Raw genomic sequence first — 72,089 nt, forward strand, 5'->3', positions numbered from 1 at the left:
CTCCTTTAAAACAATTGACTTGGTAATTTATTTCAATCTGAGATGTTTATCTTGTGTACCCACAAGACACTGGTCTTATGACACAGATGTATTGTGGGCAATGTAAAGGAAATTCAACTCCCTATATTTTAAAGCCTCTAATGTTTCTAACATAACATTTCTGGCTGATTTCATAGCATATCTTTCTACATTTTAGCATACTAGAAGATCTTTTTGTCTAGCATTAAGAACCTACTAATGAATAATATTAAATTGTTCTATCAATTTAACAGGTACTAAAATTAAATGCATTACTCTGTCTGTTCATGATCTCTCCCTTATGTTGCCATTTAATAATGAATATCCCAATATGGTTGTCCATTCTCCTGGATTCTCACCTTCCTCTGCAAAGTTTTAAAACTGTTTATCAGTCATTCTTATAGGAGTTCAATTTCTGTTAACACTGAAGGTAGATTTCACAGGGTGCATCTATACGTGTGCTTTACTGCGGAATAGATTAATTAGCTCCACAATAAAGTATCACTGTCAACACCTGTGATCGTATTAGGGCACAGTAAATTAATTCACTCTGCCATAAGATAGTACTGTTCCTGACAGTACTATCTTATGGCGAGCAAGTAACTGTGCTGCAATGCATGTGTAGACAGTGACAGGGGCTGGCTGAGGCATGAGGGTGCTGAAGTGCGGGGGCTCCCTGCTGCCTGGCCACATGGATCCACAGGTTCTTCACCCTCGTGCCCCAGTCAGCCCCTCCGTCACCCACTGCTGCTACCTGAGCATGGGCTGACCACCAGTGTTCCCTGCCAGCCCAGGGCTGCTCCTCCCTGGCTCAAAATTGCTGCTGTTGCAGGCTCATCTGTAGATACTGTGCCCAGGAGCAGTTTTCTCCAGTGTGAACTGAAGTGCTCCAGAATTTATTTTGTCATGCTTATAGCACACATAGTTGCACCCACTGAGCTTTACAAAGCTGAACATGTACAAGCTAGCAAAGTATTCATTACCTTTCTCTTCTTTTCTTGAGGTCCTGTATTGCTCCCAGAATTCCAGTAGAAGTCAATGAGAGTGTTGTACAAAAGAAATCAAAAGCCTGAGATGGACGTTGTTGCTGTTGTTGTTATTGTTGCAGTAGAGACAAAGTGTAGGCCTGTGTAAATAGGAAAGTATTAGATTCGGATTCGGCTGATTCAGAGCATAGTGATTCAATTTGGTGATTTAAATCACTATTCCCATTTGATTCAGCCGAATCAGAATCGGAGATTCGGTACTGATTCAGTGCTGATATGGAGATTCGGATTGGCTAGGGAGAGGCAGGCACAACCTGGCAGCTGCTGGTTCTCCCATGGCTTCTCCAGCTGTGCCTGCCTCTCTCCAGGTGAGGAGAGCTGTGGGAGAAGACCCCATGGCTGCCTTGCCCAGCCTCATCCCCCACCCAGCCCCAGCCTCCCGGCACTTCAAAAAAAAAAAAAAAAAAAGCCCCGCACTCACTGGCTGCAGCAGCAGGGATCAGGGCCTCTGGGGGCTCATGGCAGAGCCCCCACCCATGCAACACATGGCAGTCAGGGCCAGTGGGGATTGCCTCCCCTGCCTGGCACCTGCACAGCAGCTGCCCCATGGTGCTGGTGCAGTGCAGCTCGGTAAGGCACTGCATGCTGTCTGGCAGCTGGGGCCACTGGGTCTGAGTGCTGCTGGGCACTGGCTGACATTTGGAGCTGCCCCATCTCCTGGACAGCGCATGGTGCCCTGCCCAGCCGTGTTGCACCCATGTGATATGACAGCTGCCACGTGGGTGCCAGGCAGGGGGCAATCCCCACTACCCCCATTGCCCAGCACTGCATGGGGGGGGGCTCTGTCACAAGCCCCCAGAGGCCCTGATTGCTGTTGCTGCAGCTGGTGAGTACAAGGATTAAAAAAAAAAAAGTGCTGGGAGACTGGGCCAGGTGGGGGGGAGGGACATCGGGGTGGGGCTGGGCAGGGGGGTGATTGGGGAGTGGGGGATGCATGGGGGGGCTCTGCCACAAGCCCCTAGAGGCCCTGATCACTGCTGCCAGAGATAGTGAGTGCAGGGCTTCTTCTTTTCTTTTCTTTTAAGTGCCGGGAGGCTGGAGCTGGGCAGGGCAGCCATGGGGGCTTCTCCCATGGCTCCTCTGATTGTGTCTGCCTCTGCCTCAGTGGGGGGAGCCATGGGAGAAGCTCCCATGGCTTCCCTGCCCGGCTACATCCCCTGCCCAACCCAGCTGGGGCAGGGGGGCATGGCTTGCTCTTGGCGGCAGCAGGGCATAGCCCCCACTCCCAGCACTGTTACACCCACATCAGCACTGGGAGCAGGGGCTCTGCCCTGCTTCCACTTGCCAGCTGGAGTGGGAGAATGCAGGATGTGAGTGCAGGAGCTATGCCCTGCTGCCACTTTCCCCCTTCCACCTGGAGTAAGCTGCACCCACATCCCGGCCCACCCCCACTCCCACCCCGGTTGGGCAAGCTACAGCAGGGCAGAGCCCCCATTCCCAGCGCTTCCACATCCACATCTCACGTCCCCCTGTCCCCCTCCCTGAGTAACATGCCTGCCGCCCTGGCTGGGCAGCTTGTCCCAGCCCCAGTCCCAGTCCCAGTCCCAGTCCCAGTCCCAATCCTTCCCTCCCCCATGTCCCTTCTCTCCTCACTCCCTCACCCCCAATAAACTTACCAGGTGGAGGCAGCTGTGTCAGCTGCCTGTTTAGACTATGGCCGAATCTCCAATGCGGCCGAATCTTTTCCTAAGCTTTTCCGAATTGATTTGGATGCTTCAAATCAACTCAAAGCTTTTAATTGGTCTCCTGATTCATTTCAGAGTCAGAGATTTGGTCCCCGAATCGGGCCAAATCTCCTCTGAATCGAATTGGCTACCGAAGCTTTGCACAGCCCTAACAAACTGAATCAGAGCCCCATGCAGAACTAGGATGTTTACTCCACATAAAATCTACTTGCCACCAGATATTCCTTTGATACTAAATATAGCTCCCATTACCATTACGCTGGGACAGAGGCAGGCACAACCGGAGGAGCCGTGGGAGAAGCTTCCATGGCTGCGATCGCCATCAGTGTTAGCATTTCCTAAGTTCCCATAGTTCCCACACCATTTTTCCATAGGCTTAGATAAGAAAATTGCTGTTCTAAAGCTGTCTCTTTTGAAAATGCTTATTTTTTAATGGCGGTTGCTATGGCCAGATACAGACATTCAGAAAGCCTGAGGAGGAACCAATCAAACTTATGCAGGTTTCTGCAAACTTACAGCATAGGTTAGATTGGTAGTGAACAGAACACATGTTCACCCATTGTTGGAGGGGTCATGCAAGCTGTCTGCAATGGCTAAGGCCAGCAGGTTGGAGGCACTCTTGCATGCCTCCCAGTAGGCCCTGTGGGCTCCTCAGGCTGCTGGAGACTTCCAAGTGCAGCTGAGCACCCAGGCCACCCCTGATTGGCTGCCAGGCATAGGGAAACATCCCCCCATTCCCCTGCCATGTCAGACCATGCCCCACCTGCTCCTAAAGTTTATAGGGGCCTCTGCCTGCTTGCCCTAGCTTGGATGCTCAGTGCTGCACCCCTCCCCCCAAGCATGCTCCCCAACCCTGGTACTCTGGGACCCTGTAGCTGCAGGCCAAATAAGCCTTGCAGCACCCCAGATGCCCATGTATATGTGAGCAGTGGTTGAGCTGTGGAGATCACCAGGTTGCCTCCATTCAGGCCCAGTCCCAATGTTCTGCCCTCTGCCTCCCCGACCCACCAGAAGTGAGCCATCTGCACCAGCGCCTGTTCATGGGGGGTGGTCCATGCTAGGGTCCTGACTCCAGCCACTGAGATCCATTATGCAGGGGTCAGGGTTGTGGTCATCTGCACCTGCATGCAGGGGCGTGGTAGTCCCTGGATGGGTGTACAGGAGCCAGGGTTGTGGTCCTTAGGGCTGCACCTGAGCATGTGGGTTTTCTTGGGCTCCATGTCAGATCTGTGTGCACATTGTGGGGTGTTTCATGATGGAGTGCAGGGGGATGGCCTGGAGAAGTGGATGCCCAGGTCCTGGGGCTCATGTGGTGGACACAGATGCCTCTCCTTCCCAGCCCCCACCCCCTCCCCCTGCTGCCTGACTGCAGCCAATAGATTGCCAGCCAGGAAAAGATCTGTGCTGACTTGGTTTTGGAAAAGCTTGGGGGCAGGGCCTGCTAGGTGCTCTGCTGGAGCAGCCAAGTGTGGGCTGAGACACTCCCCTGTGAGGGGGGTGGTTGCAGGGGGCTGCAAAGGAGCTTGAGATGCCAGAGGACAGCAATCTAACTTGAATTGATAGGGGATTTGGTACAAAGTTTGATTCATTGCTCTAATCTAAATTGATTAAGTTTGGGTGCACATCGATCCAGGTCTATCTTAGACCAGGTTTCAGCAGTTTTAGACCAGTCTATATGCACTGAACTTCTGTACAGTTATGGGTTTGGTTTGATTTTCCAGTTACTTAGACTGGTTTATGTGTAATGTCTGTACCTGACCTCTATGTAATGATGCTGAAGATGAGATCAGGAATTTAATGCATGTTCAATGACATATCATATTTTTCTGTGTGTATTTGTGGATGTGATATTAAGACTTCCTGCATGTGTTTTTAGTTTGTTTCCCATTAAAAGTAAGATAATTATGTATTTGCTAAAAACAGAAAGATTAAAACAATACTTCACAACCATCAATAATAAGATTTTATATGTATTGTCAAAGACAAATTAAATGAAAGCACAAGTCTCTTTAGAAACATACAAGAAATATGTTTGGCTGTCTACAACAAATGAATCAAGAAAAGAAATGCAAAAACAAAAAGTACCATATAAAGGAGATAGAGACAAAAAAGAAAAATCTATGTTCACAAATTCCAAAGCATGTGTTTTCATGGAGAATGCTCTCTGTGCTTTCTTGGCATTTAATTCCCTTTATTGTAAGGAACACAAAAGAAGCAGGGGGGAAAGAAACCTTTTTGCAGATTTTTTGAACTCTCCGTGTACAGGGTGTAACACACACTGGTAAGCGCATTGCACAGTTGTTAGTGGTTAAAAAGTGAAACAGCTAGCAAGGAAGAAACAGAAGGTAAAACAGTGAAAGAATGAACAATTAAATAATACAAAGTGTATTCAGTACAGCATCAGGAAATACAACAGAGACACCAAAAATGTAAAATACACTTAAAGAATGAATCATTTCTAAAATGTTTAATATAGTCACAAGTTCTTTTTGAGTGAAGCTTGAATATATATCCCAAGATAAAATTGCTTCTTCAGAAGAATTTGATTTAAATTAAAATTCACAGGTCATCCCATTCACTCTGCTAACTTCAGTAACCTTCTTGCCTGTTAAAGAAACCACTTTAGAAAAGCATTAGTTATTTAGGCTGTGTCCAGAAAAGCGTGGCCATGCAGTATGTGGCACTGCAGACCTGTCTGCGGCACTACATACTGCAGATTCAGGAATTTCCCACGCTGCTACCTTGCAGTGTGTCGGGGGTGGGGAGGAGGAGGTTGATCCTTGGAGATCCAGGGGTCAAAAAAATCCATGCAGAAAAAAGCTGGGTGGTGCACATGGGGACAGTGTGTGCTGCTCAAAACTGGAGCCTGGCTGCCCAGAGCCACACTCCAGCTGATGGCCAGGTTCCAAGATGCAGGAGTGATGCAGCTGCAGCTTCTCTGACCCCCAGGACATCAGATAAGGCTGCTGGGGCCAGCCACTGTGCTGGCCCCAGCCTCCCCTACCCCAGCCTGCTGTGCACCAGAGGGTGCATGGCACGGGCATTCCCTGGGGATGACTAGCAGAGGCACAAGGTGTGTCACTGCTTCTTATCCCTTGGGAAACAAAACGGCTGCGCTCATCTGGATGTGGCCTTAAAGTGCCAAATCTGTAGGTGAATTTGAGTGTCTCTCTAAGTCTGATTGCAGGATCAATGCCTAGAATGAAACAAAATACAGGTAGAACCTAATTAATGACCTTGTCAAATCCAAGAGCTGCTAAGTTTAGATCCTGAGGAGGACACAAGGGTCTTTTACATGTTACAATGTGAACCACATAAATGTTGATCAGTGTTAGTGCTAGATCCAGTTTGGAGCAGTTACACATTTAGGCCAGAAGGGGCCTGGAGACCTGAAAGGTAAGAATCTGCCCCCCTCCCTTTCCATTCTGGGCTTTCCCCCTGCTCCCCGCTCCCAGGGTTCTTCCCCAGCCCTTCAGGGTCTGTCCGCCACCCCTGTGCTCCCCAACTCCTGCCTACTTGTAGCTGCCTAGCTGTCTGTCCCAGGGGAGCAGGAAGGGAAGAGTCAATCTGCCTGCCCTGCCACTGCTGCCAAGCTGCTGCTCTTCTCTGGGCTGAGCCCACCCAGAGAGCAGCAGTGGCTGCAGCCAGGCAGGCAGGTTAATTCTTCCCTACTTGCTCCCCTGAGACAGACAGTGCAGGCAGCCACAAGTAAATGGGGGGAGTGGGGGGCAGCGGGCCCAATCTGGGACAGCAGGGGAGGGGGGGCAGGTTTAGTGTTTACACTAAGGTGTAGCCTAGAGTGGCCACACAGGGTAAGACAGCTGGGTAGCATAGTTTAGATAATCCTGTCCTGGAGTGACACAACTTTGAGGCATAACAAGTGCTTAAAACCAGTTCCAGGTGTTAATGTACAGACAATCCAGGTGGTAAAAGCCATCCAAAATTATTGTGTAACAAGGCCTCAAATTAGCTCTATTTGTTTTTTATTTCACTTGAGCTTGAAAACAACATTAATCTGGGGTATCAGCCAAATTTCCAAAAATAAGTTAAAGTAGCTCCTTATGCCATTGTCTTGAGCCCTCTATTTATTTTAGTATTTTAGTTACATTTCCTGTTCGTAAATTATTTTTTCGCCCCAGTTCCCATGTGAAAAAAACCACCATGTAAGTAGGAGAAATTGATTAGCTGTATGACTGTGAAAGGGAAAGAGTGACACAATGTATGCAAAATGCAGTCAGCAGCATAAAGTAAATATACTTATTTTCCTTCTCAATCTCTTTTGTAATCTTTAACGTTGCTTGTAACAATAGAAGGTAAGATTCAGCAGTACAATTTTTTAAAATACTTACAAATTTCTAACATGGGCCATTTTCTTGACATTAAATCATGTGGTGGCTGAGCTTAATTTTCTACCTTGGTTTGTTTTTACATATGATGTACATTGGGTCAATTACAAATATGCAGGCAAGAGATCTTTTCCCTGCTGCTATGCATTTTCATTTGAACAGAAAAACAAATATATGTTTGAAATTCAAAATATTCCACTTGATGTTCTATAATCTGATATCATCTTGCTTTTATTACAGCATTTCCTAAAACCCTTTGGAATAGCAAGGCATCTGATATTTACTTATTACTTCCTGTGCTAATCCATTGACATTGTCAAAATTGGTATCACTTTATATGAAAATAGTAAATATATGAAAGCATTAGTAGTTAAAACTAAGCCTGGACATTACTAAAGTCCAAAGCCTTGTATCCTGTTCTTAATTACTCTGGTAAAGCTCAAAAGGAGTGGCAGCAATATAACTGAGAACAGAATTTGGTCCATAGAACACAATAGAAATGGAATTAATGTCTGGCCAACTCCTTATGGATACAATAATTTAAATTAGCTTCTGTGACCACCTTTCTCTGTTTTTTGCAAGTACTTTTTTTTTCATGTCACAAGATTTCCTGTAAAAAGACTTTGACTGGCTGCAGTGTTTGGGTCAATGACTTTTGCCTTCATGAGCTGAATATGTTTTGGTTCTATAGCACCAGAAAATAGTCTTGTGCCCTACAGTCACCTTTCTTCTTTTATAACATCCAAAAATTTCAAAAGACTAAATCCACAAAAGGAGTGAGATGTCACAATGCTCATATTGTGGCATCTTAATATCAGCAGCCATGAGTTAGGTGCTTATGATTCCTGCTCAGTGTATGGAGAGGATGAGAGGCCTTGAAAATTGGCTTCTCAAGAGAGTAAATTAACCTGTGTTGTACTCCCTATGGATAAAGAGTGGCCAAGCTAGCTCATCTAAAGCTAGCTCAGTGATCCCTACACTACCCTTCAGACTGTAGTGTAGACATGCCGGAAGGAAGAGATCTGTGAAAGTTAGCATGCTGAGCAGGGAGTTGCCTGAACTAGCCAATAGAAACTGCCATGAGAAGGCTGTGCCTTGAATCTCATCCCTCTTGTGGATTCCAATACTGTGTTTTGAGCTGGTAGGGCAGCATCCCTGTACATTCATAGCCCTGAATCTCATGCTGGAGTTAGGTGCTTCTCCTCTGACAAGCCTGATTCTTTAGGCCTGCTCTGAGAGCCTACTGGATTGGACCACACCAGTAAGACAGATTTGGATTCTAGTTTGTAAATTCTGATGAGGCTTAGGTGTGGTGACCCTTAACTGCTAGCACCATCAAGAGCTGGGGTGCCTAGGGGTGAAAAATGAGGCCTCCAGGGATTTTGGCTGAGGCCAAGCTCAGTATAGTTTTGGGACTGCAGTTTTAGATTCAAGGGCCTATGGTGAGAATTAGGTGGGAGTCAGGCATTAAAGTGCCTTACAGGTATTAATTAATGTAGCCTTGCATCGCTCTGTGAGATACAGCACGGAAACATTATAACCCTGATTTCACAGATTGTTTGTAAAAAACTAATTTCCCCCTAGAATTCAGTACCTGAACAAACATGGCCATCAAAATAGCCATGTTTACTAAGTTTACAAAACAAAATAGAACAAAAATAACCCTGAGGCAATGTCTGTACTATAAATTTACCATCCCCGGCAGTGGTGCCCTCAAGCGTGCTACACTGCTTCATAGAATTATAGAAAATTAGGATTGGAAGGGACCTCAGGAGGTTGTCTAGTCCAGTGGTTCTCAATGTTTTTTGTACCAGGACCTATTTGTAAACATCAATGGTCAGTCCTGACCCAGTACCCCTCACTCTTGACCTGCTGCCCCCAGGCCCCCAGTGAGTGGGGAACAGGGGATGTGGGGCCCCAAGCATCCCTTTGTAGCTTAGAACTCTGCAAGTCTGCTAGGGAAAACTCATGGTTTCCCATGTTTTTTTTTCCTTTAAAGGAGAATTCATTTTTTCAAGTTTGTTCAGTACCCTTTCATATATTCTTGCAACCCACTTTTGGGTCCTGACCCATGGACTGAGAAACACTGAACTAGTCCAACCCCCTGCTTAAAGCAGGACCAGATAATGCCAACTAGATAATCACAGCCAAGTTTTTGTTTATCTGGGTCTTAAAACCTCTAAGGATGGAGAGTCCACAACCTCTCTGGGTAACCTGTTCCAATGCTTTACTACCCTCCTAGTAAGAAAGTTCTTCCTAATATCTAACCTAAATTTCCCTTGCTGCAACTTGAGATGGTTGCTCCTTGTTCTGTCATCTGCCACCAGTGAGGACAGTCTAGCTCCATCCTCTTTGGAACCCCCCTTCAGGTAGTTGAAGGCTGCTATTAAATCTCCCCTCAGTCTTCTCTTCTTCAGACTAAATAAGCCCAGTTCCCTCAGCCTCTGCTCAGAAGTCACATCCCCTAATTATTTTAATTGCCCTCCACTGGCATCTCTCCAATTTGTCCACATGCTTTCTGTGGTGGGGGGCCCACAACTGGACACTGTACTCCAAATGTGGCCTCACAGTGCCAGTTAGAGGGGAATAATCATTTCCCTTGATCTGCTGGCAACACTCCTACTAATGCATCCCACTGTGCTCTTAGCCTTCTTCATAATAAGGGCACACTGGTAGCTTATATTCAGCTTATTGTCCATTGTAACCTTCAGATCCTTTCATGCAGGGGTGCTGCTTAACCAGTCAGTCCCCAGCTTGTACATTGTGTATGGTGAATGGGATTGTTCCATCCTAAGTACAGGATTTTGCACTTCTCCTTATTATACCTCATGAGATTTCTTTTGGTCCAGTCCTCCAATTTATTGAGGTCTCTCCAAATCCTAGCCCTACCCTCCAACGTATCTACTACTCCCCGCAGCTTGGTGTCATCTGCAAACTTGCTAAGGGTGCACTCCATCCCATCTTCTAGGTTGTGGATAAAGATATTGAACAAAATTGGTGCCAGGACTGACCCCTGGGGCACTCTACTTTGATAATGACTGCCAACTAGACCTCAAGCCATTGATCACTATCCTTTGAGCTCAATGATCCAGCCAGTTTTCTGTCCACCTTACAGTCCATTCATTCAACCTGTACTTCCTTGCAAGAATATTGTGGGAGACCGTATCAAAAGCCTTGCTAAAGTCAAGGAATATCATGTCCACTGCTCTCTCTGTACCCACAGAGCCAGTCGTCTTATCATAGAAGGGAGTCAGATTGGTCAGGCATGATTTGCCCTTGGTGAATCCATGCTGACTATTCCTAATCACCTCTTCCCCTCATTTGACAGCTGTCTCCTAAACTGTCAGCACTGTGGCTTTCTGCTTCATGCTTTAGGTGGGCTAATTGGCCCTGTCATTAACCAGTGCTAATTCAGCAGGCTGCCAGAAGTGCTACATGGATGTGGCTGTTCCCAGTTTCATAGGCAGTATGCCCAGAGCAGAATGATATGCTTGAGGGGCTTCACTGCTAAGTATAGACAACAGTAGTCCCTCAGCTGCTTAATGGCAATGTGGTACAGCATTTCTTTGCATTCATTTGACAAAAGTTTGGGGAAGAGAAGAAGAGATGAAGGAAATGTGTAAGTAAATGAATGTCAGAAGTGAGCAAAAGAAGTAGGCCAAAGGTTGCTCAGAGTACATTTAGTGGTTTTATGCAGTTAGATCTGGTTTAGGACCAAAATATAGCTTAAATAGGGGGATAACAATAGGCATATAAATATTCGGTCTTTGAGAAGTGGCTAGTATTCACTTCAGATTTGAATTCAGCCAATTTGGGGGATAGTGATACAATTGGGAGATTCGAAGTACTATCCTGATTCAATTTGGCTGAATCTGATTTGGAGATTCAGCAGCAACTAAATCTTTGAATCTCCAAATCAGCCAGGCCAGGCCCATCCCCCACCCCTCTCCTAGCCCAGCAATGGCTGCCCCAGCTCCTGGCACTTGTAATAAAAGAAGCCCTGGCTTACCGGGTGCTGCCGGGTCCCCTGCTGCTCCACACTGCCCCATGCTGCATGGGGGGATCTGCACGAGCCCCCCCGACCCCCCTTGCTCCCCCAGCCCCCCCATGGGTGCCCTGCCCGGGCCAGCTCCAGCTCTTTAAGAAAAAAAAGGAGAAAACCCTGGACTCACTGCTTTTGCCAGTGGGGGTGATTCCCACTACCCCCCACTGCCCTGCACCAGATCAGGGGCTCTGCATAAGCCCCTGAAGCCCCAAAGCCACTGCAGGAGCAGTGAGTCCTGGGGCTTTTCTCTGTTTTTTTTTTTCTTGAAGGGCCAGAGCTGGCCCAGGCAGGGCACCCATGGGGAGTCTGGGGGAGCAGAGGAGGGTCGGGGGCCTTGTGCAGAGCCCCCCATGCAGCGTGGAGCAGTGGGGGGCATCAGGGATCCCCCCCCCCCACCTGGCAGCATCCGTTGAACACTGGGGCTTTTCTTTAAAGGGCCAGGAGCTGGGGCGGGCGGGGGCAGCCATGGGCAGGGGGGGTCGGAGGGGCTGGCAGGGGTCCCCTTATGGTCCCCTCCCTACCTCGCCCAGCCTCCCCTCTTCTATCTCTAGTACTTACCAGCTCAGAGTGGTTGCAGCTTCCTGCTGCAGCCACCTGGGACTGCCCGAATCATCAAAGCTCTCCGAATCTTTCCCAAAGATTCGGAGAGCTTTGAATTGATTTGGACCTTTAAGTTGGTCCCCTGATTTGATTCAGAAATTCGGCCACTGAATCGGTCTGAATCTCCTGTGAATCAAATCACCACCCGAAGCTTCATACAGCCCTAATAAATATGAATTAGAGTAGAACCTATTGAATAATTTTTTTAAAAAATTGGGCCTTATTTAGTAAGCTTTTTGATACTGAACCTGGCAATAGAGTATAAAAATCCAGGTTCACCTCAGAATCTTTGCTTTTTGCCCTTGAACCATGGTCTTTGCTGAACAGCCCATCTGCAGATGAATCAAGATAAGTGATCTTTTAAAACATTATCTGAAACCTAGGTGAGAAGTCCTTTTCCCAAACAGGTTAACCATCTTTAAGATGTTTTTCAAAACTTTAGGATCTGGAAATATTAATTTTCAGTTTTCTCAAAAGTTAGTAACGCTATTATTTCACTAGATAAATGCACATTTTAGAGTTTAATCATTTGCTTGATATGCCTTACCTATGCTACTTGGTCATTTATATCTTATCTGTATTTCATTATTACCTTTGCTCTTGAAATTTATTTACATTTATGTTTCTGAGTATTTAATTGTGGTGGGCCTGGCTTTTTGAATCTTTCTTGGTTCCTAGAATCACTACGGGGGTCTACACAAGTTGACTTTACAGACATATGACTATCTTAAATGGTACAAATAAAAATATATAACAAGACAGTAGATTCTAGGACTCTTTGTGGAATGCAAGATTGTTTTTTTAAGTCATCTTTGGAAGGAAGTTTGTGCTGTTCTGTGGTATGAAGTGAGGAAGGCAGGATAGGGGAAACTTCAAGGCATATATTTTAAAATAAGCAGAGGGAGAACCAGGTGCTGATATCCATAATCTAATAACATTTCCTGCCCACTGTTAGAAAAAAAACCCACTTGTTCTATGATTATTTACCTTTGTCACATGATGGTCTTGATGGCTGGTACTTCAGCCTTGCCTTGAGATTGCAGGGATGATTTGCCCTTAGTCATCCTGAGGTGATAGTAGGTGGATGGAGCTAGCACTAGTCAAGGCACATAAGGAGGCTTGGAACCTCTCTAGGGCATTTTGCACCCCTCAAATCTCCCCCAGGTGTACTAGTGTGAAGCACACCCTGTTCACTCGCTCCTAGTCTGTGGGTGCGTCTACATGTGCCCTGGACTGTGCAGTTGGTACTACACAGTCATTTAGTACTTGCTTTAGCTAAAGCAGCCCCTGTCAGTACTACACAGTCCCAGTGGTGCACAGGTTGTTTCTGATCCTATATCACCATAGAGACAAGCTACAGTGATGTAGCTCATCGCTATGGCAACATAGTGGCAGCATCACAGTTAGTGCCTGCTGACACTGCTTCGCCATAGCGACAAGCTACGTTGCCGTAGCTGGTTGCTACAGCGACATAGTTTCTCGTGTTGATGCACCCTGTATGTACTGAATCCTGGAAATGAGGCAATGTAGTCCAGTTAGAAAGACCCTGAGTGCAATAAGAACACCTGGGACAGAGACTGAGACTAACACTGGGACCCATGCTCAGTGCTGCCCTATAGTATCTCCATTGCCTTATTTCCAGAATTTGGCATGGGCAGACTGGGAATATGTGGGAGCAGTGTGCTTCATGGTGGCATTCCCAGGAGTCAGTGGGGATGCCATGTCCTCTCATTTGTTGCTTAAAATTTAAAAAAAATCCCAAAACCCATGGTTTTTCAATGCTGACAGAAGTCTCAGCAAGTCTGAGTTGCAACATGTCCCTCATTGATGTTAAGGATCAGATTCTGCTCTTGATGACTCCAGCCCTACATTTTCACAATGGCTTTGTTTACACCATCAAGCAGCACAGTGAAACAGTGCAGGCCCGCTCTATTTCCCCAGAGGGTAGCCATGTGAACTTTTGTGTGGCACTTGGCATGCACCAAAAGCTCTCTGTTCAGGCATGCTTACTGGTACATGCTCAGCGCCCTGTGAAGGGTGGTTACGTAACATCTTCTTGGGATGTCATGTATGAGGAGTCAGCATGCTGTACTTCACTACCTAATATGGTCCTTTGGTGTAGACCTGGTTCTAGGACTTGCATGTGCTCATATGGCTTCTCTGGATGGTCCTATATCTTTGAAGTTTCTGATGGCTGCTCATTGAGCACAATACATTTAAATTCAGGTGACACACAGAATTGTTACTTAGATCTTGCACTTGACTTAGATCCTAGAGACATGATTGTACTGTGCTACTGTCTTAGTCGCTGTGAAGTTAAGTATTCTCATTTCAAATTTCCTGTGTTTCTGATCACCACCTGCTGCACAAGCATTCATCTCATTTTTAACAGGTAGCAGCTACAATGGCTCTTGATTTGCTTTAAAATTTGTCTCTTATTTCTTAGCCATAATACAGGAGTAACACCAGTGAATTTAAGAATAATTTTATAGACTGGAACAACTGCTGCAGCTACTGCCCTAAAATTCCCAGCCACTCTGATGACAAATAAAACAGTTCTTCTAGAGATTAGAATTATATTTCTTATTTTGCTGAGTTTTGAAAAGCATCCATAAAAAAGCACAATGTTGTTCTTCCCTCATTTCCTTGGTAGGAGAGGGCTTCTGAATATATATGGGGTTCTGAGGCTCAGATCTTGCCCCCTCCACCATTTGCCTAGTAAAGGAAATGGTATGGTTCAGTGCTGGATTCTGGGGTAGAATTCAAAGCTGTTTTGTTGGGAGCATAGAGCTCAGATGTTGATAGCTTCCTGTCTGTCAGAATGCTAGGGTCAATTGGGGTCATGAGCAGAGTGAGGTCTGAGGGACTGGGAGATGGTTCATGAGGGTCACAGATCTGCCCAGAGAAATGTCAATAGAATCATATCCTGTCAGAAAATGCCATTCTTGGGAAGCCAGAGTGCTTTGCAAAATCCTGCCCATTTCACAAGGCTTATACTTGAGGGGAAACTGTGGTATGGGGGGAGAATTCTGACAAAAAAATTGGCAAAATGTCCCAATTCAGCATTGCTGTAATAAAAGGTTTTGTTTTTTATTTTAAATGACTTTTCATTTTAAATGCTGTATTACAATATAAATTAAAAAGGTAAATCGCAATGAAATGCTATGAATGATTTTTTTTTAAATTCTTTTTTGGAGAATTTTGAACTCTGTCAGTATTCATCTCCTATGTGGACTCAACGTTCTGAAAACCACCATGAAACAGATCTTTTGTCTTTTGCACAGATCTAATCGCAATAGCAATGACTATATTGGCCAGTCCACAAAACTGTTTCACAGATATTTTTAGGATGAGAAGGTTATGTTAGTCTGCACAACTTCACAAGAATGAGCCCAGCTCCTTGGTTTGGGTTACAGTGCCCCAAGTTCATATTTCAGTCTAGTCCCATGGTCTTCTATGAGGATTTCATCCAAGGGCTAAAATCAAGAAAAGTCTTTGAATTCAGTGGATTTTGGATTAGGCTGTAGTGGGGTAACTCTTTGCACACTGTAGTCAGAATCTGTTCCTTTCTTTAATATTGTAATACAGGATAATGAAGGAAATATCATGGTCTGTGTTATACAGGGGGTGAGGAGAGATGTAGGTCAACATAATAGGGAGCTAGGGGCTCCCATTACTTTATGGAGAATGATACAGCAGAAAGCTCCCCAGGCAACGGGAAACACTGACATGATGAGATGGCTTCAGGGAACAGGCAGCCATGGGGTCAGAGACTATCGGTGCCTATTTCAGTGCTCCCTGCTCTACAACTGGGCAACAGGGCAGAGACCTACTACAGGCAACAAGGGCACTGCCAAAGCAGACAGAACAGTGGTCGCAAGCTGCTCTGGTTAAAAACCCCTGCAGGTGTCTGGGGAGCCACCTGACCAGAAGGGGTAAGACTTGGGGAGGCTTATAAAATCAGGGGCCAGAGCCAGAAGGGCAGTCCAAAGGAACTCCCTGAAGAGGAAGAGCTACCTGAGGGACTCTGAACTAGGGCAGAGTGGCAGAGAACAGGAGAGGGGAATAGAGGTTTTCTTCTGAAAAGTGGTAGTGTGCTTTTCCCTTTGTAGTGTTTGTTGTCCCAGATGGGAAGGTTCTTTTTGTATCCAGAGGACTTATTGTTTGGTTAAGTTAGATCACTAAACCAGGAGAGACTATCAGGGGAGGTAGGAGTCACAGTGGTGCCAGAAAGATACATGGTGGCTTTGAACCCTACCTGGGGCATGGGCTTAAGGCAGTCAGAGCCTGAGGCCAAGAGGGATAGAGCACAAGCTTGAGAGGGGCAAAAGCGGGCATGGGTTCCAGCCTCTGTCTCCTTTTACTGGGCTCTGATTTCACCCTTCTTGGGCTGTGGGTCCCTAGCCCTGGTTCTCACCCCTCTCAAGTTATGGTTTTGCCCTTCTTTGGGCTCCTGAAGAAGAAAACCTCTCCTGTCCCCACCTCTACATCTGAGCAGTGCTCACTCTGGGTGCAGCCTCTACCCTGGGCTCTCATCACTCTCTGCTACTCTTCTCTGGTTCAGGGTCCCTCAGGTAGCTCATCTCTTCCAGAGAATAGGGATGAGGGATCACTCCAGGATCTTAAAGTAGTGTCCCTTTCCATCAGTTTGACTAATTATAACAAGTCGTGGCAGGAGAAAAAGAAGGAAGGAGACCCAGGGAGCCAGGGTGGATGCAGGAACTCCATAGCCACCAGGGAGCATCACAGCCACTCCTGGGGCTTGGTCCTGTTACTTGGTCCTGGGGCTCCTGGAGTTTGGTTCTTTTATGTATAAAATAAAATAAAATAAAATATTAAAAAACTATTGACAATAAAATTCAGTCTTCCTGATCTCCCTCAAGGATCCTTGCCCACCTGAATTATTGAAGCCAAATGTGGCTGTGACAAAAAGGCTCCTCCCTCTCCATGTTTTGTGATGGCTTTAATAGTAATGTGTTTTATATTATTACCTTATTACTCACTGGTATTCATCATGCTGCTAGATTGCCAATGTTTTTTAAAACAGGGTAGCTGTCAATGGTGTGTGTAATGGCAAATTTTGTGGTGCTATCATATGACACCTCAGATGTTAAATTACACTGAAAAGTATTAGTGGGAATTACACTATAATTAAATGACAATAATAATGAGATCAATATTAGATGCAGAATCATTATCATTAATTATATGGAAATAAGTATTTATATTTTTGCAAAAGTCTTGCTTTAGTTCTGGTTGAGAAAGCACTCATCTTCAGAGTCCCCCTGCTGCTCTTACCTTTCTAAAACTCTTAACCACTGGGATTGACATTTCAAATGCTTATTTCATGGCCAGAGGTGAACAGTTGTGCACAAAAGTGATAAAATTAGATGAGGTTTTTCTTAAGATACTTTTATTTAACCAGTTTGTACCTATATTTCCACCTAGATCATTCAGAAACTGCTCCTTTAACAACTACAGGCTCAGCTCAATAGCTGGTTTAAGATGACACAATTCCATTCTTTTCCATTAAGTTATTTTGTTATCATCACCTGGGAAAGATCTGAAGGGCTTGTTTTTTTCTATGAAATTATCAGTTGAGGAGGACAAATTTCTTTTGACTGGAGTGGATAAATGAAGTTTATAAATAATTAGGATACAACAGTTTAAACATTGTATATCAGTATGTGCAGAATGTTATTGTCTATTAACTTTTTAATGAAGCCACCAGCAGTGCTACAGCTAGATAGCTTCTGGCATATGCTTATACTGAAACAAGCATGAACATTCATTTTCATTCTACAATAATAGTTGTTAGAGTAGTTTCAAGGTAGGGTCCAATACTGCTGTAAGTACAACTTTGGCACCTGTGTAACGGAGGACAGACTAGGGCTGAAGTACATTTGCCTGGTAGGGCTGTGTGAAGCTTTGGGTGGTGATTCAATTTGGAGGAGATTCGGCCCAATTTGGTGGCTGAATCTCTGAATCCAAATTGAATCGGGACCAATTAAAAGGTCTGAATCGATTCAAAGTTCTCTGAATCTTCAGAAAAGATTCAAAGAGCTTTGATGATTTGGACAGTCCCCAGTGGATGCAGCAGGGAACTGCAGCTGAACTCTGAGCTGGTAAGTAGGGGGCAAGGCAGGGGGTTTGGGGGAGGGGGGAGGGGATCATGGGGGACCTCTGCCAGCTCCCCTGACTTCCCCCTGCTCCCCCAGTGCCCCTGACACCTGCCTGCTCCCCCAGTCCCCCTATGGTTGCCCGTGCCCGCCCCAGCTCCCAGTACTTTAAAAAAAAGCCCCAGTGCTCACTGGGTGCTGCAGGGGGGGGGGCAATCCCCACTGCCCCCCACTACCCCATGCTGCATGGGGGGCTCTGCCACAAGTCCCCCACCCTTGCTCCCCCAGCCTGCCTATGGGTGCCCCACCTGCCCAGCTCCAGCCCTTTAAGAAAAAAAAAAACCCAAAAAGCCTCCTGCAGCAGCCTTGGGGCTTCAGGGGGCTTGTGCAGAGCCCCCCACGTGGTGCAGGGCAATTGGGGGGCAGCAGGGATCGCCCCCTGCCGGCAGGAGCGGTGAGTTTGGGGGGTTTTCCGTTTATTTATTTTTTCTTAAAGGGCCCAGGCGGGGCACCCATGGTGGACTGGGGGAGTAGGGGGTGGATCAGAGGGCTTGTGGCACAGCCCCCCATGCAGTGTGGGGCAGTGGGGGGCAGCAGGGATCCCCCCCTACCCAGCAGCACCTGGTGAGCCAGGGCTTCTTTTTTAACAAGTGCCGGGAGATGGGGTGGGTGGGCAGCCATTGCCGGGCTGGGAGAGCAGGCCGGGGATGGGCCTGCCTGATTCGGAGATTCAGCAGCAGCCGAATCTCCGAATCAGACTCGAATCACCAAATCAAATCACTGTCCCCTGAATCAGCCAAATCTGAATCTGAAGCAAATACTAGCCACTTTGCACAGGCCTATTGTCTGGATATGTGATCAATTTTTTTTCTGGTAATTATACATGTAAATTTGCCCTTATTTGTAAGTATAATAGTACATCAATTGAAAAATCTACATTAATGTATATGAGGGGCTGTGATTCAAGGACACCTTATGCCTTGGAGTACGGAAATGCTCTGCCCTATTGGATATTCTGTATCACTCAAGAAGTGTGCTAACCTTTGCTAGACCCTGTCATATAACTCTGCTCACATACTACTTACTCTATCTTCACTTACTGAAACAGAAGGAGGAGTGTACACCATTCCCCCACTGGCTTTAATTAATGAATATTCTTGGCGGAAAGAGTGAAAAGCACCTGAACTAACCCAACACTGATGTGCGAGACTGCTTCAGAGCTTCTTTGTAGTTGTTCCTCTCTGTACTGACTGTGTAATGTGGTGGGTCTGTTTGGTACATCAGTAAAGGTTCCAGAAGAGACATATTGGACATGCAGCAGGTTATGTTCTCTGGGACATAAGCAGACAGTCAGGTGAAAAATTAGTTTTTCTAAGTGGGGGTGGAAAGGGTAATTGACTAATACACAAATAGGATTAAATATTATAAGTAAATTACTTTCATAGCAGTGCTGCACTTGAATTTGTGATAAGTAATGATTTCAAAGTAAAGCAATTGTAATTGAAGAGAGAAAGTGTAGGTTGCTAAATGGAAACTTGAATATATTTACAAGAGCATAAATATTAATATGAAGGCTAAAGTAGTTCCTTCTCTAACCCATGTGAATGGAGAAAGTAGTGAATGGACATCATCAAATCAAAACCTGCTTTTAAATGTTGATGATGTTTTCAGTAGAAACTTCATCAGTCAAATCTGTAAATGGAAATAAATTAAAGCAAGAATATCTGAGCCCTGTGGCTGTGAAGTGAAAAAAACCAGAAGAAAACCTGGGAATTCAATGTCAAGTTAAAGTGAAACACAAAAGATTGAATAGCAGGATATTCACTCATAAGTTTCTATGAAGGGCAATGCATACTCTCTCCTCCTACTCTGTATCAGCAGTACCTGTTTATGTTATATCTGAACCCTTTTAGGGCACTACAAGTACAGGAGATATTCTAATCAGTGTTTGTACTGAAGAGTAAATAAAGGAAAAGATAAACTGGTTTTGATAAAAATGGAAACTGGATTGTGACTTTGGCTTTTTGAAGAATTTTTTCTGAGGTTCAAAATATTTAGGTTTGGTAAAATCTAAAATTCACATGCTTTTGCATTTCCTGTTTTTGGCCTGTATGGGAAACGGAAATACTGAAATACTGGAAGACACTATTTTTACAGTATTTCTACCTAGCCAAAATAAGGAAGTCAGGAAATCTTGAAAGAGTTCTATTTTCGTAATGTTCCTCACCTAAAAATGGTTGCGTATGTTTGGCTGACCGTTCAGGCTTTTTATGTGCTTATCTGAGCAGGGTCAGACAATGGAAGCTTTGCGTTTGACCCAGACAGTACTGGTTAATGTGAACCCTATCACACTGGTGCTATCATGTTTAGCCTGCAGATCTTAAATAACTGATCACAAGGGAACATCATCTTATATTCCAGCTGGAGATAGAAGGCATGAGTGAAGATAGAGTGGGATGTTAAGTAGAACAAGAAAAGGTATGGAGGAATTTAGAACAGCAGCTAAAGAAATCAGTAGAAGGTTGACTGGCTGAAAAAGATAGTGATGGGTAAGTGGAGTGGAGGTCAGGGAGGCCAGTAAGTGAGCTTCTATCAGGAAGTTGAGGAGGGAGAAGTGGAAGAGAAAGTAGAGGAAAATGGGTGGAAGCAATCTAGGCAGTATAGTTAGTTCAGGGGTGTAGGAGCATATGAGAATGCAAGAGAGGAATGGAGAGTGCAATGGATCAAGGAAACTGGGCTTGTCTACATGAGACGCTAACTGCACAGTAGCCTAATAAAACTGAGCAGTAGCGTGCCGGGCAAAACCCATGCTAATATGCTACTGCACATAGTATTGCACATAGTACTGCGCAGTTAGCGTCTGTAAAAACCCGTGCACTGATGCTACTGTGCAGTAGTACCAGCTTCTGCACATTGATTTAGTACTTGGTTATGCAAGTACTAAGCTTAATGCACAGTAACTACAGTGCATTAATGAACATGTAGATGCACCCACTGAAACACAAGATCAGGAAGAAAAGCTGATGGTTGATTTGAAAGAAAGGGATGGAAAGGGAGGACTCTGGCTGGATTAAGAGATTTAGCAAGGAAGAGAAACTGATTATACCTAAGGGCTGTAACACCTGCGGGGACCTTGTGAGCCTCAACTGTTTGTTTGGAGAGCACCATTTGGTAAGAAAGTGTGTCAGACTCACTTAGCAGCTGAGTCTAAAGTAAAGCATTAGCCAAAGATAAATGAAACTTCCATTTAAGTGTAAGTAAAACGAATGGTGGAGACTGAAGGTTATCCCTCCTGTGGAAAGAAACAAATGGACAACAGCAAGATACAAAATGATTTGAAAAGTGGATAGATCATGACTTTGTTATTCTCAATCCTCATTCTACCCTTCTCTCTATTGGAGATGGATATTGAATGTCTAAGTGGAGGCAAAAAAGATAATAAGAAAGCTGTCCCTGATGGAGTAACTGGTACATCATGGGTAAAAGCTCTGTGTTGTTCATTTTTAAACAGATGGTGTGTGAAGGTCACTCTTAAGTTATTATTAGATGTATCAGTATTTTGTGTTTCATAAGGTCAAAAGCCAAGGTCTTCCACCCTATAAACCTTAAATTTTAATTTTCTATTTCCTTAGTAATGAGCTTATTAATACTGAGTCATCGAGAAAACAGGTAAGGAATTAGGCACAGAAGTTTAGAATTTTAAAGAGTTTCTCTATGAGTTATTTCAACAGACCGCAATGTCCATGTTTTTTAAATTTTCCATGATATATTTTGTACCTTTTTAACAGAAATTCATATCAAAAGCATACTGAAAATTGTTTTTATCTATCAAAACTAGTTGTGGTAAATGAAAAGTTTCTATAGTGATATTAGTAAACATAGGTTGAAAAAATCACCGAAAATATTTAAAAAACAGACAGTCCTGTCACATTGACAATATATCATGGAAAAAAATGCTTTTGAAATCAATAATTAAAAATATTTTAAGCCAAAAATGACATCCATTTCTATTAATATAGGTTTCACAAGAAGATATTTTGAAATCAATGCCCTTATTCTGCATTATCACCAATTAATTACAAAAGGGGGTAGAGGAAAATAAGGGATAGCAGGGAAAAGATGAATTTAAGAAAGTGTAATTCACTTTATGTATATTTGCATAATAAAAACTTGCTTGTGTGAGGCTTTAGGGTCCTTAATGCAGTAGGTGTTGTTAGCAGCAATAAAATAATCATGAACTCAGCCAGCCAGTCATCTGTAAAAGCTCCTTTCAACCCCTTCATTGTTCTGAGACACACCCCCAGCCCTCTCCACAACGGTACCTGATGGGCGGCTGAAATCTTTCCCCTTTAGAATTTATAGACTATCTGAGATCTTTTCTCTTTAAAGTTTCTTTTCTACTACATCTAAACTGCTTTTTCATTTCCAGGAAGGCTTTGCTTCTTGAGACTGTCAAATTATCATGAAGCTCATCATTATTAGCTCTTCATCAGATAGTATCTTCCCTCATACATAGATATCACTCCCTAATCATGTGTGAGAGTGTATTTTGCCATCAGCACAGCAATATTCTCTTTATGAATTGCACTGCTAAAACAAGCCATTTTAGTTGGGTGTGACAGATTGTTTAAATCCTGAAAATCATGTAATAGTTTTAAGCTGTCAGATCTAGATACTGTTTTTCCCACTACCACATCTATTACTTATAGTACCTACTATCTATTCATGTGTTATGAAAGGATAACTGCAGAATATACCCAATGTCACAAGATCATGTTTGATGCTTCTAACATTTGCCATCAGTGAGGCCATTGTTAAACACTGTGACTATGTTGGATGGAGAATTTTAAATTGAATTAAACCTAATTTACATTCTTTGGCTGAGCTGTAAATTAATTCCATTGTTTATTACTTTTTATCTTAGTTAAAATAATTTCCCATTTTTTGTAAATTAGCTCTGCCCATTGCAAAAGCAAATTTTTAAATAACCTTTATTTGTGTTGTTATTGCTTAGTAGTAACTTTTAGTAATGGTAATTAATAATCATGATAATTAATGAGGCACTACTTGGTAAAATTATCAAATGTAAAATGATTATTTATTATATCTCTAGTAACTGTATTAAAGTATTTAAGATTATTATTTTCCTTTGTTTAAAATACTTTAAATTTAAATTAATATTTTAATGAACTTTTTTCAATATATAATTTAAGGATTTAATTTAATGTAATTAATTGTATCTTAATTGGGAAATAGTTCAAGATGAAAGTAAAGCCTATTGTTTAGGGTCTCTGAAAAGAGGTGACAGGGAATTCTGCTGAAAAAGTGACTAATTATAACAACACATTGCTATTATAACATAAGTTGTATTTATTATTTTTGATTCCAAAAGATCCCACAATAAGCTAAGTGCTATACCAAAAACAAAAAGCATATTGTATGAACTTTTTGAATCAATACAGAATTGGATGGATGGAGAGTAGTGATAGTAGAGCTAAATTTCTTAGTCATCACTCAGCATACTGATAGAAGCTACAGGCCATTCAAGCAGATGATATCACCTAAATAAAGCCTGATTTGGAGGGCACTCCATTGGTGAACAGGCAGTGGGAAGGACAAGATCCCACAAAAAAGATATTGAAGAAACAGTGGTGTAGCAGAACTTGCCATGAAATGCTAAGAAAACTGAGAGAGAGATTTTATGAAAGATTTTATTAATGCTTACAACTGTCAAGTACAACAGAGAAGGCAGGGATGAACATGGAGTAGAAGCTGTGAGATCTAACCAGGACCTTGCTGAAAGCAGTTTCAGTGCAATTAAGTAGATGGGAGCCAGACTGGAGAGGATCCAAGATAAGACTGAAGAAGATGAATTCATATCAGCAGATGTAAGAAGCATGATTAATGAGCTCAGAGGTGAAAGTAAGATGACAGATTTTTTTTGGATGGGATGGGATGGGATTTTTTGCATAGTTAGAGAACTGTGGAAGACAGAGGAAGAAAGACCAGGGCAAGGAAGACTGATAGACTGAAGGAGATGGAGAAAGCTGGGACAGCTAGAGGAGTCAGCTGTGGAGAGCAAGCAAGAAATGCATCTAACTGGAAAACAGGAATTCCACCTGTAAAAACTTTTGAGGTTTTGGCTGTTAGCTTGGTTCCTATTAGAATGAACAGTAGACTTTTAGAAGTTGGTGGGATGAGGAAAATCCAGTCAAGCCTCTGTTCTTCCTAGTTCAGATCAGGGACTTCCACCTGGCACATCCACCTTCCCAACCATTGCCTTAATAACCAGGCTGAAGTTACTTTCACTTGCTCTTTTTTGATGACTGTATACAAAATGGAAGCACTTCAGCTCTCTTCAGAGGAGAGACTGAGAAAAACTTTGTCCTATAGCCCAGTGTTTAGGTTTTCTCATGGAGGATGCCTCTATCTTATTCTGGTGTTAAACTGAAAGACTTTTCCTGACAGAATTTCCTGTTGGAAAATTATGCATTTTCTGTTGAAAAGTCCATGCTCACAAAAAGTCTTGGTTTCAATGTATCAGCATTTTCCAATTAAAAGAATTCCCGGCCAGCTCTACCAAAAAACCTTCATGTCACTCAAAAGTGAGTCAGAAGTCAGGGTAGATAGGCAGCTTTATAGACTAACTGAATAAGAGATCTATAGAGAGTACAAACTTTCATGCACCCAAGTTCTCTTAATCAAATACTGCGCAAGGACATGCAGAAAGCAGAGTATAAGAAAAAAAGAGAAATTAAAATACAAAAGACAAGGGAGAGTGGGGAAAGAGAGAGAGGGAAGAGGGGCAGTACTAGAAGAGAAAGGTAAACTAGCAATAGACCCATAGGGACAAAGAGGGTCACAGAAGTTAATTTTGGCAATGAGATAAGAATTCATGGTTCCTGTTTAAACCAAACTTAACACAGTCCAGTTCATGAAGGATTACTTGTTCCACAATTTCCTGTTCAGTTTGGTCATTGGCAACGTAAAGGGGGTGAGATCAGCCATGCACCCCCTGGAAGTGCCAGCTGTGAAACCAGAAGTGCTGTCAGAAGTGCACTTCTGGTTTCACTGCTGGCTTGGCAATCGGCTGCTGGGAGACACCCCCCCGCTTTGGCGATCTGATGTGCCCCCCAGACTTGGGAGGCACCAGTCACCCATGAATTTGGTTTAAGATTTTTCTTTTTTGCATGAGAACAACAACCCTGAGCTCAGTGGTGGAGTGCCCAGGGAGGTTGTCCCTCCCACTGCCTGTTCACCAATGGAGTGCCCTCCAGATCAGGCTTTATTTAGGTGATATCATCTGCTTGAATGGCTGTAGCTTCTATCAGTATGCTGAGTGATGACTCAGCAACCGCTCTGGGCCCCGCACTTTGGGGGGCCCCATGGTCAGTGCTGCATAGGCCCCACTCTAGCTGCCATACGCTGCTGCTACACACCACCGCTGCTGAGCGCCACCAGCTCTGCCACTGCCACCACCAAACGCTGCCAGCTCCAGCCACTCACCACCCCTTTCCCACCCCGCTCCACTGGCTCTGGCCATTTGCCACCCCCCAGACCCCACACAGGCTGATATACCCTGGCCCCTCACACCCCTAGGGACAGCTCTGGATGTACCTGAGCTATACCAGGGGATGAGAGGGCAGCTGCAGAAGAAATGAACTTCAAGGTCTGTCATAAATATGCTGGTATACTGGGGGCCATATGTGTACCCATGGTAGTGTCATTAATTTGTAAGTTTAAGGAATGCCCAAACCTGACATAGTTGTATGTGAAGACAAAGAGGGAGAGCTTAATGGAAACAGAAGCAATTTTCTTGTCAGGGATAATGTTTTTTATGGCTTGTAGGATGTTGGTTTACAGAGATGTGACATCCATGGTAGCTAATATGGTAGCTAAATTGGTGTTTGCTGGAAGGTTGTCAATTTCTTTAAGAAATCTGTGATGTCTTTCAAATAGCTAGCAGCTGGGGAAGGGTGCTGGAGAAGGAGTGTGGAAGAGGGAGGCCATGGTGAATTTGGTCAATCCAAGTTGATATTTTATGGAGGAGGAGGAAGGGTTAGGAAGGTATTAGAGAAGGGGGATAATTTTAAAAGAAAACAGTGTTTTGGAGTGCATGTTAGACCATGTCTGATTTACTAATTGCATAATTAAAAAAATTAACTGAGCCAATTATTTTTAAATATTTCCCTATGCAATAAAACAGTAGATATTGGTTTTTAAAATTCAGAAAACATCATTGTTTCTCTGACATTCAGTTAGTTTATTCCTCTCTACAACAGAAACTCTTTAAAATTCTTATTATGACAATATTCCCTTATGACCTATCTGATATTGCTATGTGACCCACTAAAAATTTACCTTACATGTCACAAACACTGGTCAAACCATATGGAGGAAGGTATGGAGATGTCTAGAGATACTTGAAATAGATGGTTGGAGTATACATCATGTGACTGAGCTAGCTACAACAATCAGTCCTAAAAACTGGTCAAGATTGCCTTGGATAACTAAGGAGAGGTGGTTAGCTGTGTTACTCTGAAGTCAGGCAGAATGCAGGTCAGGGTGGCATACGGGAGACTAACTAGTTCAAACTAAGGTTCAGCTACACATGCAGTTACCCTACACTGTAACAACCTCATGCCCTGGTCAGTCCTGGTCATTGTCTACATGTACATTGCAGCAAACTAAATGACTCTGCCATAGGATAGTACTTGTCCTGGACAGTACTATCCTACAGTGGAGTAATTTATTGTGCCTTAATATGCATGCATGTGTAGACAGCTACATGTTACTGCGGAGCTAATTAGTTAGCTCCGCAGTAAAGCATGCATGTAGATGCATCCACTGGTAACTAAAGTTACTCTGCTGTACTAGCTACTACCTGAGTGTATTTGTTATAGGAAGTATAGAAATAATACTGCAAATAGTGAAGGAAAGATAATAATTTATTTAGGGGAACTGGCAAGCTTCTCAAAGTTAACTTCTGTATCCCTTCTTTCTCAAAGACATCCAGGGCACCATCAAGGACAGGAGTGTGGCTGAACTGTGACTCATTTGAGATGAAAGCAGTTAGGGAGCTGTTGTCCAGTGCACCCAAAAGAGGTTATTTACTTCATACAATTTGCAGCATTACAGGTTAAAAAGTTCAGAAACTAGACAACTGCCAGAACGCCCATATTTTCTAAAGATAGGTAAACCTCAAAATACATGGAACCTGGGTTTAGCTTGCAGAAGCACTCAATGCAGACAGTGTCTTTCTCACTGTTCGCTGCTCTCTGTATATATGGAGAAAAAGGACCGCTTCATTGATCACCGCTTGTTTCTAGAATGGTGTAACGTTTCTTACCATTAACAAATGCTATCCAACAGTCTATGAAAGAGAGTGGAGAAGGTTGATCTGTCCATTTTAAATTCAGGGAGGGCTGAGGCTGAATGTATTGACACCATTAGTCAAAGCATGTGACTTCTCCTGCTTGGAGAAGTTTATAGAACAATCCCTTTGTGGAACAGTATGAAAATTGTATTTATTAGACCATCAGATAAGAGCATGTTGATAATCTTCCAAGTAAAATTACCTAAGTATTTATGACAGTACTTAGAAACCTCCATGATATGGAGATTTACATTTTTAAGACAAAAAGTGAAAACAATGAAAAATAAGAAAGACAGCCCAGGATATTGAGTTCTGAAATTTTAGAGGCTTTTACAACAATGCTGTTAATATCTGAACCTGACCCCAAAATATGGCACATACAAATGGAAAATATTCCCATTAACTTCAAAGATAGCTACATGAAGAATACATGAACAAAAGAGGGCATACACTAGTTAAAGTTTACTATTCCCTGTTCAAGAATTAATTTCAGGACCAGTTGCTTATATGAAATGTTTTATTTAATTTCATAAGAATTTTCATCCCTGATCACTGGTATCTACCCTTTTTATCACTCATTACTGATAGAATCATTAAACTGTCTTTGACGCTGAGCTGCAGTGTTCAAACATGGCATATATGTTAAAAACGGATGGCACTCAGCAGAATAACTTCACTACACAATGATATGCTTGAGCTTTGACAACTTAAGGGTCCACTGTCAATCATTCTGTCTTTGCCAATCAAATGCACATCCTTCTAGCGGTGGCTTCAAACCACATTGGCACCCCAAACACAGTGAAAGGTTAACGCAATGCCATTTCAAAGATGACACATTATCAAGGGCCAAACAAAAATAGCTGAATGTGGAGAGTGTTTAGTAAAGTCCAGCTTTGCAATAGGATGTACAGGATACATGAATGATGACAACATTCCCAGAGGGGATGGGATTGGTACAAACACCCTTGAAAGTCCTTGTTCAAGAATATCAGGAGGTAAAGGAATGAAGAACAGCATGATGAAATCTGGCCAGAACCCTGAGATTCTTTCCTTTCTCATATAAGAACCCTCCCACCCCCACCAAAATCCAAAGATGCTTTTGACAGAGCACTTTCTAGCCTTTGCTGGGGAAAGGGGCAGTAATGAAGATGGCTAAAGTATTTGGAGTGTATGAAACTCTCTGTTTGTATGGCATCATAAAACTACATTAAGTATAAATTCCCTCCCCCACTTTATTTTAAAAGATGGCTTTTCCCCACCCATTCCCAAATAGGATAATTAATATTATTATTTTTAGCCAAGAGAAAGCTATGCTGTGTATTTAAGCTAAAACAGTGTACACCCATTTGCAAACCTGTCCTTCTAAAATTAGAGCTGACACAAGTAGGCAGTGGTATCCCCCCCCACACACACTTTCTCCATTTATTTCTATTAAAGATACCATAATGCGCGTGCATACGAAATCAGTGGCCCTAATGAAGAAAAACAATTGCAGGATAATATTTTAAGGGGGGAAAAGTGAATGAAGTGTTTTGTTTTAAATATACATTGTTTTAAAATAGTTGAAAAGCATAAATGAAGGATTGGCTGTCAGAAATGCTGTAATGTGTCTCTTCCCTTGGAAGACTGATTGAACCATTCTAAGACTGCTTTTATTAATGTCATTAGTGAAAGTGCCTTGAATAGGAGCAAAGCTGGGTCCCATGTTGCTTTCTGCATAGTCAAATGTTATGCTGGAGACTGCTGTACCACTGCAGCAGGTATTGAATCACTACCCATTTTATTTATGCTACTAAAGCATTTTGAATTAAAACATTTAAAGTATAGTTTTTGTTCTTTTTCTTTAAAAAACCCCAAACCAAAAAACTAAAGATAAGTCCAAACCAGATGTCTGAATTTAAAAGCCTTCATCATAGTCTTAAAGCTCTGTTCAATAAAAACTCAGAGGGCAGTAAATTTTCCTTGAGTCTCCTATAAGACCCAGACCCTCAAATGTGCTTAGAAGTTGCAATGTCTAACTCCTAGGTGACAGGCTGCCTAATGGAATCCTCGGGCTTAGGTTAGGTACTGAAGCTCTCCATATAGTGGGTTCAATATTTTGTGAACCAGGACTTGAATCTTGTCTCTCATAACCCAGGTGATTGGCCTAACCACTGGATGCTACAGTTAGTCTATTTGTCTCTCTGGCCCAGAAAATATTTCACTATTCATAAAAGATCAACTTCACCATTCTGAAAAGGCCAATCACCTGGTGTTTAGGTCACTCATCTGGAACATGAGAGACTGACGTTAGACAGTACAGCTGGGATTTGTTGGTCTTCCACTTACCAGGTGAGTATTTTTATCATGAGAGTATTCTCTGGTGAAGCATGCATCCATCCACCTCCAGATAAGATGCATCCATCCACCTCTAGACTCTCTGCTTGAAGCATACCAAAGAGCTCAGGTCCTATTGGTGAGATAGATGAAGAAATAGCTTTCTGAAAATTTTCCACTAAAGCCAGGGGGCAAATGCCCTGAGCTCTGAATGTATATCTGTGCATGCCCACAATTAGAAACAGGTTCCAAGGGAACCTACAGGGTTAAGCAACATTTGAGCAGCAGTTTGTGGATGTCACTGTCATCTAAATGCTGTTCTTAGGTACCGAAAGAGACAGATAAGTGCCTAAGTACTTTTAGTGTTTTAGGGAGATAGGATTAAGCTACTTCACCTCAACACTCATGAAGATGAACTTCAGTTCAAGTCATGAAGATATATTAAAACCCCCCGTAGAGCTTTAGTTACAGAATTTGGTTTTGTTGTCCTGGATTAGCACGAAACATATTCATATCCCCAGCACTTCATTCTTGCATGTAAACACAGAGACCCAGGCTTATGTACATGTCACTTACTGAATATAAGCAGACAGCTTAGAGAGACTGCTCATATATATATAAAAAAAAGGCTTTTAGAAGAGGAATGACAATCTTGTCATTCTTGTCCTTGAGTTTTTGTCTTCACCAATGCAGTCATATGTGTTTCTTCTGAAGAATGTTCTTGTCTAGCTTTACTTTTGTTGTGCATGAGAGGATGTATTACAATGTTCCAGTGACATGCCAGATCTTCTGCCTGCTTCATGACTTTTCAAGGTGCGTACAAGATGTAGGTTTTTCACTTCATGTGCCTGATTTACTAATTTGTAATGGAATGGATTTCTTGTTTGTGACTGAAAAATAAATGCATTCCGTTTTGGTGGAGGGAGATGGGTAACGAGCAAAGATGTGAAACTTGATGTCCATACTTGTTTGTTCATACATACTTGAGCTTAGCCCACAAGAGGCTGAGAAACAATTTATGGGACTGCTTGTGAGAAACCAAGGAACCATTCCATTAACCACCACCACAGGTTTTGGAAGAGCAGAAACCCCACATAACAATACCCAAGCTACCTAATGGTGTTTGCTGTTTGCTGTTCTTGAAGGGTGCAGCCAGCAAAATAAACAAGATTATGCATATATCATGTTGAAATAGTCTTATTACTGCTCTGTGCAGTGGTTGAAGGACTTACTATTACCCTATTGTTCTACCTTTAGGCTAATCTTAAGAGGAACCTGTTTACCTGATGGAATTTTTGTCCAAGTTTCCTTTGAGTGGGTCTGAAAGATACAAACATGTTCTGCACCTTCAGAAAAAAATATGAGGATCATTAACATATAGAAAAGGCCATAATATTTCCACCATGGAGAAATCTTTTTCGTAGCTGGCTAATCCCTGCCACCTATTTTTTTTTCTTAAATTCATTTTCCCCTTCTGTAACTAGGAAGGAACTGTAGAAGGAGTGTCTATTTGTGGTGTCATACCTACAAACTGCATGTAAAGCTCTTTAAGGGGTGAGAGACAGTTATATGCTGCCCAGAAGGACTCTTTGGAGCATTTGCTGAAATACTTGGAAGAGTAACTTGGCAATGACTGGAGAACTGTGTATTTATGCATGTTCAGTCTTTCAGATGGTAGCCTATAGACAGAACTGTTTAGTATGCCTTGTTTATGCAGTGTTTTGGTCTACAGCATATAGTGAATATTTTCAGCTTAGCAATAAGTTTTAATTTTGAGCCACAATGCAAACTGGGTAGTGCTTTTATTAATACAAACTATGCTGCCGGACAAACTTAATAACATAAAAATAGCATGCTGCTAACTTGCTTTTGAAAAGAAACTTGAAAGAATCTTTATGTAGTGCAAATATTATATTGTAACAGATTTTCCTTTGAAGAACTGGAAAAAAAATGTTATGGTTAGTATTTTCATCTGGCTATTAACTGTTCCAAATACAGTACTTGTTAAACATATGGGATTGCAAGCTTTTATACAAGGAGCTTCTTTTAAAATTGCTCAGTCTCATAAAAGATTGGTTTATTTTACAGACTACAAGCTGGCTAACTGAGAAGATACATCCACATTAATATTAATGAGTATTATTTTTTACACACCCTTGCAAAACAATGTTTTTGTACATAAAAGGAAAATGCATATACCACCAACTTAGGGGGCTGTAATATGCAAAAAGCATTACAAAGTCAAATCCTGCCTAAACTTCATTTTTTCTTTTCATTAATGTTTTTAGAAGGAGTCTTCAGACTTGTAGGTGGTGACTCAATGGGATTTGATATGAAGATGTGACACCTCATCTTAAATTCCTTAACCACATTTCTTAACTTGACAGGAATGTCAGGAAGTGTGCCTGATAAGGCTTGCTGTCCTCTCCGAGCTGACTAATCATACATGAAGTCTTGGCAAGAGATAACCAGGTTACAGTAGAACCAAAATGACATCACATCAACTCAATTTCATATCCTGCAGACACCAGTGCCTATCACCACTCCAGGTTGCTAACATCCTTGACACACAAATGGTATTTTCAGTCTCAGATGTCCCCCTTTTACCCTGTGTCTGTCACTCTGGGGTAAATCAGGAACAAATTTGTCACTAAATGTAAAGACCCATTAACTCATGGGCATTTTGTCGTCTGAAGCATAATTTCCTGTGCACAACTCTCCAAACCCAGAATTCTAGCTATTTGCATAACAGTTTGCTATATGAATATATGACCAAGGATAGTGCTGAACTTGTTAAAATTCCATGTGAATCTCAGCACAGAAAATGGACTGGTGCTTTAAATCTTGGAGAGTTGTTCACATCAATAATGAATTTCAAATAATTTATTCACTTCAGGAGTAAGTGGTTGGCATACAGTCCTTACAGCTGGTTTGTTGAGATAATTGATTTCCATATAGTTTAAAGATGGGGAAAAGAAACATATGACAACTACAGCAGGTTTTGAGGCAATTGTGAATGCCATATCAGTTTAATTATAGCTCCATCTTTAGCTGACATGGGTTCTTTCCTATTGGAATTAAAATATCCCAGCAACTAGAAATGTAACAGTGATGAATTTTTTATGTTCTTCTACCTACCTTGTATGCTAGCTTAGGGCACTGTTACAAGTACACTTCTAGCTTTTTTCAGTAGATAGTTAACATGACATGAAAGACTGGTCTGCATGACACAGATAACTCAAGGGAATAGCAACAAAGTAAATGAGATGCATTAGTATCTGGATGTGAACAGGGGGATATAAGTTCTCAGAACTTCTTGTTTAATTTATAGAATTGGTTTTTTTTCCCCTGTGCATAAGATTTCAAAATGGTAATCATATTCAGGAAATGAGATGTTCCCACTTCAGGTACTAATATCAATATGTAAAAGAAAATCATTAACTAGATGTTCTACTCAACACTGCCTATTATATGTCAACAAGCTAACTGAGGTGATAAAACAAGCCTTTACTTGAAACTTAATTATATTAACCACCAAGATATTGGGAAATTTGTGTGTGTACGTTTTGTTTGTTTTTTTGTTTTTATTTTTTTTTTTATTGACCATTGCAGAGCCTGGATCATGCCTGTAACAAGGAGTGCAAAGAACAGTGAAAGAAACACTTTCATTCCATCTAACAGTGCTATGACAATTGTTATACATAATCCAAATTAAGGACTTTCTGACACGTAATCCTTTGACAGGAGGTGATGTGAATCTCAAGGTTTTTCAAGTGTGGTGTTACACAGAATGAACATTATATTAAGTGTACATTTACCTAGTAGTTTACAAATGAAGAGCTCCATTCTGTTCTCCATTCTGCAGACTCATATCTTGGTTTTTTTAGTATAAAAAAGGTAATACATTGCCCTTTTAATTAACTTTAATGAAGACAGCTGGCCTGAATTGCTGTTGTATTATTTCAGTTGTACTCAACATAACTTAATTGATTTAAATCAATTTACAGTAATGCAAAGCTAAAGTAATGCACTAGAAAATCACACCACCATTATATTTCAGTTTGAAGAAAATCCCAGGAAACACCTCCACTACCCATGGCCACAAAAGAAACAACTGGAACAAGTAAGAATGATCCCTGCTCTGAAGTGGTTTGATAAACTGGAAAAACGTCAAGCCAATGGTGTCAGCAAATCCAGTTTAATACAGAAAAATGCAAATCTCTTCACTTTCAACTCTCTCATTGATAAGGTATGTTTTAAGGGTCCTGCCAGAGGTATTACCTGGATGTCTGAGATGGTACTGAAGCATTATGTCCTTTGAGACTGGAAAGGAAGTAACTTTTAGAGCTATGACACCAACTGTGGTGATCTGATGATTTGGGATAAAACTGCTCAGCACCATGTTGAAAGACTCCACAGTGTTCTTTCTGCAACATACCAAAGATGGGAGATATCATGGGTGGGTTGCGGGGAGGAGGGTGGGAAGAGGGTGCCAGCTGAACAGGAACAAATTCCAAACTGGGCCGAATGAGTTTAGTTATGTTGGGTGTGTTCTACAATTCTGCCAAGCTCTAGGAAAGCAGAAGTGTGATCAAAAGAAAAGAAAAGAAAGAAAAATGATCAAACAAGGAGGCCTTACAGAGATTCTTAGACATGCAAATGTGGTCATCCTGAATTTGCAGTAAGAGAGCTCCACTCATAGTTTTGCTTGAAGACTATGTTGGGTCCACCACAAAGCTGCATTAACTATAAAAAGGCTAATGTCTGAGGGTACAAGGTGAGGGTGATATAAATAGCCCTGCGTGCTAGCATTTACAGGGTTTAGGTTGCCCTAAAATTGGCACACCTGATCCAAACTTAGTTTACCTCAGAAGTACACTAACTTCAGATCAATCAAAGGTTAACCCAACCTAGCAAAGGTTAACCCTGTCTAGTGACTACCTACATGCATTCACAGCACAGTCCTGGGGCTGGGAAAGCCCAGGTACTTATCACAGCCCTGGGGCTGTGCTGTTCTTAACACCGCCAGACCCTGACCATACTATCCCCCTGCCCCCAACTACCCTTCCACTGGACTTACCAGCCCCCCCATGAGTCCACCGGTCCCCCTCCAATCCTGTAAGCCCCTCTCCTCCCTCCCTGCCCACGACTTACCTCTGTTTGCCTGTGCCTCTCCCAGGAAGCAGTGAACACCTGCATGCATGGGACCTGGGTCACCTTTAGGAGGCTTAAACTAAGCCACCTAAACTTGAGCTGGGTCCCATGAGTGTTTGTTCAGATTCTAAAACTCTCCAGTTCTAGATCCTGCTTTCTGCTCCAGAATCTAACCTTTGTCTAAGAAAGCAGAAGGGTAATATGCTGAAGAGGAGTGGTTGCAGGACCTGAGCAGTCTAGTGGACAACTACTTGTAGGGAGGTATGGTCCCATCAGCACTTTTCCCTATACTAATTTTTAAATCCTGCACAACTAAAAGTTAGGGGTGGAGCTATGAAAGCAATTTGAAATGTGAGGATGCAGGAGGGGGAGAGGCAGTTATACCTAAGGGTGCATATTGCTTTACTTTGGTTATCTTGTGAACAGCAAAGAACAGCACTGGAATAGTTAGTAACAAAAAAAGCTTCTGAGACCTACCAAAAGGGAAAAAAAAAGTTGTCACAGAAATACCAATCCTGAAAAATGTTGAAATGATTAAAAAGCCTAAGATCTTGGCTGCTACATGCTCCCATCAGCTGGGGGCCATTTTTCTACAAGAGGAGCACCCCATGATATAAGCTTCCAATGCACTGACTAAAACACAACAGAACTATGTTTAGATTATAAAACAAATACTGGCAATTGCTTGTTAAGGAGTGGAAATCAGTCGGAAACTATATTACAGAAACCACTGTGCAAAGCACCACCTAGACTTCTAAATGATAATGAAATTGCAAAAATACTCATTCAGCCTTAAATACAGGCTCAGTAAGGAGCTTCTTTAGTTTACATGCCTGAGATGTGCTGTTGTGGCCAGGCATGAGTTCTGCCAATGAAGATAAGGTAGCCAAGTGTAAAATCTGCAATAAATACAGGAAACGGAATGCAAAAGAACATGTGATGGGTATTAACCTTCTGTAACCCTGACCTTGATTAGGTGACTAGAGCAAGACAATAAAGAGCAGTCTCCTTACCAGTACTCCTGTGTGTCACATATTTTATTACACATCTGGGTTTTAACCCCCCTCCCAGCCTGGTGAGGTATCAGCCACGTGGTGTTAGCCTAGAATAAGAATATTTTTAGTTTAATCAATTATAATTAATTGATATATCTGGAATGCATGATGTCCTCCCCACAACTTCCATGAAAATGCTCTCACCTGAGAAGGGAAGAGCAGATTTGGAAGATAGTTTCAGTCAAATTCCCTGGAAGTCGCTGACAATGCTCATTGCCTTTGGAAAGGACATGGTCAGTCTCAGTAGTAAATAGCTTCTACAGTATATCAGCTGGAGAACACTGGGAGTGCCTACACATGCAATTAATATGCCTGAATTTTCTGGACAGAAAATTCAGGCACATTAGGGCATGCATCTGCATGTGCATCTACATTGGGAGCAAACTGAGCCCAACAGGAGTAGCCTAGTCCAAGGCTGCTCCTGCCACATTCTGCCATCCTGCAGCAGCCAGGGGGAGCTCCAGGATCCCCCCAAGTGCCAGGCCCAGGCTGGCATGAGACTCCAGGGGCAGTCCCAGGCTGGCAGGGGGCATTGAGGTCAGGCCTGAGGTCTGGGGGACAGAGGGAGCTGTCCCAGCTCTGGGGGCATATCTTTTCCAGCCATGGGGAGATCAATAGTGGCCCCAAACCCTGGAGGGTAGGGAGAGCTGTCCTGGCTCTGGGGCCAGCTCCTTTCCAGCCTCATGGGGATCAGGGCTGGCCCCAGGCCTCGGGGGGTGGGGGGAACTGTCCCAGCTCCAGGGGCAGCTCCCTTCCAGCCCTGGGGATATCAGGGCTAATCCCCAGCCTCAGGGGAGGGGGGCAGAAATGGTCCCAACTCAAAGGGCAGCTCCCTTCCAGCCCTGGGGAGACTGGGGTCAGCCACAAGCCCCAGGGAGGCTGGAAAGGTACTGTCCCCCAAGCTGGGACAGCTCCCTCTGCCCCCTGGGCCTTGGGGCTTAGCCAGGCAGCAGCTGTGGTCCCCTTCTACCTGGGCTGACTAATGCTTTGGAGCATTAGTCTAAAGTACCATTTCCTAGTACCTGTATCTGCAGGAACTAGCAAACAGCACCTTAAATTAATCTACTGCACAGTAATTACTGTGCACGTGTAGACACTGACACTTTACTGTGCATTAAGTTAGTAAATACATTAGAGTAAATGCTCAGTAAAGCATCTCATGTAGATGCACCCACTGGCTGTCAGCTCTTTGAGAGCATCTCTTTAGCTTCTCTTCAGATCCACAGCATCAAAGCAGGAATCCTCAGCTTTGAATTAAATAAGGGAAGGTGAGGATTGAAAGCAAACAGAGATTAATACTTTACTTTATGTACAGGTTTCCCTTGTGAGCCACGGTTTTACCAACTACAGTTTTGAGTATCCACGGTTAATATTCTGTATACCATTTTGGCTACAGTGGTACACAGATTTGAGTAACCACAGTTTTCCATGACCACACATCAGCCTGCCAACCCCCTGGTCCTGCTTGTGTCTCTCCTTGCCCCCACCCCACAGCCCCTGCTCCCCCAGCCAGAGGTGGTCCCAAGCCCTGCCAGAAGTGCGTGCAGTGACGGGGAGCTACCCTACCCATGGTGGCAGGGAACAGCAGGTCTGCTCGCCACTGTTCCCTTCTGCCCTGCTTCCTTCCCCCACACCTGGTGTGGCAGAGAGCAGAGGAGCTGTGCAGGGATCTCCTTGCTTGCCACTGCTCACCCCATACTGCCCCAGCAATGCACCTCCTGTGCCTGCCACTGGTTTGAGGGGTGCACCCCCATGCCGCTGCCCTCAGTGCAGCCCAGCATTCAGGAGGTGTGTCACCAGGGCAATGTGGGGTGAGCAGTGGCAGGCAAGGAGATCCGCATGTGGCTTCTCTGCTCCCTGCTGCACTGGGTTGTGGGGAAAGGAAGCAGGGTGGCAGGGAACAGCAGCCCCAGCTGGGCCAGGTCATAGGACAGTCCAAGTCCACCGGCTTGTCCGGGGGTGCGGGCGGGTGGCTCCTACTGCCGCCAGGCTCAGATTGTCTTATGACCTGGCCCAGCCAGGGCCCCATCTGTGGGCTGTTCATTGGCCATCTGCGCACCGCTGGAGGCAGGCTCAAAACACCTCCAGCCTGCCCTTCAGACAGGTGGGGGTGGGGAAGCGCCATGGTGTGCTGCACAGGGCCAGCCAGTATGTCCCCTTTCCTCCCCTTCCCGTACCCTTCCCTCTTCCCTGAGTAAGAGGCGAACACATCAGGGGGAGATGCTGCTGCCACACCCTAGACACACTTGTGTCTGCTGGTGTGTACCCTCTATAACCTAAGTACCACTAGGGGTATGCCTATGCCTGGTTGACCACCCCATGTATTAAAGGTAAGTAAAAATTATTTTATACACTATACTGTACAATATTCAAGTCCCTAACCCCATTTTCCCCATAAGCCTTTAGTTTTACCAACTGTGGTTTTGCCAACCAAGGGGACTGTCCAGAATCTAACCCCCGCAGTTGGCGAGGGAAACCTGTAATTAAAAAAAATATCCTAAGTAATGTTTTAGGCTCAAAGTCTTTTCTATATATAAAAAATTGGGCTCTGACTAAAATGAAAAAGAACACAGAGATATATTGTGGAACTCTAGGTTTGCTAATGAATGTGGGTAAACCATAAACTGTGTAATAGGAGGTAGTCTAATAGATAAAGGTGTGGTACAAAAATAGAAATGTCTAACTCATATGGACTTGCAATGATTTAACAATTTTACCATTTGGAATTTGACAGACTTACTTGAATGAGAGACTAGATACATTTGGTAGTTGTGCATCTGCTTTTAAAAATTTGTGAATAAGTATGAAATATTTAATAAAGTCGTTACCATTACTCTAAATACAGTCATTAACAAAGTCATAGTGTAGCTCTTTCATTTAATTTAGACTGAATACATTTTCTTCCATACAACTTCTGGACACATGCATGTCCCCTTTTCAGCTTTTCCTTGCTCACACTTTTCTTTAGTTTTAAATTAATAAAGGGTAATTCATAAAACAGGTGATTAAATTACATAAGAAGCCAGATTCTCATAGAATGTTTGCAGTAAATATATTTTTTTCCTGTAGCACCCCTTCCTCAAACAGGTTCATGGAGCATGTCATACAGTGGTATTGAACTGGACACAAACTTATTTTTTTAAGATTAGAAAATGAATCAAAACATGTGGGCCTGCACCTGCATGCAGCTATTACTCATGTAAGCTGCCCCAGCTCATGTGGATCTCTCTGAAATCAGAGACCACAGAACAGGTACCTCAGTGCAAATCCAGATTAACCTTACTAAAATCTCTGAAAAAGACTGTCCCTGCCCACCCTTCCTTCAGGGCCCAGGGCTGGTCCTTGCAGAGTTTCCATTCTATTGTGAGGTGAAATCAGGTGACAAGTTTTTTTCTCCATTTATGTAATAACCAGGAGTTTGATACCAAATTCCAAAGAGGATCACCACATAGATGCTACATGTCTTTATCCTGTCTCCTTAGTTCCCTCTATATGTGGGCTTCTTTGCTTTCTCCACTCACTGCTGCCTCTGGAAACTCTTTCCAATGGTCCGTCTGAAGGAACAGAGCAGCAGTCCAGCAATGGCACCCTGTGGGAACACTTTTAATCAGAACTGTTACCATGAGGTTTTCATGCTCTGTGTAAGTGTCCCCAGAAGTGCCCCACTTTACAGTGCACCCCAATGCAGGACAGGGTTAATTAGACCTCCTGTTGCACCACTACCCTGGGCACATCTATGTGGCAAAAGGCAGAGGGAGCCAAGTTAGCTTGCATGTGCTAGTTCCCAAACTGGAAAAGTTTGGCAATGTCCACACTACGTGGGCTAATTAGCCTTGGTATGGTCCTTCATGAGCACAACTATATTGGTACTGGTGAGAGAATGTGTGTGAATATGTACCTAATGGCCTCGTGTCCTGTGCAGTGGCACCACTGGCACTACCTGTGGGACTGCTTTGTTCTCACTGTAGAGTAAGAGTAGCAGCATGGGGAGTTAATGTGCAATAGTTGTTTTGCTTTAAGTTCAAATCATAGATTCTTTCACAATCATTTTTCTGTATAGATAGTTTCTGTAATCTAGAGGGACACCTGTAGAAAACCTGATGCAACCTTAGGGCGCTCCTTTGGACGGTAAACTGCATATATTATTTTTATTGCAGATTATCCTCATCTTTGAATTGCAGAGCCACCTTTCTGTGCTAAGGGGGAAAGCAACATAGGAGGGTGTCTCCTGTTTAGGCAGGTGTTTGAGTGGAGTGGTGGTGAATCGGCTTTGAATTGTCATACTTCAACTGTCCATAGGCTAAACTGTTCACCATGTATATTAATACTTGCATAACTACAGGGCTTCTTATAAGGCAAAAGTATAACATCTCATGTAACTATCTATTATGTGTGTAAGCTAACCTGGAACAGAGTTGCCAACCTGTGAAAAAAAATGTACTGACAAACTGCAAACATTTTACTGATACCCAAACTTTTTTACTGACACATGTTTTTACTGATATATGTTTTATATAATATAAATGTTACTCTTCTGCCAGGCTCTGCCCTGCAGGTTGATTCCTGATAGGAAGGCTGGGGTCAAATTTAGGGGTTGAATTTCTATCATAGTAAAAAACAGTTTGGTTGCTATTAAAAAGTTCCCAGCAACAACAACAAAAAAAGTTCTTGGGTTGGCAACCCTGTTTAACAGCAGCAATGTTTTTACATCATGTTGCCCCCCTCAACAGGTCCTTTAATCACCCTCCACACCCTGGTGCTTCCCACCACACCTCGCACCCCCCCTTACCTACCCCAGCCATCCCGTGTCCCAGCACAGACCCCCACCAAAGAAGCTTACCTGTGATCCAGCAGTGTTATAGGCAGTTGATTGTATGCATCAACATCAAAAGCATGTGGCTTGGTGGCAGGAGGGGTTTGGGGGGGCAACTTATAAGGGCCTGAGAAGATCTCCCTGCAGGGTGGTATGTTCACATTTGGACACCAAGTGGTGCTGCTGTGCTCTGTCTGTGCTTCACCACTGCCTCCAGCTACTTCCCCATCATAGAGCTTCAATCAGCTCTGGCTGCTTAGAGTTTTTAAGGATGGATCATTTTTTTCCCAGATTTTACAGACAGGCATTATTAGCCTGATTTTTTACCAGTCATCTGTAAGTTGGCAACCTGACCTGGAGCAAGATTTGAACTTCCATATATTTATGTGACAGCTTACTAACACAAAACATATGGCTTAGCAGAGCTGAAGTCTTTGTTATAGGAATATAGGGCCCAGATCTGCAACCCAGGTACTATTTGTGTGAATTTTATCATACAAATAATCCCTTTGAAGTAAACAGGCTTGATTCTAATTTCAGTTATGGCAGCTGCATCTAGAAAAAAATGTTTATCCTGAAAGGTTTACCTTTTCATAATCAAAACATTTCTAGAAATAAAATATAGAATTATTAAAAACCAGGTATGTTTTAATCATCCAGCAAAGATACAGAAATTTGTACTGTACACACAGAACTAACATGATATTGGATATTACTTTTGTGACGCACACAGTCATATATTATTTTTTCTTTTACATTAAATTCTACCTGGATGGATTACTCACATTTCTTTACAAATATATGGATCTTGTGTATTATATTCTATATAAATGGACACAAGTACATAATTCATAGATTCCACCCCCCCTTTTATTCAACAATATGTTGCTTACAATTATGTTTAGTTAACAAAAATTAAAATAAGAAAAAAGGAAAAAGAACTTAGACTATCGTGATCTCTTGTTTTGTTTTAGAATCCTGTTAACTTCCTACATAACTTCCAAAACTTGTATAATTTAATACTGATCTTATACTGTGAAAGGTGGAGATTTCTTCCTGGATTGTGATGTTACTTTATGCCAGCTGCGGAAGCACACTGATATGATTTGAAGTGCTAACGAGATATGCTGAGATGACCCTGTCCCTGGAGATTGTGAGTACCAGATTTCTGGCAGAGTACTTGATCTACTTAGTAACTTTTCTCCAAAGTAAATTAAAACTGCTTGTTGATTGAATTTGTGCTTAGTTATCCTCTACAGAGGAAAAGAAGTCCTGAAGGGAATACTATAGTTGGCCCCCATGTGTTCAGGATTGTTTTGCTCTTTTGTTAGCTGTGGTTATTTATTTATTGTCTCCAAACCTGTGTAAACACTGGCCATACCTTAAACTTGCATTCATTAGTGCTTGCTGTCACAACCCAAAGGTGTGATTTTTGTTTGTGTGTGCGCTTCGGCACCGCTAAATTATTTCCCGCTATTTGTTGCTTTCTTTGCACGGTAGAGTTCTCTGCTGCAAGACAGAACTCTGGTGCAACGGGGGATTTCCCGCCAAATTACAGCTTCTTTGCAGGGTGCATTTCTTTTGCATCATAGTGATACACGCTGCAAAGGAGTTCCCACCATTTGTATTTGGATTTGTGCCACATTATTGGCCCATTCCTAATGTAGGCACACATGGCGGCTAGCGATTGGCTTGCTAGCCGTACAAAAGGCTTGGGTAGTTTCCGCCCAAGCCAGAGGAGGGAGGATGAGAGAGATTCTGTGTGAAGATCTCCAAGCGCTGCGAACCCTCGTGGACCCGACGGGCCTCCCCTAAGCAGGCAATAGAGGCAATAGAACCGAGCCTACGGAGCTTTCGCTTCTCGCCTCTCCCCGTCGCTGAGCGCAATCCCAGACGTATCCCTTTCCTGTAACTTCGGACCCGGGGAGCCTAAGTAACTCCGGGGAAACTTTTCGAACCCAACCGAACCGGACCCGCGGAGCCTGAACAACTCCGTGGGAGCAATCAATTTGTCGTGTTCCTCTAGCGAGGATCTAAGCGGGAGCTGTGCCTGGAAACCTGTCCAGCCTACACCACTACCATCTTTGGGTGTAAGTAAACAATCTTTTCAATCATCCATTACGCCTCCATGACTAATTCTAACTCACGCGTACCGAACCGCTCCGCAGTTCTCTCCAGCCCCGCGTGCCCGGGCTGCCGGCCACAGCCTGTGTGCAACAAAGACGGGCCCGGCTCGCCCCCAGCTCGCACATGGCGACGGGAATGAGATCGGAATCGCCGCCACACATGGCGACAAAGGTGGGATCGGGGCACGGCCTGCACACTTGCCATTTGCACTTGGTCAACTCCTGGTTAGCCAGTTCAGAAAAGCTCTCAAAATCACTTCATTTCTGAGATAGTAGCAATTAGGAACTAAATCCTAAGGACTTTACTCCATTGTAACGCAGCCCTTTATATCCACTAACCTCAAAATGTCATCCCCAGATGTGTATAGAAGTTATCTTTATTAATCCTTTAATTAACTGTTTTCTCCTGAAATTGCAGTGCACAAACAGATTTGCAAGCATACATATAGTAAAGAAAATACAAACTATTTATTCATATTTGTTTCATTCATAAAACACACAGATCCTTGATTTATGTGTATTCCATTCTGTTTTATAAGACATTTCCATTTTGCTGTAGTGCTTTATGATGAATATTGTGCAACAGCTAAATATATGAAGAATAGTTTTCATTTTTGTCATTAATTTGTAACCATTTTTTCACAAGTTATTTATTAACTGCAGGATATTATTGAAATTAAAAGGAAGAAGATAATCAATACTGCATGTCTTAAAAGCAACAACAACTAGTTTTATTGAGAACTGTGAAATGTTTATTGGTTTATAGACTCAGAGTCCTCCAGGGAGTGCTACAAATCCACACAACATCCCTGAGTCTTTGCTCTTGCATGTGGTGCACTGATTTAGCTGAAATATGTGTAAAAACTCATGTAGGCAGACAGCTCTCTAGTGACTACACATCTGCAAAGGCTCAAGAACAGAAATTATTCCATCATGGGTCTGGAATAAATTAAGCTCAATAAACAAGCTCTAGATATGCTTGCTTCTGACTGTAGCATAGGAACAACTGTTGTATTAAAAGGGAATAAGGGACAACAGGCTTATTTAGGTGAGGTGGGTGGATGCGTTTGAAAGATATGATTTTTAAAATAGCATAAAGCCAATGAAACCTGCAAAAAAGGAAAGTTTACAGGTGTGCAGAGTGGAAGCTTTAATCAATGTTACATTGGCCTAAAAGATCAGTTTTTGCAGGCCACATCAAGGCTGAAGAATAGGACTGCTGCTTTCCCCTTAGGAGTAAAACTGAGTTAAGCTTTTCCCCAGAGCACCCTACCAATTCAGACCCCTTAAAGCCATTTTTTTCTTGCTGAGTTGAAATCAACGTGCTATTTTTCTTTGTCAGGCTGTATTTCAGTCAGGTCTCTTCCGAAGAAGAATATACAGTGATCATCTATAACATCAGCTCTGATTTGTAGTGTAATATTATGGCTACAAACATTGTTTTAAACAACAAAAGATGCAGCTTACTGAATCTTATTTGCCATTTTATATTCTCTTCTCTTTTCCTTTCCTTATATTATATTATAGCACATTTTATTATCCTTTTTTTCTTCCCTTTCCCTCCATGCCCTTGTCTTTCCCTATGCTGAATTGCTCCCCGTCCTCATCAATTTTATCTTGTGCATTTCCTCAGTTTCTCCTTCATTTTCTCTCATTTTTTGTTCCTCACTTCCTGTATGTCTCTTTACACAAAGCAACTCAGTATATGCCTAGGCACATCTCACTTTCCCTAGAATAGGGCCCATCAGCAGACAATATGTTTAGGATCTAAAGCCTATTGAAATTAGTTGTAGTGTCTGACCTGACTTCTGTGAACTTTGGGTCAAGCAGTCTATAAAAATCAGCTAAACTGAAGTGTTTGGCTTGGTAGCAGATAGAAGTCATTCCTCTATAAATGACAGCAGCAAAGTTGAGTAGTAGGGATGGATGTCATGCTTCTTGTTGGCCTGCTCAGCTTCAGTGGATGATTAAGTGCATGGTGCAAGGAGATGACAGTGCATGGAGACAAGTGGAAGTATATTGGACAGCTGACCCTGAGTGCAGCTGGGGAAAAAAATGACTCCTACTAACTTATTTCCCCCTCCAATGAATCACAGGCAGTGGAGAATAGTACCAGAGGGGAAAAAAAATCATTTTTCCTGAAACTTAAGCAGTGTAAACTTAATATTCAGTAATCAGTGGGGGTAAGGAGAGAAGTGATGCCAACATTAATGGTAAAAATGAACAGACCACCTTCTAGTACTTACTTGGCCTGGACTAGTAACAAGTGCCCGCAGTAGATGCAGACAACACATCAGAATACCTAAACAATCTGAACCTCGTGGGAGGAAGAGCAAACAGAGTTTTTTTTGCTGCTTTCAACGTATTTGAAGCAGTCTACCTCACACTCCAGTTTGCTCTGAACACAGTTCTATCTTAGGAACAGAGAACAGGGCTACAATGCTCTGTTTTTCTTACATCCCAAACGTTTATTCTCTCAAATAGGTTACCTGAAAAGATTAACTACTGTTAGGACTTGCTTTCCTCCCTCCTGTTTGTAACATCCTGAGTTTGCCCATCTCAAGTGAGTTCAAAGTCCAAAATATGTGAATCATTTGTTGGGATGGGGATATGAGGTCATGCAGAGGAGACCAACTAGATTACCTTTTTTATATGACGCATTTTTATTTTCACTATTCGCAATTCCCAACCTAATGCATTAGTTTACAGTCTTCACACACCAAATAATCAGAGATGATTTCTGACACCTTTGCCCTGAAACACCTTTATTCCTCATGTAGCCTAGCTGGGGTTTATTCTGATACCTCTGTTCACACTGGGCACATCTACATGAGACTTTTACTGCACAGTTGACTAATTAGCTGTGCAATAAATGTTTCAGTGTCTACATGTGTGCCCCTATTAGGTTGGCATTAACTAATTTACTCCACAGCAGGATAGCACTTGTAAATATAAGCATTATCCTGCTGCAGAGTAAAAAACTCTGCAGCAGTGCATTTGTAGTCACTGGAGGGTCTGGCTGAGGCAAAAGGGTGCTTCAGTGCAGGGGCTGCCTGCTGGCTAGCTCTGCACTGAAGCTTCCTCATGCTCCAGCCAGCCCCTCAGCACGTTGAGCCAGGGGGAACAGCCTCAGGCTGGCAGACTGACCCCACTGCCAGCTGGGGCAGCTCTGATCGAGCTCCGCATGTTGAACCTAAATAAACTGCCGAACTTATTGCTCTGGAGTTAATTGCTGTTGGGCACATGTTCAAATGGCATGCCTAGGAGCAATGAACCCTGGAGCTCAAAGCTCCACAGTTTATTCAGCCACCATAATAGCCCATGTAGATGCACCCACTCAGTATTTTCCTTCTTGACTAACTCCACTGAAATCAGGACTAATTCTCAGGATAATATCCTATTGAACCTGAGCAAGAAGGGCAGAACAGAGCATGCTCACCTCAAAGAGCTGCTTTGCAGAATTGAGTACTACTTGAACAAGTACAGGTGCTGCTGGATTCAGGTCATTAACTATGTTAGTGCAAATAATTGGATGAGCCAACTGTAATTATTTCAGAAAGCTGTTTCTATCCCCTGAATTGATGTCTCCCACATGTACTTTAATATATGGAAAGTGATAATCACTAGGCCTTATGGGCCTTTCCCCTCCCTCTGCTTTCTCCATGATCACCCTTTACAGCTCCCCTCCTCTGTTGGGTAGCAGCAATGATCTTGCTGTTATAATGTAATTTGCAGACACCCATGCCTACATTCCCAAGGTAATTAATATATTTCACACAAAGGCTCAGCTTTCCAAATACCATTATAGTCCAGCCTCTGGGGGTGTTCATTGTTATTGTTGTCTGTATCCATCCCTAATGCATTTTTCTAAATCCACCCACTTTCCGCTCTTATTTGAGATCTGCCACCCTCCATGCAGAAAGGATGTGGCTCTAGGTAGCTAGACTTTTTTTGGTGTGTGGCAAGATACAGGAGGTCTGAAGACAGAATCAAACCCTTACTTCACAATAGCTTCTTTTACATGACAGACTGTAGATCATAATGGCCTGTTGTGTCAATAGTCTATGTTGTAAGGCATTAAAAACCCACAGATTAAGAAGTCCTCAACTATGTTATGAGGCAACAGACCATAAAGGTTCCAAAAAAGCCTACGTATTTTAATATATGAAAAATAATACAGTGATTGTAGCACCTCTATTCATACAAAAAATTGGGCACTCTGTAAACAATGAGCACATGCATTCATATTCATCCAAAAGTGAGAGTAAATATATTTAATCATTTCTATTAGACACTCTATACATATACATATACATATACATATGGAAACAGGTCCTACAGAACTACATGCCCCTGAATTTAAAAAACACTTTGGAGGTTTTGCTATAGTACTGATAATTTTTTAAGGCCTAGTGCTAGGGGTAGGAAAATGTTTAACTAACTAGCCCATACAAACTCTCTGAAATATATAATCACTAAATATATAAATATGAAGCTATAAAATATATAAATATAAAGCTATTTCATGTTTGCCTTAATGTTTATTTTGTAAAAGTATACTCGTATAGTACACATTTTTATGCCAGCCTTGCTTTGCATTTTTACAGTCTGCTAATTAGACCATTTTAACTAATTTGTTTGCATTTTGTATGAGCAAGTTGGGCTTTTGGATTGACTAATGTAATTGCAGCCAGTTTCTGCCAAATACAAATTACTCTTTCTAGTGTGAGCTAGAGAGAAAAGTAAATATTTAATAGACATCAATACCCTCGCAGCATTTTAGTATGTGTGTGGGGGTTTTTTTCCTATGGAAAGTTTAAATAATTTCTTCAGTGCTTGATTGCACTTTAATGTTAAGAAATTATTTTTTAATCCTTTGTAAAATAATAATGAATTAGACATTTTAGTGACTCTACAAGGGTTTTATTTCTGTACAATTTGCTGTTTTAAATTCTGAGCCCTAAGATCTGGTATGTCCATATCTAAAGTTGAACTGGCAAAACTTTTTACTGAGTGCAGTTTTCTGGAACTGTTTTCTTGCAATGGATTTGGCTTTTAATCTTTTTAACTAGCTAAAGTTGAATCCCCTTTAGGAGTTTGTTGTTAATGAAGTATATTTGGTTACAGAGCAACTTAATTATTGTTATTTGTGTGTGTATTAGAAGTAGCATCAGGATTTAGTGTCCAAAGTGCTAGGTACTGAACAGGTATACAGGAAACCCTCGCTATTTGTGAACTCTGGGTTTGTGGATTCAGATATTCGCAGGGTAGGGCAGAGCCGGGAGCCGGGCAGAGAGCGAGCACTGCGGACATGGAGGGAGGCGGCGGCAGCTGCATCTTCTCCCCCAGAGGCAGCTGTGGCAGCACTTGGGGCGAAGGGGTCAGTCCCTAGGTACTGTTGGGGAGCCCCGGGGATGAGGAGGGAGGTGGCGGAAGCAGCGGTGGCAGCATCTTCTCCGCCACTGTTGCCAGAGGCAGCCACAACAGCTCTTGGAGCAGCCGCAGCAGCGCTTGAGGGGGAAGGGGTTGGTTCCCAGGTGCTGCAGCGGGTCAGGAGGTGGCCGTGGGGCCTGATGGGAGCCCCGTCAGTATTCACAGATTTTGCCATTCACAAGGATCCCTGGAACGTATCACCCGTGAATGGCGAGGGTATCCTGTATAATGAAAGACCATCTCTGATTAGGGCTCCTGCAGTGGGTATGCCATGCCTATGGCAAAAAAAAACAAGCTGCAAAGAGACCATACCAGTGGCTCTGTATACCAGCTATTACAGAGTTCTGTTCTTATGAAAGCAAAGGGAAGAAATGCGTTGAGGTAGGTAAAGGAAAAGCCAGCATCACCCTAAAGATTAGCTTCTCCCAGTGCTTAAGGGGAGAAAAAGGTTCCTGCTGTTTTTGCTGCTCTTTGAATCTTTTTTTTATGTGGAATTCCCTGAACAGACTGATCTGAAATTCTGAATATTGGACAAGTGATGGGGGAGATTTAAAAAGATGCAAGTTACTTTTCCATAAAAGCTCTTTTTTTTCAGGCTAGTGCAGGGAGGTTTCTAAATGAAAGCAGCTCGTATCCCTTGAGCTACCTAATAGCAAACATAAAGAACTCAATCCCAGAACACCCTTAGTGGATCAAGCTACACACAAAATACACCAACATCTACCACTTCAAAATACAGCCAGTGGTTCAGTGCGCACTCACTATGGATGAGGGGAGCCAAAGGTTAGTCCTCTCCTCTTTCTGAGGAGACTCAAAGCTCCCATAAAAATGCACTAAGCAGTGCGAGAGAGAGAAATAGATGCTTACTTTAGCTCTCTGGCCCAACTAATCTTTAAGTATCCAGTGCTAATCTGAGCATCATAAAAAGGAGTGACTAACAATACCCCTGGCTCCAGAATGTATGTAGCCTGGTGGTTAGGGCATTTTCCTAGAAGGTAGGGGATGTAAGTTTGAATCTCTTTAAGCAGTTGTGAGGATTAAATCTGGAGTTCTCACATCCTCAGCATGGGGTCTTACCATTGGCTATTGGATGAGGCCTGAGTAGAGGGTGGCACCTCTCAGTCGCTCTAAATAAGGTACCTACAGTAAATCCCAGAGAAGGATAGCATTGAAGACTCATCCTCAGCATTTCCTCTTGGCTTGATTAAACAGTTCCCTGAGCAGTGTCCTGGCTTTTGCAGAGATCATTCTGAGTTGTCTAATACTCCTGCACATTAGATAGGGGTATAAGGATAAGGACACATGAATAAGATACAGCAGGGCAAAAGTGGCAGGCCTTTGCTGCCCATGAGATATTCTATGACTATCCTTGTACGCTCTCTTGCTCCGCTGCAAATGCAACCTGAACTGTCGTAACTTCTTCCCCACCATACCAGGACCCATTCTGACCCATGCTTCATGCCAAGGCGCAAGTCAGTGTGGGTCTGCAGGCGAACCCAGGGAATCCTAGGCAAGGGCAATGCATTGCCCCATGTCCCGCATTAGGGGCCTAATGTGGGACAAAGAGTGATGCGCATGTGCCACCCAATAAAGTAGATCAGCTGCAGGGGGGGTATGTTCTGCCACAGCTGATCCACTTCAGTTTGGCAATGTCTGTTTCTACCCAGCAAGAGGCCACAAGGAGCTCCTTCCCTGTTAGAAGCCTAGCTCCCAAGTACAAGCCAACACTAGGTTGAGTGCTGGGCACATCACAAGCAAAATTAATTTTCACAAAGAGCAAACACGAGGCCTGTACACTACTTAGGCCCTCACAGCCACCTCTGTAATTGATGTAAATCAGAAGTGCACCATTGTAGTCAATGGAACTGTACCAGTTTAATCAGCTCAGGAGTTGGCCTTCAAACCAGGGGCTAAGCAAAACACAGATCCTGTGTTGGGCTTCAACACAGCAAGTGGATTTCTCATACTGGAAGAAGCAGTATAATGTTCCCTACACAGTAGTAGCCTTGAACATCTTATGAAATCCTACTCTGACTAGTGCTATTGTTCTGGCAGAACATGCCAGGTTACATCTCTTCTCTCCATGGCTGGGCTGGCTGGGACAGGATTTAGCTGAAAATTTTTCATCTCAAATAAAACTTACTTGAACAAAAAAAATAAACTGAAGGCTTTCTACACATCAAATTACAGGTTTTGCAAACAATGCCACACAGTCATTTTTATTGTTCTTGCTATTCTTATGGAAAATGTGAAAATATGTTAGCATAGTTTAACTAAGGATCATCTATCAGTTTTCCAGCAGCTATTACTAGTAGCAAAATGGGTGGTTAGTTATTAATAGTTAGTATGGAAGGGAAGTACATGTGGGGATGATTTACCTCCTACAGAAGTCATTGGGTTTTTCTATTGACTGATAGGAGCTGGAACTATGAACTATAAAGACAGAGAAGTGGCCTAAAATACAGAATATTAAACTTGAAGGGGCAGCTGAGAATTCTAGAGCTCCATTGTGGATTTTAGAAATTTGGGGATTTTTGTGTTTGTAAGGCAGTAGCAAGTGCTTTTCTATCTTTCACACAACAATAACAACAACAAATCCCTTATTCTTCAGGTTGCCTCCCTTCCTTTATTTTTTAGCCAAGGAAGGAGACATGATGGGACAAAAAGTGACAAATAGAAAACTGCACGTATCAAGGCAGCCCACCTAAAATAGCTTGGGGTATACACAAATGTGTGATCACAGTCTGAGATTCCTGGTTGTGTTGCTTGGGATCTGTATATGTTTAGACACTAGAGAGCTATATCGCTACCCATGCTTCTCTAAGACTCCTTACCTCTCAAAAATCATCCTTTGTGCATGGTATCAGTCCCACGCTGCCATGGAAGGAAGCCCCTGCCTTTGGCCATCTCATAGTTTTATCCAGTGAAGCTGAAATGATAACATATCAACAGTGAGACTCAGCACAGAGAGGAGATAGATCATCAACACCTTTCAGCTGAGTCCATGACATGTCAGTACTCATTTCCTCTTCAAATAGAGTGAGACTTTAGATGACATTAACTCATATATAATTATTAATAAATAGGATGACTACATAATCACTGTGAAGTGACAATAGTACTCTGTGCCATCATTGGGATGTATTGTCAGACCTCTGCATTTCAGTGCCCAATCATACCCATCACAATCAAATTCCTCCTTTCAATCCCACTAACAAACATAGGTCAAGTGTGTCACAGAACATGAAACAACATGCTATTTGTGGATGCCTTACAGTCCTGATACTTTTTAGGAATGATGGGTGATGGCTTAGGGATTTGACAGTCTTTTTTGTTTCTGACATTTACTTTCACTGGCTGGATGGTTGAGCAACCATCACAAAAAGACTGACTTTGTAGTCCCTAAAGCCAAAAGAACTGCTACTGACTTCAGTGCAAGTTTTGCCTGGTCAGGAGCAGCCAGATCCGGCTGGTGAGATTTTTTGCATGGTGACATTTTGTTAGTATACCTCAGCCTGTCATCCTCCTATGGTATTGGGCCATCAGCATTCATATTTATACACGAGTGCTGTGCTAAATCTCTGACTTGCATTTTCCATTTTGGCCATGGTCACTTTTTGGAAAAGCATCATACTTCGTGAATTTGGCTGAATATTTCATAGTTTGAAGATCTGACTGCTTTACCCAGATGTTCCACTGGGCAACTTCCACTGCATGCATGTGTGTATATTACTTATTTTGGTACCTTGGCACCAATTTTATGGATATCACACGGCCAAATTTTAAATTGAATTTTAAAACATGCCTCAGGAAAGCTGTGAATGGACAAATCTGCATGCACAAAACCACCATGCATTTTTGTATCCAAAATCATATTTTCTCCCTGTCAACAGGGAGCTCCCATGAATTTTTAGATCTTGGAAATAAACCCTTTACAAAATTTTAAAATTGTTTTAATTTTGATGCTTGTTCTAAAACATGTATAAATGTCTTGCTCCCAATGGTGGTATTGTAACTGATGGAAGCCATTTCTCTCTCCAAAAAGTTGATAATATTTCACAAACAAAAATACCCAGATATCATCTCTAAGGGTGAGAGCAAGATTCACATGACATGCTTGATCCTGGCCAGACTGTAATTCCTTAACCCATTCCCATTCTCGTTAAAAGGGCTCCACCCACATGAATCATGCAGTTACACTTCAGGCCTTAAGGTTTGTCTTCTGGACTGATACTAGTTAGTGTGTCAGTTAGTGCATGCAGTGGTGTGGACACCAGTCCACTGACAACTCAGATGACTCCAACTAAAACCATTTTTGGTCATAGTCAATGAGAGTCCATTTTAATTAACCTATTGTGCAAGATATTTTCTAAATATGTTATATTAAAGCATAAATAAGAAACATGAAATCAAAGGGACATGTTTGGTTCTCAGCCACACTTGTTCATCTAAGTGACTTGCTTTGTGAGATTTTTGCATTGAAACAACTATTCTTAGATGCTTATTTTTCAAGGTGACTACAAGGATGCACAACAGTGGTAGGCTTCACTGTAATGTATATACCATATGTTCTGGCCATATTTACTCCAATATAACATGGTCCTGAATATAAGATGACCCCCCCAATAATTAATGGAAAATCTATAAATTTGTTATAAACTTGTTATAATTTGATTGACCCAGCAGGGAAAGGAGTTTCCACATGGTCCATGGCCAGGAGAGATCCCAGCCCCAGCTGGACCTGAGCTGTGCCTGACAATAATGGGGAGGGAAGGGAGCGGACTGGTGGGGCAAAAGCTGCAGATGGGAGGCAGGCGGCTGCTGTGGAGACCTGGGCTAATGGCCAGAGTCAGAGCCCTGGCAGCTGCCTGCTCCCCCTCTCTGCTTCCTACGCAAATATAAGATGAGGGGCTTTTGCCTTGGCCCTCCCCCCCTGCTGATTGGGGGGACCGTATCTTATATTCGAGTAAATACGGTATTCACGTAAAACTCATATCCAAACAATTGAAATGTAAATAAATTACATTGATCCCATAGCAAGTTCAATGGTTTTTAGTAAAATACTTTGCTTCATCGCATTTGTAACTATTTTTTTCCCCATTTAATAGAATTCCACATATAAAAGTTATTTTCTTCCCATCTTCATTGGAAGGTTTCAAATTAACCATCTGTAAGTCTCCTGCCTATGTATCCCCAACTTTTTAAAAATGCCTTTGAAAAAAAGATGGTCTTTACAAATCCAGAGGCTGGCAGAACTTCCAAGGAAAACAAATCCCAAAGTTTTTGACCTCTTGCTAAGTGCTCTGCAACAGCATTTTTCACTGATAGTAAGAGAGTCCTGCTGCTGATCTCAACCATGGCAGTATGGCATGGGAGAGAGGTGGACCCTCATATGACCAGGTCTCAAACAGCAGAAGGATTCCTGAAATTATGTGTTATATAAGAAACATAATGTACTTTCTTTCTACAATGTTCTGTAACAGCAAGAAAGGTCTAGTTACTATTGAAGTTAATGACATTACCCTCGACTGGAGCAGAATTGGGCCCATCAGATTTGCCTTTCTTTTTTCAATGTCTGAAATAACTCTGTTTACATTCTTATTTGTGGTTTTCTGTTGCCTGTTTTACAAACACGAGACGATGTCCTGCTTAGCTGGTTGCATTAAGGCCAAAGGCCTCAGAAGCTAGATGTTTTTCTTTTATTCTGGGAGCTGAAGCAGCAGAGGACCCTGCTGCAGTTGCTCAATTGTTCATATGAACACAGTCTGTTTCACTCAGGCTTTGTTTGTTTTTCCAGGATAAAAACTGCTGGGATTTAACTTGCATTAGAGCTTTAGAGAGATGCTTTGCTTTCCTTTTTCTCTGTCAGGAGTATAGGAACCTACAGTGCTCATATTACAAATCTGAATATTTAGGCATCATAAGTATTGAGTCATAATCTGTATTAGTATGTAGAATTCTCTGCGGTTAAATCTATTTTATATTCACAATTGTTTATGGTGGGATTTGCTTTTGAACAGGAGAAAGGATGACTTTGTTTTGGAGGTGCAGATATATTTATTGCATTAATCATAGTCAAGCCTGAACTGTTTGGGAGTCAAGTTCTGCTTCTGTCACTCACACTAATCAGAACCCTGTGTAGCTCTATTGATGCTAGAAGAGTTACCCCAGATTTAACTTCAGAAAAGTAAGATCAGTCAGGGCCACACAGTTAGAATGTTTTTCAGGTTGGACAACCTCCCAATTTATTGATATAACCCAGTGTACCTGAGTAAGTGATCCACCAGTAAGCCAGATCATGTAACATATGTATGTTTCCCAGCATGACTTCTTGATCTGATTTTTATCTGGAAAGAAGAAATGAAAGAAATGCTATGACATGAATCAATCTTAGATATACTTTAGTGTTTTCACATTTTTCATTTAAAGAGTCTTGGGCACTGCAACAATTGTCAACTAGCCAAATTGTGGAGTCCTTATTCAGTTTTTGCGTAACTACACAGGCAAACTTCTAATGAATACAAGAACAATTGCCTGAGTAGAAAGGAATAAAATGTAAGCACACTGGTGTTTAACTTGTATGTAAATTGAGGGCTCTCTAGTTTACCTTTATCAGAAGTGTTCTGATGACTTCTGTTGCTGTATGATCTGAAGAGCTCACAAACATTATGAATTTATCCTCAAAGGACTCATGTAAAGTAAGTCTGATGTACATTATCCCCATTTTATAGCTAGGGAAACTGACTCATAAATGACAATACTCCTGTGAAGGAAGAATTAGCCTAGAGTTTAACCCTTTTTTTTTTTAACTGCCATCACATACCATTAGGAAAAAGATCATCCTGAATCATGAACATATAGGGCGCATCCCCACAAGTAGGAATGTGTATTTCCCCAGAGACAAACAGCAGTGGCATAATATGTGCTGTGCTGGCCCCAGCAACCTTACTTGAGGTTCTGGCAGCCTCTGGGGGCTGCAGGAGTGGCAATCCTATGGCAGGGAGCCTGGCTGGCAGCAGGAGTGTGGCTTCAGCTGGCCAGGCTCCCATTTTGGGTGGTGCACACTACCACCACATTCACTGCTCCACTTGTTTAGGTACGGGGTTCTTTGTCACCCAGATCTCCCAGTGTCAAACTCCCCCCCAACCTGCACTGCAAATTAACTGTGCAGGGAACGCCTGCATGTGTGGTGTGTGATGCTGCAGATGGGTCTGCAGTGACTTGCCCATAGTGTTTTTCAGTATGATATTATAAGCTATATACCATCTTTATTTTTATCTCTTTTAATGTATCAGTCCTCTCATAGCTTTGTGCTCTGCCCATACCACTTTTTTCATTAAGGATACCCTTAGAGACACTTTCAAGCCACATATTCCTGTGAATAGTAAGACATCTTGCAATCATTGGGTGAGTTAGGAGGTAAATTAATTTTGTTGACTTAATGTTATTGTGCTGAGAAGTTAACATTTGTTGTTTTAATAAAGTTTGCTGATTATGTGAGCAAATTTGACTTGGAAATGTTAGCATAGAAAAGCTTGTATTTTCATTTTGCATCACCTGTACTTATAACTTAGATGGTGGAGAGTATGTTAGAGAAAACTGAGTATTGTTATGATCTCAAAACAAAATTGTTAGGGAAGAATATTATTCTGACCAGTCTGGTGCTTTCATTGGAACATCTACTACTCATCTCTGCTGAAAGGAGTAAAATATCTACTTTTCATGGATTGTTGCTTTCACGTCCCTCACTATTGTTTAAACAAATGGGTATTTCTCTATATTTCTGGTTCACTATGAAGTGCCTTCTGAATTAGAGGATTTGGGCAAATGAGACCCAAATACAAGTGTTTGCTCCTGGATTTAAAAAATGCCAATTTCCTGATTATTTTTTATTTGGGCCTGTTGCTTAAAATAGAGATAAAAGATATTTTCAAAGGTCAGGTTTGGATAGGGGCAGCATATTTCCAAAGGTCTCAAAATGGGATGCTCCATTCCTGCCTCCCACAGATCCTCTGGTATGCTCAGGTGTCTTCAAGCTCTGGGCTGCACTGAAAGTATACAGAAGAAGGGCATGGAGAGTGAGGAGAAGGGAAGGTGTAAAGTACTGTGGGATGCTGGGAGGCCCCTATTATAGCCTCTGGCCGGAGGGCGTCACCACTGCATTCCCATTGAAAATGGCACAGAAATGGGACTTCCCCTGTGAAAACAAGATGTATGGTCACCCTAGGTCTGGATCTAGTTCTGGGTTTGTATTTCAAAGATTTTAGATCCAGAGCTTTGATTTGGTTTAGTATCTAGAACTGATATAACTGACAAAGTACTGATATGCTGTGTTGCTAGTTAAACATAAAAAGATTTTTGTCAATAGTAAGCAGCAGTTATGTCTAGGAGAACAAGAGATAAAGACCTGATTAGGAGTGGCCAAGTTTCAACATAGCAGACAGTTTTATAATATGTGTAATATGCATATTAAATAAAAATTCTGACTACCAGTTATGTTTGCAAATGGCTTCAGATTACTTAGGTCAGATGTTATGGATAATGGGGAGATGGAAATTCAAATGGATAAATCCTGCTGAGTTTAAATTCAGACAAAACTCCCTTTGGCTTCAAAGTGAAGGTCCAGTTCCTTTCTCAGCTATGTTAATATGAATCTAGAGTAACACCATTGATGTACATGGTTTTAGACTGGATTTATACCAGTGCAAACTACACTAGGGCTACCAGATTTGGCCATATTGCTTCACTTCTTGTTTGACAGCAGGATGGTCTTTGTTTAGTTCTTACTAGTCTCTGAAAGAATCAATGAGTAACTTTGGGCATGGAGTTTTCTGAGTGTACAAAACAAAATATTTTGAACAGAGTGTAGCGTTTGCAAATAAACATATTGGGAAGGTAAATGTCTATATAAAATAAGTTAATTTGGTGTTCATTATGTCATAGTAGGGATATCATTCCTCCATCAGCAGTTCTGCAGCATTTTAAAATACAGTGTAGCTGCTGGATTATATTTTACAATGGCAGGCTTGTTCGGAATGGATCATCAAGTTCCTATTTCTGTAATTACACTAATGAAAAGGAGAATGTCTTATCTTAAACTAGATTTCCAGCTAAGATAATTTGAGCAAATTTATAACAAAGATGTGACTTTTGGGAGACTTTATATTATAAACTACACTGTTAGGTAAGCTTGATTAAAAAAAAACCCCACCCATGTCAGACTATAAATGAGGATTCTCCAATTTGCACCTTTACTCCCTTGAAAGTTCCTCCAAGATTTTCTCTCTAGGATTCTGTTCTCATTCATTTTCCCAAAGGACAGAGCAGCCTCTCAGAGGTGCAAAAATTCATGGCAATTCCTATTCTACACTTCAGATGATTATCCAAAACTTCTTTAAAATTTGGTCTATTGTATTCTCTCTCTCTTTTTTAAAGTTAGGTTAGCTATGCACCAGTATTCCATTAATGATTTTTAGGTACTCTCTTAACCCTTCCTAATGATAATCAGAAAGGAAAGGACTAAAAGAAACTGTGAAGATTTTATTAAGTAATTTACTGGAAAAGTAAAAGGAGCCTCCTAAGTATCTGCTAAGGGTTTCTTCCTAAGATGTACTAGAACTGTGTTCCCAGTGTGGTGTTGAACAACATGCCCATCATTCATGGGTTCATTTAAATCACCCACTCCAACCATTATACTGACAGTTTCCTTCCTTGCTCTCATTCACCCTCCCTGGTTCCTCACAATCTATTCTTCCACACCTGTTCCCTCCACATATTTTCCCATCCTCCATCCTTATTTTCTTGCCCCTTATATCCCCTCTATGTGCCCTGTTCTTGTCTTCTCTCTTTGATTCTACTCCATATCACCCTTCCTATTTTCCTTGCATCTTATGTTCAGTTCTCATCTTCAGTACCCTGTTTTTTTTCCAAGCCACATAGCACATATCATGAAAGCCATATTCTGTGAGGCCAGACTTCTTGTAGTAGTGGGAGTTTCTGGCTACTTTGAACAGGGCCAAAAAATCATGAGGAGATGGTCTATTCTAGAAATTATGGATGACCTAAAAAACCTAAAACCATTTCACAGCTCTTGACTTAATAAGTTTTTTGGGACTTTTCTCCCTTTCACTGGACAGAGGAATGCCCATTTCCAACAAAAATATTTGCATGTTTGACTTTGAAATTTGCTTTCTGCAAACATTTGTATGAGTAAATTCCCTTGTTTGGATGGTCATAGAAAATGGTCACATGAAGGATGAGAACATGGACATAGCTATTCATTTCAAAATGGAAGAAAATGGAAATGAAAAATATTTTACCATATTTCTCCAGATGTATTGAAGAGGTATTAGCTAGGTAAGCCTCATAATGCTGTCCAATTTCACAAAACATTTTTGGAATAACTGTGATATTATTAACATACCAATATAATCATGACATTGAAATTATTTTTTTTAGTGAAATATAATTTAAAGCTTTATTTGACTAGCATTGCTTTACTTACAGTACTGGAAAGGGAGCTAGTTTATTAGAAACAAAATATGGCACAAAGAATGAAAAGTAAAATGATTGATCCCAACCTTGTTGTAGCCACCATTTCCATTTTCTGTGTAAAGTCTTGGGCATGGACTTGCAATTCCCCAGGAGAAAGCTCATCTGCAGAAAACTCTTACAAATAAAATACACAAAGATATGCCATTAGAAATATTTGTAAAATATCACCAGCTGGTACTCATTTGTTCCTGCCAGTATAGGAGAGTACATAAAAGGAGACCCTCCGTCTAATGAAATTGAACATATTTCCAAAGAGTTCTAAGGAAAATAATAGGACAACTTTGAAAGAATCTACTTTGGGCTGAGAACGCCACACAGTCTATTGGCCTAAATACAGAACTCTTTGGGGCTGGTCACTTACCTTTGGTTTCCCATCTATAAAACTGAGTTGATAATACCTATCTCACTGATATATTTTGACAATCACTGTTTATTGCTGAAAACTACTTAGTGCCATAAATGTATGTGATGGCTTATATAAAAAGAAAGATTTGATCTTGATTTATAGATATGCATGCGAGTGCCTTTGTTATGCAAGTAGTCTGTTATATTCAGTAGCATTGTTTATGTTGGTCACTCATGGTTATGATGAGTGCTTACAGGTTCAAAGTCTGAGGGAAGGCACTAGTCTGGGACTTAAGGATGCTAGTCACGGTACTGCCACTGAATTCTTGTATGATTCTTGATGTTATTTCACCTCTCTGTTTCTCTCCTCACCCATGGTCTCTCTCATCCATTCAGATTGTCTTTAAATCAGGGGCTCTTTTCATACATGTGTCTTTACTATGGTTCTAGGATCCCATTAGAGGCCTCTGAACTAGAGGTGGTCAAGTATTTTTCAATTAAATTATTTTTCATAGGAAAATGACACTGTGTTGAAACTGTTCTGGGCGATGTACCAGTTTTAATAAGAGAGGTTTCTAAGGTCCAGGATGATATTCAGAGTGGGGGCAGGGATTGGGGAGTGGAAAGAGACTCCCAGGAGAATAGTTTTGTGATCAGGATACTTGCTTTGGATGTATAACATCCAGATTCAAGTCCTTAATTTTTCTGATTCAGCCCCAGCTGTCCCACATTTTAGCTGATGCTCATACCAGTGGCAGTTGGCTGCTCCTGGGCTGGTTTCTCTCTGTAAGTCCTACTGGAGATGACCCACTTTGTAAAAGTAATTAAATATTCCTTAGGCAAGAAAGACAGACTGGTTTTGTAACCCAAGGGCTATAGCACCTCCCTGGGATGTAGGAGACCCAGGTTTAAACCATTGTCCCAATACATGGTTACATATACGAAATCGGACAGCTCCTACAAGACAAAATGAGAAAGGCCTGCCCTAGAATTGCTACTTGATTGCTGGGTAGGACATTCACTTGGAATGCAAACAAGAGAGTGGTAAAAAAAAAACTGAGTGCCCTGGCCACAAAGTTACTGTCTATTCTAGAATGGGTGTCTTTGTTTTCTCACAGGAAAACTTACAAATATTTTGATTTCAGAATACAGTATAGGAAGACTTTTGAGATTTCCAAGTTTCCTGGGACAGGGAATCTACTATCCACCCAGCGCTGCTCTAAATGCTACCACATCATATTAATTAGAGCAGACATGTTCTCTGCTACAAAATGCTTACATTCTAAATGAGACAGACAAATTCAGAACAGTTCAAGGGAGGAAGCTTGAGGAGATTGCTAATGACAAGAAGGAAAGAGAGGCTGCTTTAAGAAGAGGAATGGAAGAGCCCTTGGTAGATGAGTAGTTAGAAACTGGCCCAAGCATAAGAGACAGGGTGATACAAAGCAAGAAGGTAAATGTGGGGAAAGAAGATAAATGGATGAGTAAAGTAAAAGGATTAGCAATAGAGTGGAGTGGGGAAAACAAAGGAAATTTAAGTCCAGAAGTAGGTGTGCAAGTTATGTTTGTGCCTTGAAGGTGAGACTGAGCAGTTTAAATGTGATACAGCAGTTTAAAAGTGATACAGCAAGGACTGAAAATAAACAGAAGGATTTCAAGGCTGGTTAGAATGGTAGTAGGACAACATTGCCTATAGCTAAATGTTAATTTTAAGATGGAAAACAGAGAAATGAGTATAACTAATTGTTACTAATTATTTATTCAACAACACCCTATCAGCAAAAGTAGTCAATAGAGCAAACCAGCAAAGTTATACCAAAATGACTCCAGTGGACAGGAGATATATTTTTTCCTCTCCTATCTCTACTTGGCTCTTCTTTCTTATTATCCAACCATCACTTTTTCTAGCCCAGGGAGCAAACAGGCCATACTACGAATAGATGGTTACACAGAGGAATATGATTATATTCCTATGTGAAATAATTAATATGAAGTTTCATTTGGTGAAATGATATATCTGTAAACTTGTTTACAAAGTGTTGAATACATTCATTAAGATCATACAATAAATAACATTATTCTTATGCTAAGAATTTGTATCAGAGCACATAAAAGTCCCTAAATGTATTTCTCCCTCTGTACATCAATGTGAATCTGAGATATCTCCACTTGGAGTTAATCACATGTAACTGAGTGCATCTACATGTGCTATTAAGGCAATGAAATAAACTCCGGCACAGTTTGTGCAGGAGTCTGCTGTTCCCACGTGCAGTGTCTGCATGTGCGCCTGGGACTGCAGCACTTTGAGCTAAGGCAGAGGAGCTCTGGGCTGGCAGGAGCTTGAGGGGTCAGCCCTGGGCTCTGGGTGATGGCACCAGGCAGTGGAGGGACTGGCCAGGGCATGAGGGTCTAAAGTGCAGGGCCAAGCAACAGGCAGTCCCTGCACTTTAGCACCCCTGTGCCCTAGCCAGCCCCATCACCATCTACACATGTATTTCAGCATACATCATTACTCTGCTGTAAGGTATTACTGTCCGCAACAGTAGAGTGGAGTGGGGACAGCCCTATCTTATGGCAGTTAATTTACTGTACCCTAATACTGGCGCATGTGTAGCCTGTGGCTGTGAAACTAATTAGTTTACAGTAAAGTGCACTTGCAAGAGCACCCACTAAGATCAGAATCTTATCCTCAGGTGTTCACCTTGTAGCAAAATTAAGAGAGTTCAGCACTGTTTTTCTATTCCAAGAAAATAAAAGAGAGAAGTAGGTTTTTTACCTTGAAAGTTTACAGTTCTCCTAACATCACTCTTCAGGTTTCCCTTTTTCTAATTGTTCACTTCGTTTTTGCTGTAAAAAATTAAGGGCGTTGTCTACAAACCAGTATACCAGGGTCTGAGTGAATTAGCCAAAATAGTGGAAGACAGCCAAAACGACAACAGGGGTCACTAAGCAACTGAATATCTATATTTGGTTCTTTCTTTGTGGAGGTTTAATCATTTATAGTGGAGAATGATGACTGATATTACTTTGTGAAGAAAGCAAACTCTTCCTGTTCCTTCTAAAGGATGTTCATAATATAAAGATAAAACATGTGCAGCATTTTGTTGATAAAAAAAGTTTCCCAAGAATCTTCTGCTCTGTAAAATCAGATTAAAATTTGCCAAATTGGATACACACAGGCAAGTACTAACCTGTGAATGAGAGTTAAGCAAATGTGGTTGCATTCAGAAATCCTGTATTGTGGTGGGGAAATACCCGGGTAAGCACTGAAAAAATGTTTACAGATGAAATTTCTGTGGACTTACACTAAGTAAAATAGTGGATGTTGCCTTTTCTTGAAATCTCATAACAGCAATGAAGTGGCAAAGAAGACAACTGACATGTCAGAGACACATAAACCTACTGCTATATGGCTGACAACGTGGTGTGATTGCTTTCCAAAGATAACTTCATGACTTACTGAAGTGTGATTTAAGTATGCCCTGGAGCAGCACTAACCTATGTACCTTTCTTCTGGATAATTTCTTATAAGCTATAGTTTTATCTAACAGGTGATAGTGTTTTGCCTTTGACCTAAAGGTGCCCCTTTCAGCGGCACTCAGTGGTAGCCTAACACTGCTCCTATCAAAGTGGGAATAAAGTTAGAAGAAACCTGAACACTATTGAAAATCTGCCTCCGTATCTTTTTCTTTCCTGTTTGCAATTGTGACCCTTTCTTCAAAGCTGGTAGAAGAGATGGGCTTTACATTTTATAAAATACAGAATGGATTTAGAAAAAGTGCAGGTTGTATTTGTTTCCCTTTCTTTCTTTTTTTCAAGCAGACTATAGAATCTTATCTAAGCACGCTGATACTATGTAGAATGGTTCTGCCTCACTGGAAGTGCTTCCCTTGAACTAGGTGGCAGAGCTGTAAATGTAACTTGTGCTGCAGGTTCTGAAGCATAGGCTGCAATATGAACTTATTGTGCTAGGCAGCAGGCCTCCTAAACACACTCTGTGTGCATCAACATGAGCAATTAGCTTGAAGGAATAAACTGGCACAGTTTGCACTGGAGAAAACAGCTCCTGGGTGCAGTGTTTACATGTATTCTCAGGACCACAGCAGTTTGAGCTGGTACAGGACAGCCCTGGGCTGGCAGCAGGCTTAAGGGGTCAGCTCTAGGCTTGGGGTAGCAGAGGGGCTGGCTGGGGCATGAGGGGGCCGAAACTGCAGAGCTGTGTGGTTGACCCCCTGCAAGCCTGCTGCCAGCCTGTGACCACAGTAATTTGAGCCTGGGCTGCCAGGGGGCACATGGCAGCCCCAGGCTTCAGGTAGCGGTAGAGGTGTGGCAGAAGGGCTGACTGGTATACAAGGGTCAGGCTCCTGACCTGCAAGCTCCTTTCTCTCAGCTGGCTGGGCTAACCAGGATGAATGGGCACACTTTACACCTGGCACTCACTGTCTACACATGCGTTTAATTGCACATGCTTACTCTGCTGTAGAATAATAACGATTCCTGACAGTACTATTCTACAGCAAAGTAAATTAGTTACTGGGCCCTAAATCCAGCACACATGTAAATGGTGACACTTTACTGTGGAGCTAATTAGTCAACTCTGCAGTAAAGCTTACTTCTAGATAACCCCCTGGGTATGGACACACACATTTGGAGCTATTTCAAAAAGGGAGGTGCTGATTGGGAGCATGCAACAGCTATTATATTCTAATTGTTATGTGTGCACAAGCTGGGAGTGACACAAATTCAACAAAACCACTCCAACATCAACCTTGGATGAAACAGTGTTAAGGTTGGAGCAGTTTTGCTCCATGTGTATTGTTCCTAGTTTGTCCACATGTCATTTATAATGTAACAGCTGCTGCACAGCTCAGCTCAGCACTTGTCTTCTGAAACAGTGCTGAATATAGGTTTGTCCATACCCTGTGCTGCTCTGCACAAACTGCTTTCTGAACTGAGAGCAAGATAGCTACATTTATATGGCACTATAGGTCAGCTGTATCAGTATGATTGCCAAACACTGGGCCAAGTCATACCCCTCATGGGTGAAAAACCTCCGACTGATTGGGTCTTTAAGAATGTTTTTTTGGGCGGCTGCCTTGTTTCTGGGTAGCACCTGAAAATAAAAAAAAATAGTAAACTGGAAATACCATAGACAGGCCAGTAAATAAATTATCTAAGAGTTCTTCTACTGTTACGCTCTGAAATACAGGGAATGTAAATAGGGGGAGGATAAGTAATTGGCAATTTAGCTGGAATTGTACATGCTGTTCTGCTTCTTGAGATCCTCAGAAACCAGACAGTACACTGCCAATGAGTGTGCATCTACATAGGTATGCTTCTTACTAGTAATCCTGAGGTTTGGCTTTGCCGTTTCTCCTTGAAGATATGCCATCACAACTATAGAAGAGATACCAAGATCTGCCCCTTTTGAATGCTAGCGCAGTGCCAAAGTATCAAAATTCAACCTCCGGGGCCATATACTGACCTCAATCAGCAGCTGAATTTACACTGGTCTTAATGTGGGGGGACTCTGCGTGGCTTATAGGCAGTAGAAGGCCCTGCAGCTGCTCTACACTTCTCAAACTCTCAGCTTAAGTAGTAGTAGTCTGTAGCAGTATGTATTTATCTGGCTTTCACAATGGTAGAAAATGAACATCTATACTTAAGGCAAAAGGAATCAAAACTCATGGAAGAGGTGATATCTTTTATTAGACCAACTAGATAATTGCAAACAAATTATTGTATTTATCAGCAAGCTTTAGGGCACATTCACCCTTCCTCAGGCGTAGGAGAGAGCAGAGACTGTAAAAGTTCTCCTAGGTAGAAATACAATATACTTAAGGCAAACTTCTTAAGTCTGTAGTGGGGATCTGGTAGTAGAGCTTGGCCTAGAGCCTATGTCCTCCATGCCCATAACCTGAATTGACTTCAAGGGAAGATGTTTTTGCAGATAAATACCAGCACTAGTGCCTAGAGCAGTAACTTTCAAGTAGGCTTCTGGTGTACCCGAGGGTGCCACAAAATCATTTGAAGGTTGCTATGAGGTGTAAAGAGATAAGCAGATAAGCTGAGCATATAAATGCAAGCTTCAGCTTGTCCCTGCCCAGGTGATCTGCCACCCATTCTGCTGGGCCCCACTGCAAGGACGAAAGCATTATAATATATAAATTAGTTTTTGAAATGGGGTGCCAAATAATTCACAGAAATTATGAAGGGGTGCCTGGAGTCCAAAAAAGTTGAGAACCACTGCCCTAGAAGTATGTTATCTAACTTAGTCCTTTTAACAAAGCCTGATACACATCTCAAAAGCTGTAGGTTTGCTTTACCTAGACAAATGGGAATTCTGCATGAGAAGGCACCTCTTTGTCACTTGGAAAAGGTATAAAATGAACTCTATGACAGATGTACCATGTCATAATGCAGAATATCAGTTGAGCTGAAATATAATCACAGCTACCTTGCAAATATTGAGTGAAAAATGGGACCAGTAAATAAATTTTTTCCTAAAGCTGACAATGACTTTAAGGTGTACTTCCTAAAAATATAATTGTTTACTCCTAAGAGTAAAATCATAGACCAACTAAAGTTAGTGACTGTCACCTGGGTACCTGGCTGCCACCACAGGAAGATTCCCCCATCCTAGCCAGAGATGGGGCAAAGTCTGCAGGCTTGCTGATCCAGCTCTATGGGCTGGATCCAGCCTGTGGGCCACGTTTGACACCCCTGATCTAAATAATTACAGTAGTAGTAGAAACAGTAGCAGTAGTGGTAGCACTAGTGACAATGATGATACTTAATAATGGTACTGAAAATATGATATTTATAATCACAAGAATTTAAAAAAATACACAGCACACAGACATAAACACACAAATGAAAGAGGAAATACATTTAAGGTTTCCAACGAGAGAAAATGAAATAACATAGATAAAGGGAGATTACAGCTATAAAATTAGTCTCTATCAAATGTTTTCTGCTTGGCTTATGCTTGTCCAGCTCTGACTGGTGTAACTTATAATTAGTCTCTGCCTGCAGTTGCGTGGTTCCAAAGAAGTGTGGATTAAGGAGAAACTCTAGAATTTCTCAGTAACTTGACATGTTATAACCTGAAAAGCTACACTTAGTCCATTAAAGATTTTTCACAGTGACATTTTAGTGCAGCTTGGGAAATATGCCACCTTGCCATTTATCATTTTCAGGGCATGGATAGAGAAAAGGAGGTTGCTATGAAGAACAAAATAAAATGGATTACATGTATAGAGGTGAGGTGAAGAATACTGATAAATATACTTCACTGAATGTCAGCAAATGTCACTGGAGAAGCCATTTGCAGCTACCATAACAGCCTCACAGACCAACAAAGAGTAGCAAAACCAGGCAAAATGAGTAGGGCGTACTCACTTCCACATGAATAAGCAATAAACACTTTCAGAAGTTACACCAGAAAGTTGTTAAACTTGATAGATGAAGCTTTTCAAACCACCCTGTTGTGTCCTGTATCTTGCCACAAAAGACAATGGATGGTTTAGAGTGAAAGGGGGACATCATTGCTAAGAATGGGATGACTTAAGCATTTTTGTTCAAATGCTCGTACTTTACTTTGCATTCAAGAGATGGTTTGAGCAACAGAATGCTTCATCACAACAATATTTCCCCATAAGAGCTGGTCTTTTTGTCAGGCATTCATCTGTTAGATTATTACACTTTTTTCCTTTAAATATAGACCCTATTTACCACTGGAACAATGGGCTATACAGCTACACCAGCTGGTTGATGGCAGGCAGTAACATCATTGCTAAAGATGATTCCTGTGCTGGAAATCTCCTAATAGTAATTATCTAGCATACCATCTCAGTGTAAGTGAAAGACCTTCAAGATGTCTCCTATCTTCCCAGGAGCATCTGATTTGTAGATCAGTGGATCAGCTCCATTTGTTTTATAGACAGGTTGACCTGGAAAATCTCTCATTGTGAAAGTTACCATTCTTGAGAGACAACATCGAGATTCCTTCAGGCTTATTTTTAATCTGGGTTGTCTGTTTGCAGCTTCTTGAACCACTACTTTTCATTGATAATAAACAAGAGAGAAGATCTTTGACTCAGAAAATACCTCCAAGGAAATATGAGAGTTCTTAAAATTTCAGAAAATCTGACTGCAAATAATGAACTTTCCAACAGCAACTTCCTCCTCAAATCATACGATTTTAGTTTGATCACGAGCAACTGAGATTATTTTGGCTCTGCAAGGATCTCAATCCCTGCTGCCCTGACCTCACGTATAAAGATTGGTTCCATTTTCATTGGTGAAATGCTGGAAAATAGAACCTAAACACATAGCGTGATAGACAGATTCCTTTATTGAATGTATCTCATACATGCTCAGGTATTCAGGTGATAATGGGAAAGCTTCATTTCAAATGCACTCCATATGCTCATATGATTGTATAAATAATTTGATAATTGGATCATAAAAACTGATGAGTCACACTTCTGTGCAGAGTAAATTTGTTATGTTTACAGGTCCTTTAGCTCAGTGAGGCCAACCTTTTTGGCAGGTATGGCACTAAGTAGCCCATACCCTCCCTAATCATGACTCCTTTCCCCTTCCCTGCCCAATCTGCTGCTCTGTTTTCTCTTCGCTGCCCTCACTGATCTGGTGCATGCCACACACAGCCTGCCCGTACCACTTGTGGCATGTGCACCACAGGTTGGGCACCCCAGCTTTAGTTGAAGTGAGGAGGTACTTTCTTCTTTGTGTTCCTATTTACAGTGCTTACAGAATAATTTTCTTTTCTAAGATTCTTCGCTATGTCCTTGTAAAAATCAAAATCAATGGTAACCATTGTAAGCCAAAGGAAATCTTGTAATAAATTAAATTGACTTTATACATAGATTTTAAGTGAACAATGAGAAATAGAAAGGCAAGATTAAACCAGTAGTTTGTGGTTCAAACTTTACTGAATCTGGGTTTTTTACTTTCTCCCTTTCTTTCTCTCTTTCTCTCTTTCTTTTAAATCTAAAGTAGTTTGGGGGCAAAATACACAGTAAGCATTGCCAGTATTGTCATCCAGTAGCAATTTTGAAGCTTCTTCATTTTTGTCTTGATTTTCTCTGTTAAGTTCAAGTATATTCAACAGAATCATAAAGGTGTTGACACTCATAAGCTTAACCAATTATAATAACAGACAAGTAACCTGCAGATATATATTTTAACAAAGGGGAAGAGACAGACATTAATTTGTTACCTTATCATGAATATGAGCAAATATGAGCAATCTAAAGAGCTCTGTCATAATAGGAATGTTCAATATCAAAAGCATCACTAGAAAACTTGCATACCTCTTTAGCATACACAACATATGTCTCTGTACATAATATTATTATTGTGGAAGAAACTGTGCAGTACAGCCGCTATGCACAAACATTAATCTTTGAGCTGTTGGGTGACTAAGGAAATAATGCAGTTTCTTCAAAGATCTTTAAGAAATATTACTTGCCAGAGTGAAAAATGTGTTGAAGCAGTTCCCAGAATAAGCAAGTACTTTAATAAATGATCTGGTTTTGTGACAGACACTGAAAAGAAAGTGCTGGTTAGAAGCCTACCTTAATTAGGACAAATTCCAGCTCTTACTTCCCCTACCCTACGAACCTAGGCCACTAAACACTCTGGGCTTCATCCAATGTCGACTGAAATTAAGAGAAAGACTCCCACTAAGAGGCCTCAGATCAGTCCCTGAGTGCAACGGCTTGATCCAACAGGCCTTCCGCGGCCAAAGCTTGACCTGTGTGATGTTCTAATTGAAGGTCATTGAAACTTGACGCCCAAACACAAGCCAAAAATTTGCAGCTCTTACACAAAATCTTCTCACTTGGAGCCAACGGATGTTTTGGCCTAGGTATGGAATTGCAGGATCTGGGTCCTCGGAGTTCTGCAAAGTATTGCCCAATATAATAATGAGAAATTGTGGCTGCATTATCAGGATTTTCTGACACATGTGTCTTTCTAATTAAGAAAAAGTATATACATATAGTTCTAAGTAGGAAGAAAAATCATAATTTGCCCTTTTTTTTATTTTAATGGCCAAACATTGTAATGCTAGCTAAATAGAAATTCTTGTCTGTTAATAGGTTCTTTTAGTTTGTAATAAATAGGAATGCTAATGACTAAAATTTGGTATTTGGTATGCATTAGCTTTTGTAAGTCTTTTCTTTACAGGCCTCATTGACATTCAATATGGCAAGCTTCCTTTGAAACATATTTATAAAATAACTACAGTATAATTAAACCAACAAAGCCATCTTTTAAGTAAGCTTAATAGCTCAGTTTTTCACTCTGTAAATTTTTTATTTTAAATAAGAAAAATAGTTATGCTTCAATTCTACTGTATATTTCATTTTGCATCTAATATTTCCTTTGCATCTACAATCAGTGCATATCTAATTTTTTGACAACTGTGATTATTAATAAGCATTCATGAAAGATATACTTCATAGCTTCTTCAACAAGAATAATTTTTTTGTTAATAGGAACTGTAATATATCTTGGCACATACAATATATAAAATATGTTTTTTCTTAATTGTTAATGTTGTGGTACTAAATATATGAGAAATGGATCAACAGATATGGCAGGTAATAATCAAAGTGGATGTTATTTTATAAAAATGTAACTAAAAATATTTTAATGATATAAAAGCAATAGATAAATAAAAGCAATTACACTTAATTTTGCTTTCAGCTTGTGAGCATTTTTGTTAGCTTTAATAGAGGAGAAAGCTCATGCAGAAGGCTAATGGTGGATTCGGTATTAGCCTTATTCATTAGGGTTTCTAAGCAGTACTTATTCTGGGATATTTCTCTGGAAGTCAAATGTTCTTGGTAAAGGTTCTTGTGCTCTGATAACTCTGATTCATAATAATATGCCTCTCATTCAGAAAATGAAAGTTTCCAGAGTCCCCTCAGCACTTTGCAAATCTTCTGGCTATTTAGAACAGGGATCCTGTTTTCCCAAAAAGGAGACCTTCACTTCTAATAAATCGTGTGGAATTTCTCAACTCTTTCTTAAACAGAAGTAGTAATCCTGAGCCCCCCACTTACAGGATGATGAATAAATCCAGTTGACATCATTGTTATAATCTTTATCTAAAACTGTTACCAAGGTTACAAATTACCATCACTGTGTGCAACAGGTCCCTCGGAAGCAGTATCATTACAGATTAACTGCAACGTGTAGGATTATAATAAAAGGCATAAGGGATTATGCGCAAGAGGGAAAATGCTCGTAATAACACAAATGCATCTACTGTCTGGAGTGCCGTGCCATGCAAAAGCTGCACTCTCGACGCTGAAATACACCGCAACGTGGCTTTGTGTTCAGCTGGAGCATTTCGGGGCCAGCTCCAGAGAGACGAGGGGAAGAGCTAGTTTGTCTGGCTGGGGCAGACTGCTCCTGCGGACCAGGTCCTGCCCTGGAAGCCTCCGCTCGCCCTGACCAGCCTGGCGAGCAGGGAAACGTGCCCCCGTGCACGGCAGTGAGGATGCTGCTGCTGGAAGCACTGTCTTAAGGGTCTGAGTGTGCTCCCACTGCCAGGTGGGGAGTCGCCCCTGGAAACCCCAAGTAACTGGCCTCAGCAGAGGAATCGCCCTAGTGTGCTTTACGTCTGGTGACACAGCGGGGACACACTCAGTGTGAGTGAAAGGCCCCGGACTCAGCTCCCCTGGGCACTGGGCAGGTGAGTGACAAGTCCAGCTGCCCAGAGCCCCCGTAGCCTGGGGCTGGGTCGCTGCATTGTGCTCTGGGCAGAAGGAAACACATCTAAGGTCTGGACGTCTTTGACATATGTTGTGGGCTCTCGTTTATCAGCAGTAAAGACGCCCCCCCCCCCCCCCCCCCAGCCCTTAATAACCACCCAGGAGCGACTGGGGAGCAAGCTGAATAGAGCCCATAGGGTCCCCTGACACCCTCCCACAGTGTCAGCCACTGCAGCCAGGCAGGACTGAGGGGCGCAAGGCAAGGACTGGGGCAGAGCCGAGCCACCCGGGGCCGGAGTCCCCCTCCCTCCCCAGAGGTTGGTGGCGAACATGAATTGGGAATGAATCAAGGGAATCAATTAAGCAAGGGGAGTTCAGGTTGGGTATTAGGAAAACTTTCTCCCGAGCTCTGGGACGGGTTGCCAGAGAAGCAGTGCACTCTCCGTCCTTGGAAGTGTTCAAGACCGGCTAGACAAAGCCTGGGCTGGGATGATCTAGATGGGGCTGGTTCTGCTTTGAGCAGGGGGTGGGGTGCCCTCCTCCCTCCCGCGTGGTGTAGGATGCTGCGACTCCTCCGGGGTCCCAGTCGGAGCTGGAGGAAGAGGAGCCGGGCAGAGGTGATGGGGGCAAAGGGAAGGAGGGGGCCAGTCCGGGTCTATTCTCTCCTCCGAGCCCCGCCCCGGCCCTTGGCCTTGCGGGTGGCGGTGACGCAACAATGCCATTTGTTTTCCTCTTCGGGCCGATTTAGGGAAACTGGAAAAACAAACAGCGGGGCCGCTCCGCCGCGGCAGTGCAGCCGGGCCCCGAGGGACCAGAGCGGGGCACATCCTCTGGGAGGAAGGAAAAGGGTCCTCTGAAGAGGGGAAACAAAAGATGTCAATAGTCCTCGTAACCCGCCCCCCCCCGTGAACCGGGGAGCCTCACCTCCCCGTGCCTCCCCTCACCTCCCCGTGACACTTGGCCCGGGCTCACACAATAGTCCGCGGAGCAGCCCCGCTCCAGCCGGCTCAACCTGAGCCCAGCCCCGGCCCCAGACAATAGGAGGCGAAGCAACATCTGGCGCGACACGCAAGCCACGCAAGCCGCGGCAAATGCTGCCGAGCGCCTGCAAGTTCTTGGCCGCAAGGAGGCTGCGGCGGGAAGCCGTCAGAAATGGCCAGCGGCGGCGGGGGGGGGGCAGAGCATCCCCTAGGACCGGCCCCCGGGCCGCCCCGTGCATCGGCCGGCAGGCCGCGGCTGCGGGGATCGCGGCTGGCAAGGCAGAGGCGCGGGGCTGGCACCGCCCCCGCCCAGGGTGCCCAAGCCCAT

The sequence above is a fragment of the Alligator mississippiensis genome, chromosome 1 (genome assembly GCF_030867095.1).
Source record: "Alligator mississippiensis isolate rAllMis1 chromosome 1, rAllMis1, whole genome shotgun sequence".
Lineage (NCBI taxonomy): Eukaryota > Metazoa > Chordata > Crocodylia > Alligatoridae > Alligator > Alligator mississippiensis.